This window comes from Ostrea edulis, chromosome 1 (genome assembly GCF_947568905.1).
Source record: "Ostrea edulis chromosome 1, xbOstEdul1.1, whole genome shotgun sequence".
NCBI lineage: Eukaryota > Metazoa > Mollusca > Bivalvia > Ostreida > Ostreidae > Ostrea > Ostrea edulis.
The window spans coordinates 54,453,193-54,525,281 of NC_079164.1; the positions used below are offsets into that span (position 1 = coordinate 54,453,193).

Genomic DNA, 72,089 nt, shown 5'->3' on the forward strand with positions numbered 1-72,089 from the left:
ATCATAGAGCAGTCTATGGAGTGGCAAATCCCCCTGTATGCAGTATTTGTTGATTTCCAGTAAGCATTTGACAGTGTTGATAGGGATACCATCTGGAAACCCGTGCATCACTACGGCTTCCCATGCAAATTTGTCTCCATCATCCAACAATTTTACGAAGATGCCACATTCCAGGTCGTACATGATGGGATGCTGACGGAACCTTTCTCTGTAGGAACCGGTATTCGTCAAGGCTGCTTACTCTCGTCAACAATTTTCCTGATGGTGATCGACTGAGTAATGAGGCAGTCCACGGCAGGCCAGAAGATAGGAATCGAGTGGACCTTCACTAAACAGTTGGAGGACCTGGACTTTGCTGATGACATAAGTCTTCTATCCCACAAGCAGCAAGGTGCCGAAGAGAAGCTGTGCCGTTTTGCAAAAGAAGCAGGAAAGACAGGCCTCCAGATCAACACAAAAATACAGAGGTGATAAGAGTAAACAACCGGCAACAAAACCCAGTACGACTTAGACATGAAGACATCAAGGAAACAGACAAGTTTGTCTATCTCGGTAGTGTGGTTAGCAAAGATGACGGGACAGATGAGGACATAAAGAGTCGCATCAACAAAGCCCGACATGCCTTTATTGTCCTCAAACCAATCTGGAATTCCTCTGCACTTTCACTCCACAACAAAATCAGAATTTTTAACACCAATGTAAAATATGTCCTTTATGGCTCTGAAACTTGGCGAACAACGAAAACAAACACCCACAAGCTCCAGACATTCTCAACAGATGTCTCCGACGCCTCATTAACATCGGATGGCCGGATGTTATTCTAAATTCAGAACTCTGGAATAAGACCAAGCAAATTCCGATAGACCTGGAAATCAGAAAATGGAAGTGGAGCTGGATTGGCCACACTTTTCGAAAGTCCTCGTCAAACGTCACCAGACAAGCCCTTGAATGGAACCCGCAGGGCAAAAGAAAAGTAGGAAGACCCAGACAGACCAGGGAACCCAGAGGATTAAGTCAAGTAAGTCATATAATCCATAAACATGAGTTCATCATAGAAAAGAGGATGAATTTGGAAGCAAACATTAGAATGCTGGGGTTTTCATCACTCATCAGCCATATAATTTAATCGACAGACATATATACCAATGTGCTAACACCTAGAACAAAGAAGATTTATACATGCATGTATGCATATCATTGAAAAGTATTTAGTTCTAAACAGCAATAAAATTAATTTATACATATATTGATTTATTTAAAAATAAATAATTCTATAAACTTTGTAGAATATGGAGATAGAAAAGTTTCTTAAAATTCTATATTGAAGCTATAATTCAAGAGTAAGATTATATTTAAATGTAACTGAAAAAAATGTGGTTTAGAATTCTACATTAAAGTTTTGATTTTATTGTAAGATTAGTCTATATGTAATTGACAAATATTGGAATTACATGTGATTTTGCAATGCACTTAGTCAATTTTAAGCACTATGTAGTCACATTACGTGCGCAATTGTATAGATAGTACTATACGCTTTAATGGAAAGCCTGACATGCAGTGACGATCTGTTCTTATGTCTGAGATTTACTTCACTTGTAGTTGTTATAGCTGCCTTGTTTCCAGGATAAAATTGTACACTTGGGAACTTGATAATGTATCGCTCAACCAAATCGGTGTGTGTGCACTTTTGTGGTCGATTTCTTTATCACAGTATGACAAATTCGTTTGCTTATCACATGAGGTAATTAATAATTATTTTCACTGCCATCAAACGAAAGAGACATTAGTTTTATCATGGGAATCCCTTGCATGTTGATGAAAGGAATCCGGACCACACAGTGAAATATGATATTCAAGTCTATTTTGACTGACGGTTAGAAGAAGCTATGAAGATTCAACATTGCTTTTCAGCACTGCGTTTCCTTGTCGGTAAGACAACGCACGTATACACGAGAATAATGTTACTTATGCAATTAAATCCTGGATCAAAATTTCATTTATGCTGATGACTCCTAGATCATTTGGGGTTATTTGAATTAATAAGACAATAAAATCATGATTTAAAACAAAATAAGTATCTGCCTTTCAGCGAGAACTGTTGTATCCTGATTATATGTCACTGTGTCACACCCCTTAAAACCCCTGCCACAAGATTGAAGGGATAATGGACTCGCATGGAAATGGTTTTGACCCCGAGACATCAACATTCATGTGTTAGGTCCTGGAAAGAGGAACATTGATGGAGCTTTACAGTACGTTCAGTCTTTAGATGACTCAGCACGTGGTTGTCGGTGTCGGAAGTCTTTAGTCATTCAGTCTTTAGATGACTCAGCACGTGGTTGTCGGTGTCGGAAGTCTTTAGTCATTCAGTCTTTAGATGACTCAGCACGTGGTTGTCGGTGTCGGAAGTCTCTAGTCATTCAGTCTTTAGATGACTCAGCACGTGGTTGTCGGTGTCGGAAGTAATAACATTGTGACTCTATCGTCAATCAGACAGAAGCTCTAGCTGCATGTGCAGAGAAAAAGAAATGCATTATGCATGTTTTATCTCTTTGAGAGAATACATCAAGAGGACTATAATGAATGTGTTAGGGACACAAACGACAAACTTGGAGAAACACTTAAAATGCACATTTTATCAGAACTGAATCGTACTTAAACGCAGAAAATCAACACCTGTACAGTGCCGATGGAGTGCATCTTATTGATGACGGACGTAAAACTTTGGTCAAATTAATGAAAGATCATCTCAATCACAGACTGGGAATGAAACCATACAGAGAATACTACAATGGTGCACGCAGTGATCACCATGTGACATTCCTCAACAATGCAGGAAAATCGAAAGGAGACAATATCAACATAAGTCGTGTGAATGGGTACAGTTCTACACATAGACAAAATAATCGGGGGGGGGGGGGGGTAACAACACCCACAATGGCCCTCACAACCACCACCCACGATATCCTAGATGGCACAACAGTCGTCCTGACGATGACTCCATACAAATTGGCCCTCCGAACCGTGGTCCTCGTTATCCAGGCAACAATACTCAACTAAACAATGTTGCAGAGTGCTGTGTTTGAACAATTATGGACATTATTCCAGTAACGCTATCAGGTGACATATTTTCATTATAGTCGCTACACATGGTCAACCATAATGTGTCATATTTTCGGATTACTAATTATAAGTCTTGCCCATATATGAACATTTTTGGTCACATTTTCGGATTACTAATCAATTCATTTAAGACATTTTCTTTTATATAGGCTAGCCTTGCCCATAACTGGGCATTTTTGGAATCACCTAGATAAAACATGTTGGTTATATCACAACTTTTTTGCTGTATATAGTTTTTATTTCCTTGTTTGTGTGTATAATTAGTTAATGTTGAGTAGAGGTTGTTGGAATATTCTTGGTTTGAATGTTTTTAAGTTAGATGATGTTACAAAGTTTTGTTCAACATATGATATTATGTGCTTTTTAGAAACTATGTTAAAGGAATCACCAGGAAATATTCCTGGTTTTACAACACCATTTATTGTTTGTGCAAAAAAAGACCCAAAAGAGAGGTAGATGTTCTGGTGGTATTTTAGATTATACAAAGTCAGGTCTGCGAAAACATATTAAAATGTTAAATGGAAGTGATTTCTAATTATTGATCAGAATAGACTCCCCAAAATTGGGGTTGAATATTAATAAAACATTGTTTTGTTGCTTTTGCTACGTAAAGTCCTACTGCAAAAAAGCTTTATTAGAATATGCATGTAATCAACTTCAAAAAATGAAGGCTTTAATTACATGAAAGAAGGTGAAGTTCTCTTATGTGGTGACTTGAACGCCAGAACAGGGGGGGTTAACTGACTATCTGTCATCTGACGAAAACAAACTTTCAGTGATTGCCCTACCCCAGACTGCTACTCACCAGACGTACCTAGCAATCTTTTAGTCATGAAGTCAAATATCCAAGGCAAACTTCTCCCAAATATGTGCTAATCAACTCATTTACGTATATTGAATGGCAGATTTTTTTTTGCGATTCCTTGGGCTTCTTTACCCTTTTCAATTCGAATGGCAAAAGCATTCTTTATACCACAAGATAATTTATTTTAATATTGATGCTCCAAATGAATTGTCTGATCACTGTAATATTTCCACTGGTTTAAATCTAGAGAAACAATGTCCATTTTACCAGGAAAACAATGAAGAAAATTGTAACCACCTTAGTGGTAACTCCTTGTGGTCAGATGATTGTAAAGACAATTATATGCAAGCCATAGTCGAGCCAGTATCCACTAGAAATATCATGAACCTTCTCGAATAATGAAAATAAATATTGATACACTTGTTAAACAATTAACAGATATTTATACTGAAGCAGGTCTCTAAAACCTGTAAAATTGAGAGGCAGAATCAATAAAGCTTGTAAACGTAATAAACATAAGAGCCAAAACAGGAATGGATGTCTAACAGTTAATGCAGAGAAGGGAGGTTAGAAATCTTTATTTAAAAAATTCAGAAATCACCAGACAATTGTTTCTTACTTCAGGGTTTCTCAAAAGCTAAATACATAGTTCCAAACAATGTGTAAATTAAACAAAGTGACATTGCTATAAATCTATAGAGAGACACTATCAATGATCTCAATCCTAACTCTACAAAAAAGTTTTAGAAATCTTTGAAGTCTAATATGCAAAAACGTTATGAGGCAGAGTCACCTATACACATACCAGAGTGGTTAAACACTTTCATACTCTATTGAACTCGGAGGAACATAATATAAGAGTGACCTTGACGGATTCGGAAGGTAGAGAATTTTCCATTTACTTCTAAAGAAGTGAAACTAAGTATTTCTAGTTGGAAAATGGTGTAGACCTAATCTCGGCTGAGATTCGGCTCGGCTGAATACTTCACCGAATCTTGGGAGTAGTCCTTCACAATTCATGTCTGGAAATTTAATTTCAGCTTCAGTCGGTTCTAGCAATTAATATTCACTTAGGTGACACTGCTCTTCGCTTCAAATAAGTTAGTTGACTATTAAACAACTTTATATCACTATCAATGCTGCATTACTTACCGTCTAAGTATGTAAATTCCATAATTCAAACCATCACTAAATTTTTCGTTTAAATGGTGACTTCCATGGCGAGATATCTTATCTCCTGTAATCGAAGAGTTCCTATACCTTAATTGTCTTTTAAATTAGCGATATACGAGTATATCTTATATGTAGGTATGCGGAGATATAATGTATCAGTAATTTAATATAACAGACTATAGGAGCTCTTCAGTTTCTGGAGATGAAATATTATGCCGTTTGAACACAAAATTTAATGACCATTTTCATTTTGGGATGTTCATACCCAGACAGCAAGCAATGCAAAATTAATACCGCTAGAGAGTTAGATTAAGTCAACTAACTTATTTGAAGCAAAAGTGCACATTAATATTGCTATAACCCGCCGAAGCTGAAAGCAATTTTCCAGACATTCGGTGAAGGCGTCAGTCCAACTATTCAGCCGAGATTAAGTGTTCTATAGTATCATCCCCCATAGTATAGCCTGGCACACGCTCCAGGGTGATAGTATCTAGCAACGGGCAACAGTACTTGATAACAGGTGATACTATAAAAAATTATCACATGCGTCAAATTTATGCGCGTACGGCTCGTCGTAGATTGTTAGACGACGTCGTTTGAGCGTTTGTAACAAACGCGAATACCCACATCGATATACGAAATATTGCATGACAGTGATTGATCAAATGTCAACAGACGTAAGTCTTTCTGCTTTGCTGTTTATATAACATTCAGTATAATAAAACAAATATTGCATGTACATGTATATACAACTATAGTTGAGGGTAGCATTGAGAATTTTTCACCCCTGGAGAAACCATTGTCAATCAACCTCGACTACGCCTTGGTTGACAATGGTTTTCTCGAGGTGAAAATTTTCAATGTCACCCTCACCTACATGCAGCATTCATATATTATTATACCTCAGTATGAGAATTCTATGCAACGCGTCATCTGATTGGTTTAGACAATCACGTGCCAGGGATGATAAAAAATCATATCTCTCTCTCAAACATCATATCTCCCCATCATATTTTACCCCTTCGGCGGCCTCGTGCATTTTCCAAAATTTTACGGCAAGGTAAAGTTAGTTTACTGTAGCGTCACAATAAGTCTGAGTCATTGACTGTACTTTCATAGTTCGTAAGGCGTCTCTGATACACAGTTAAATCGCCTGATTTTGGTTGATACAAAAACAAGCAAGTAAATCAGCATTCAAGGAGAATAGAAATACAACAAGAGATGTTTGTATAACACATATGCCCCCATGTTGCAAAATTGAAAAGGGTTATACACACACATTATTTAATTGAGAGTAGTATCATCAATTCAAAATATTGAGCAGACAATATCTTCCTATGTCAAGAGTGGATTGACCATGTGACCTAAAAATCAATAGGGGTCATCAACTCCTAAAGATGTACCAGTGTACCAAGTTTGATGTCTGTCAAGCAAAGGGTTCTCAAGTTATTGAGCGGACAGTATATTCCTATACCACGCGACCTTAAAATCAATAGGTGTCATCTTCTCCTGAAGATGCACCAGTGTACAAAGTTTAATGTCTGTCAAGCAAAGGGTTCTCAAGATATGGAGCAGACAGTATACTCCAATGTCCAGTTTGATCCTTGACCTTTGACCATGTGATCTGAAAATCAATAGGGGTCGTCTTCTCCTGAAGACGTACCTGTGTACCACGTTTGATGTCTGTCAAGCAAAGAGTTCTCAAGATATTGAATGGACAGTATATTCCTATGTCCAGTTTGATCCTTGACCTTTAAACATGTGACCTCAAAATAAATAGGGGTAATTTTCTCCTGAAGATGTACCAGTGTACCAAGTTTGATGTCTGTCAAGCGAAGTGTTATCAAAATATTGAACGGACAGTATATCCTTGTCTAGTGTGACCCTTGACCTTTGACCAAGTGACCTCAAAATCAATAGTGGTCGTCTTCTCCTGAAGTCGTATCAGTGTACCAAGTTTGATGTCTGTCAAGAAAAGGGTTCTCAAGATACTGAGCAGACAGTATATTCCCATGTCCAGTTTGATCCTTGACCTTTGACCATGTGATCTGAAAATCAATAGGGGTCGTCTTCTCCTGAAGACGTACCAGTGTACCACGTTTGATGTCTGTCAAGCAAAGGGTTCTCAAGATATTGAATGGACAGTATCTTCCTATGTCCAGTTTGATCCTTGACCTTTAAACATGTGACCTCAAAATAAATAGGGGTAATTTTCTCCTGAAGATGTACCAGTGTACCAAGTTTGATGTCTGTCAAGCGAAGTGTTATCAAAATATTGAACGGACAGTATATTCCTGTCTAGTGTGACCCTTGACCTTTGACCAAGTGACCTCAAAATCAATAGTGGTCGTCTTCTCCTGAAGTCGTATCAGTGTACCAAGTTTGATGTCTGTCAAGAAAAGGGTTCTTAAGATACTGAGCAGACAGTGTATTCCCATGTCCAGTTTGACCCTTGACCATGTGACCTCAAAATCACTATGGGTCATCTTCTCTTGAAGATGTACCAGTGTATCAAGTTTGATGTCTGTCAAGCAAAGGGTTCTCGAGACATTTAACGGACAGTATATTCCTATGTCCAGTTTGACCCTTGACCATTAACCATGTGACCTCAAAATCAATGGGGGTCATCTTCTTCTGAAGATGTACTGACGTACCAAGTTTGATGTCTGTCAAGCAAAGGGTTCTCTAGACATTGAATGGTCAGTATATTCCTATGCCCAGTTTGACCCTTGACCTTTGACCAAATGACCTCAAAATCAATAGGGGTCATTTACTCCTTAAGATGTACCAGTGTGCCAAGTTTGATGTCTTTCAAGCAAAGGGTTCTTAAGATATTGAGCGGACATTGTATTCCTATGTCCAGAGTAGATTGACCCTTGACCTTTGGACCTGAAAAACAATAGGGATCCTCTTCTACTCATAACTAACCCACATATGAAATATCATTATCATCAAGTGAATGGTTCTCAAGATATTGAGCGGACAACACATGGTCTACAGACCGACCGACCGACCGACAGGTGCAAAACAATATGCCCCCTCTTTTTCAAAGAGGGGCATAAAAATTGGTTATGATATCACTGTATTTCGTTTGTAAAATGTACCTTCTAATACGTTGACCGCACGGTGTTACCGTTAGGGCAATCTCAGCTACAATGTATAGATGAGACTATCGTGTGATATATGCCCACAAACTTTTAAAGAGAAAAGAAGAGAAATATAAAATTGAAAGTATATAATAAAAAGATTATTCATTCAAGAAAAATCATATTCCCCGAGGGCAACACCCTCGGGGAATACGATTTTCTTTGATGAATAAATATTCACATCTCCCTCACTATCATGCAATAAATGTATATTTTCGTGACGAGCAAAGAAAGGGGCTTGGTAGAATATCTACTAGATCCTGTAATGTATCTGTTTTAAAGGATTTTTGTAATGTTGTGGAATTCAGTATAGGTACGGTGACTCATAATTCATTCGTTCCATTGACTGGGATATTAAATGATGAAAAAGAATTTCGTATTTTGAAAGGGAATTTGGGGTGTAATGTGATTATCTAATGTGGAATCAAATCCCAGTTCGTTTATAATACAGTTGAAAAATGAACCTTACAAACAAAGACAATGTTGTTACAAGCTTTGTCAGCTGGAACCAATACATATTTCCAATCTAATTCTTTTATTACTGATGGTTTACTAAACACAGAAGGATAGCTGATATTGCCTTTTGTTTTAATGTGTCTAATACGATATTTTAATTATCTTCTGATACTCTTCATCTCTTCTGATATGGTGTCAAGTTCTTTCTTTTTTATTTAGCTCTGAAACGACCAACGACACAAACAGTTAGTGCTCTATAAATTATATTTGACATTGTATCTACTCTGCGGATCCGAAACTTGAATGTTGTTTGAATTAAGTGTTAAAATAAAATGATACGTCAGACACGAACTAAGCGCGGTTCTGAGAAATCGCAGTTGGAACACACACTGAATGCTGATCCGACAGAGGACCACGGCCGGGAAGAACACCATAGTGTCGAGGACCCTTACCCCCTACAGCTACTGACCGAAATTGAGGAGGAAGTAGAGTATCCAGACCTGCCCAGGGCAGATGCAGAACCTTTGATAGAAGAAAGGAAACTTGGAGTCAAATGGCCATCAATTGACGATAAGAGATAGGAGATCTTTGGTGAAGGCCTAGATAAGATTTTAAACTGCACGAAGACGCGAGATGTTTGGATGAAAATACATACCCTAGGCCAACACTTGTATATACAGTTGAGCCGGAACAATTTGGATCAAAGGAGAAAAGAGAGGAAACACAAGATATACTGGAGACAACAGAGGAAAATGTTACTACCATCTCTTGACATTATCGGTCTGCAAATGATGAAGAGAAATATGGGCTTAGCGATTTGAGGGATCGCATAAAGAACCCCCCAAAAGCTGAAAAGGTAAAAAAGCATGACGAGAAGAACAAAATAAAGGGCTACATCTGTGGCAAGTCCACAGATTCACAAAAGCAACATTAAAGGGCACGAAGTCTGGGGCACTACAGAGTTCTCAAGAAGAGGTTGAAAGACATCTGGTAGATACACACAAAGACGGACAGAGACAATCCATTAATGCAACAAAATTTAGATAGAGCCAAAATTAATACAAAGTAACCAATATGGAAAGAACTTTCGAGATTGTAATGAAGGCTAGATCAGCAGTAGCCTCTGGTCGAAACGGCATTCACAACAAAGTCTTTAAAAATGCCCAAGAATCTTGAAGCATCTATGAAAACTCTTAAAGGTAGTCTGGAGAAAGGGAAATATGCCGCTTTGTTGTCAGAAGGTTGTCTCATCCTAATAGAAGAAAATCCAGAGCAGTTAAACCATGACAAGTAACAGTTAAATCAAACAATTTGCTTCAGAAAGGACAAGTACCTAGCTGTTCAGGGTGCTTAGATTATACTAACATCATCACCCATCTGATTCAAGACTCAAAGTGAACAAAATATAACTTGCTAATGCATGAAAGGTAAAGATAACGAACAGTGATCAATCTCATAACTCCTATAAGCAATACAAAATAGAGAGTTGGGCAAACACGGACCCCTGGACACACCAGAGGTGGGATCAGGTGCCTAGGAGGAGTAAGCATCCCCTGTCGACCGGTCACATCCGCCGTGAGCCCTATATCCTGATCAGGTAAACGGAGTTATCTGTAGTCAAAACCAGTGTGCCACGAACGGTCCTCCAATCGGTATGAAACACGGCAGACATTTCACCCAATGATAGGTTGTGTTGGCAAACTAGATCGTTGTAACGACCATAGAATTTGTGAAATGCCGACTTTAAACGAGACTGTTGAAACCTCTGTACCATCAACGTGTTTGTCAGTAGCTTGCCTCGATTTAAAAACTCACCATGCGCAGAACAAATTCTTGCGTATTGAATCATATGAGAGATATAAACTCCATATGCAGGTGATAATGAAATATTGCTACATTAATATGGTAAGTTGACGATGGAGAAGCTGAAATTATCCCGTTTGTCATAAAGTTGAGTTGTTAGTTGAGTTGAGTTTGATTTCTGGTATCTCCGAGAATGTTTAAAGAGCTCATTGCTTAGGGGAGTTTGATAGAAGCAGAACCAGGCCAATAGTACATGTAGTGACATGTAGAAGCGGTGTGCTTCAGTAAGCTTGAGCAGTTCCCAAGAGAATATCATTCATCCCAGATCTGGAGAGGGCATTAAGGAACAATGGGAGGGAGGAACTTAAAAGTCGATAAAGCCTTAATTGACGGCAAGCTATACGTGGCACCGAAAAAGACGATATGCCCCTAAATTTAATGACAGTAAATTCATATGTTCTTTTGTATGATATCATTGTATTTACAGAATGTTGAATCCAAAAATTCTGTATTGATTTTGAGAGTTTCCATAATGATGTGTTTCTTCGACAATTAACACATCTGTACAAGATGGGGTTATGTTATTCTAATACGCAATGAATTAAAACAATGTGTCTCTTTCTTGGAAGATATGCACGACATTGGCTAAACTTGACCAGTTTGTATGCTAAATCTTGGAGATGTCTATTTAGCTTGTGTTTATATACATGTACTCCTAGTAGTTCCACTTTTTATTAAACCTATGACTGTGATGTATTTAGTGGCTTAGAAAATCACATTGTTGAATATATGAGCCTGGGTAAAGTCATGCTTATCGGTGATGCGAGAACTTCTAACACAAGATATTTTATTCTACACGTTATATTACGTAATGATGTTTTACGTGATTTGGGGAGAATTGCTAAGTTGGATCGAACCTAGACAAGGTTGTCAATGACTTGGGTAACAAGTTACTGTCTTTACGTAAAAGTAAAGAACTAAGAATTCTAAATGGTCGACACCATTTATGCATGGACAATGATTATACATTCGTTGCACCAAAGGGATACACCCTGGTTCAACGAAGAGCTTAAAAGAAAGCACAACACAAAAACAAAAAATCACCTGAATTTGATTGAAGCAAAAAATAAAATAAAATAAACATATAGAAGCTGATGAGTAATATGTTTTGGTTTCAGTTAACAAAGCTTGTTACAGCAATGTCTTTGTTTGTAAGGTTCATTATTACAACTGTATTTAAATCGAATTTGACATTAGTTCCACATTTGGTAATCCTACTTCCCTTTCAAAACATGAAATTCTTGAAAATCATACTTCAGTTTTAAACACATTTAATATCCAAGTCAATGGGACGAATGAATATGAGTTACCGTACCTATTCTGGGTTCCTAAACTTCACAAAAACCCATACAAACATAGATACATTGTTGGATCTAGTAAATGTTCAACCAAGCTCCTATATTTGCTGCTCATGAAAATATTAACTGCTGTGAATGAGAAAATTCAAACGTATTGCGCCATAACATATGACAGAAGTGGTGTAAATTAAATGCGGATTCTTAAAAATTCTACGGAACTTTTTGGTAAATCTATAATTTGAAATAACAAATCTTTCTCAAATTAACATCAAGGCGTTTTACTTTTCAACACTTTACATGACCATTCTTCATGATAAATTGGAGACGAAATTTTAGGACATCATAGGAAATTGTATCTTCAACAAAACTGGAAAAAAAACATGTTCATACATGTATCATGTGATAGGACATTCAAATTATTACTTTGTTAAACACCACTTTGATTCTACATACAAGTACTACTATCAAAAGAAGCTGGAAATCCTCATTGACAAAATCTTCGTAATCTTTAGTGATTGGGTCTTCCAACATTCTGTTGGAATTCCCATGGGCACAAATTGTGTTCCTTTATTAACTGACCGGTTTAAATATTCTCATCATGCAAAATTTATTCAAAAGCTTCTACATGAGAAGAAAGAAATTCTTGTTGTGGCTTTCAATTCGACATTTAGACATATCGACAACGTTTTAGCTACTAACAATAATAATGTTCATTCATATGTCGACTCAATATATCTCAGTGAACTCAAAATAGAAAACACCAAAGAGTCTTCCACATCTGCTTCATACGTATATATTTTATTGAACATAAGCAAGACCTTGTTCTGAGTATGGTCAGTTTTTAAATCGAGACAGACTACTGACAAGTTACAGGGATTTCAACAGTCTCATTTAAAGTCAGCTTTTCGAAAATTTTATGGTTGTTATAACAATCTAATTTACCAATACAAGCTGTCATTGTGTCAAATGCTGTCTGAAGTGTTTCATTCCAATTGAGACAGTTCTTTATAAACTGATTTTGACTACGGATTATTCCGTTGACCCGATCGAGATATAGGGCTCACAGCAGGTGTGACCGGTCGACAGGATATGCTAACTCCTCCTTTAACACCTGACCCTACTTCTGGTGTGTCCATAGGTCTGTGTTTGCCCTACTCTTAGTTTTATATTCTTTATCAGAGTTATGAGATTGATATACTGTTCGTTATCTTCATTTTTAAATTCAAAACAACTGTAAACGAAAATCTTAAAACTATTCCATGGAGTGTTGCAAGTTATTATGCAATTCAACAAAGGGGCAGTAACTCTGAAATATCCGTGACGATTAATTTCCTCAGATCTGAGAATATAAGCAAAACAGGAGCACATTCTATTAAGCAAAATGCAAGACGTCTTTAAAAATAAGATACCCCCCCCCCCCAGCAATATAGCCACAATATATTCAGTCTGATATATTGAAAGATACACGAATAGATAACGAAGCTGACATAACCATCGAATATTCTATTAAGTGATGAACTGAACTGAACACCGTTTAAGATTGGAGTCACAAATTTGATTACCGGTATTCATACAGATATAGCAATAAAGTGACCTTACTGGAAGACATAGCAATATTAACAATATCGAGGCAACTATAACAACAGCCTGAAGATAATAATCTGTTTGCTGACACGTTTGATATGCTGGAATTTCTTGATTACAAGATTTTGAGTACAACTACGTGGTATCCGATTTTGAACAGCGCAACTTCCTACACATTTCTCCGTTACACTAAAGCTTATACTCTGTATGACACCACGTCACAAGATGGCGATTTAAATGTTTTATGATTTTATTTGTATCAATCGATTTGTTTGTTTATCATCGTTTATTCATATGTGTTGAAATATTATTTTGAAAATCATGTTTTTATCCAAATTTGTACATTTTTTGCCTTTTTCATCTATACTTATTGTATATCATCATATCTTTTATAATCAAATCAATTCGTACTGATTTGAAAAACTATTTCTGGTGTAGTGAACCACCTGAAGGTAATGGTCAGTGCGTGGAAGCTTCAGAATCTTCTATGCACTAGATTTTGAGTGATATTGGGACTTTTGAGAAGGTAACATGTACAAGGGAATGTACTGCTTTACAGAACCCTGTCTGACCATCGGGTTATCCCTTTGCAGTAATAGGCAAATAAAGGGAATCACTGCTAGCTTAGACAATGGAGACCGCTATGTTAATAGCGATATCCAACATGGTATGTCCAACTCGTCATTCTTATAGATGGAATGAAGTTTAGGAAGTGTATTTTATGAATTCTTTTTAAAATTATTCAAGGATTATATATATGTAAGTTACTATTTGCAATAGCCACAACTGATTTGCTAACCCCATTCCCGTTTAGAGAATTACTAGATCTGCCCGAGTAACATACCGGAATCAAAATATCATCATTAGAATATGAAGCGCAAACGCCCTCGAGATGAAACCTTATTAAGATGACAACTTTTGAAGTATTCCTCTTGGAAAAAAAAATCAATAATTGTATATCATATTCTGCGGTTCTAACCTGCATTGTTTGTAGTTACTATGTGTATCATATACATACACCCTACATGTAATAAATTTTTCAAAGGCTGGGAAGCGAACTCCAATTACTTGAGTCACCGGGGCTTCTGAACAGGCTTTTTACGCCTCTGTATCACATGCTCAGCGGATATTCGCCTGTAGTTTGAAGAATTACGATGTGCATTTACTACAATAAAATCAAAATTTAGCAAGTTCAGAGTGGTGTCTAGAGACTCTCAATCAACAGAGAGATAAACCGACCATTAAAATGGAGACGTGGAACGAATAAACGAGATTTCTACACAGTCTTAATGAATAGAAATGTGGATTTATTTCATGTAAGTCTGTCCTAATACGATGCACGTCTACAGAGAACGAATGACGCTGGAAATGACTTATCAGAAAAAATTGTCACCTCATCTATCATTCCGATTTCTCCCTGTAGGAAAATTGGAGATGGATCGCCTCATTATGATCTCGTATTACTGACGGTTCCTGTCAAACTCTTGTAATATACAAGCCTTGCATATACCAGTCATTATTCCAGGTCGCAAAGATAATTGGTGGTCATTAAGATATTGCATTCCAATTTCCATATTTCAACTTCTCAAAGTTGAAAGTTTCGAAGTAAATATGATCTAAAAGTGCTGGAAATATAAGTCATTAACAAGACTATAAACCTGGGCTGGGTCTGAAAGAGGTAATGAATATACATGATTTTAAAAGAATACAAGAGCCCCACAGGCCTTATAGGTCACCTGAATACTAGTGAAAAAGTATCACAACCCCCACAGGCCTTATCGGTCACCTGAATACTGGTGAAAAAGTATCACTACTTCCATGGGCTATGAAATCTAGAAAACATTTCCTGTTCTGAATATCTAAGCTAAATTCTAATGTTCAGCAACAGCATAAAACAAGATGTGTTCTTAAAACTGCCCTCAAAAGTGCATACACTGATGGAAGGCTTTAAATAATAGGTGTATTAACATTAAAACATGAAAATATATGACTAATTTGGACTCATCCTAAAGTCATAACCCTGGGTTGTGAAATTCACCATTTTTTGTACATCCTTTTCTGCTATTCCTAAGTATGCATTTAGATTTTATACAGTATCAGCAAACTTACACATAAATACTATATATACAAAGTTTGGTCCCACCCTGGGGTCAAAACCCTAACTCTGGGGGAAATCAAATTTACAATTTTGGTAAAAGACAACCTGCTCTATCCATTTAGTTTCAATTTAGTATCAAAAGCACTAAAGAAAATGTTATTCAAGTGTTTTACACATAAACACTATATAACAAGTTTGGCCCCACCCTGAGGTCAGAACCCCTACTCCGGTGGATCATGAAATTTACAATTTTGGTAGAGGCCTTCCTGCTCTACATCACTATGCATTTAGTTTTTCTTACATGAGTTCTTCTTGAGAAGAAGATTTTTGAAATTTGAAAATTTGTCATTTTGGGCAGTTTTTGCCCTGCCCCTAAAGCACCAAGGGTGCAGGAATCCTGAAATGTACAATTTATGTTCCCTTTTTTCCAAATATGTTTCATACCAAATTTGAAAAGAATTGGAATGATAGTTATCATGAAGAAGTTAAAAATGTCTATTGTTCACACATTTAATAACTGACCATTTTGGCCCCACCCTGATACCAAAACCCCTACCCCTGGGGTCATCAAATTTACATTTTTGGTAAAGGGGCTACCTGCTCTTTCTAAATATCTATTTAGTTTCAATATAGTATCAACAGCACTAAAGAAGATGTTATTTAAGTGTTTTACACATAAACACTATATAACAAGTTTGGCCCCGCCCTGGGGTCAGAACCCCTACCCCGAGGATCAAGAAATTTACAATTTTGGTAGACGCCTTCCTGCTCTACATCACTATGCATTTAGTTTTTTTTTTTTTTTTTTTTTTTTTTTTTTTTTTTTTTTTACATGTGTGTGGTTCTGGCGAAGAAGACTTTTTAAAAAAATTGTCATTTTGGGGCAGTTTTTGCCCCGCCCCTAGGGGTGCTGGAGTCCTGAAATTTACGTCCCCCCTTGTCCCAATTATGCGTCAGACTGGTAGTTATTAAGAAGAAGTTAAACATGTTCAATTGTTAACGCACGTCGCACGACGACGGACGAAAACCAATTGCAATAGGTCACCTGAGTTTACTCAGGTGACCTAAAAATCCAAAATGTTTACATAATAATCAACGATCAGTTCCTGCTAGAACTTCAGGCAGTTTGTCTTGTTTCATAGTTACATGGTAACGTTGAAAAGTAAACGTTCATTGTGCCTACGACTTTGGGCACCAGATCCATTCTTGGGTCAAACAAAACAGCTGCTGTCCTCGAACCCAGTCAATAACTGTATAATATTGATCCAGCATTCTGTTTTGTTTACCTCAATCCGAACTACATCCGTAACATTAACATTACGCTGCAACAAATAGTTCGTTGGGAAATACAAATAAAAATGAATAATGACTGTCACAATGTTCAATTCATAAAAGACCATTTTTAAATGAGAAAAACATTCACATTTTAGAATGTTTTACTTTGAAATTGTGTAATTATTCATGATATTGTCAGTCCTCCGAATCTGTGTCATAGATGACGGGCGGTCTTCGTTTGGATGTTCAATGTTGACAATGAATTTTCCACAATGTATATTATCATTCAGAGAATTTTTATGCTTCCTGTGACATGGAGGGTCGTGAAGCTTTCATGTCAACTTCCCATATTTATGTAGCAATATTCCATTAACACCTGCATATGGTGTTTATATATCTCAAATGATTCGATACGCAAGAGCTTGTTCTGCGTTTGGTCAGGTTTTAAATCGATTGATTAATTTGATATTGTTTAACGTCCCACTCGAGAATGTTTCACTCATATGGAGACGTCACCACTGCCGGTGAAGGGCTGCAAAATTTAGGCCTATGCTCGGCGCTTACGGCCTTTGAGCAGGGAGGGATCTTTATCGTGCCATACCTGCTGTGACTGCGGTTTCATCCGAAGGACCTCCCCATTTAGTCGCCTCTTACGACAAGCAAGGGGTACTGAGGACTTTTCCTAACCCGGACCCCCACGGGATCATGTTGATGGTACAGGGGTTTCAACAGCCTCGATTGAAGTCAGCATTTTGCAACTTCTATGGTCGTTATAACGATCTAGTTCGTCAATACCACCTATCATTGGGTCAAATGCCGTCTGATGTATTTCATACCGATTGTTAGGCCGTTCTTGGCACACTGATTTTGACTACGAATAACTCTGTTTACCTGATCAGGATATAGGGCTCACGGCGGGTGTGACCCATTGACAGGGGATGCTTGCCCCTCCTAGGCACCTGATCCCACCTCTGGTGTGTCCAGGGGTCCGTGTTTGCCCAACTATCTATTTTGTATTGCTTATATGAGTTATGAGATTGATCACTGTTCGTTATCTTCCCAGACCGCCGCGGTGACCGAGAGGTTAGAGCGTTCGCCCCGAATGCAGTAGGCCGGGGTTCGGATCACGGCCGCGACAGACCCAAGTCGTTAAAACGAGTAGTGACAGTTCCATCGCCAAACGCTCGGCATCAGGTGTGAATGTCACGGGTCCTCGGATATGACCTTAAAAACGGATGTCCCGTGTCACAGTAGGTGTGGCACGCTAAAGAACCCTCACTCTCAATGGCCGTAAGCACCGAGCATAGGCCTGAATTTGAAGCCCTTCATCGGTCTTGGTGACGTCTCCATATCAGTAAAAAATTCTCGAGCGAGACGTTAAGCAAAATACAATCAATCAATCACATTCATGAGGAAATGGTTATCATTACAATTCGTGAAGATATCGAAGGCTAAAATATTGGAAAGTTAGATATATATTGCTTTAACGATAATGGCTATGCAACCACCCAAAATGCAGGGAAATACAAATTTAGTACTTTTATAAATATTTTCATGGATTTTGACATAATAACAGATTTATAAAGTGCAATTTTCCCTACATTTACTTAGTTCGGGTAACCTTAACATAGCTGCGAAGTTGATTCTTGTTTGTTACATTGAAACGTGTTTCAAAACATTTTGATAACTACATAATTCTTGAATTCCTAATTTTAAACAATTTAAACAAATAATGAAATTCATCCCCAATTACACATTACAAGTACCTGATTTACAAATTTTATTCTCTTACAATATCAAACCATCCATCTGTCTCAATCGTCCAGTTCAAAATCTAGTTTAATTGGCAAATTCAATAGATAGTTTTCAAATATTGATGATTTCTTTAAACAGTTGTAATTTAAACCTTTAGGAGAAAAGTTTGTATTTCAATATACCATGATTTGTTAAATAGATCTAATCGCCTTATCTTTTCGCCAAGATAAATTTTCTCAATTTTCATGCCAAACATAGGTCAATCCACATTCATTAAAAAATTTCTGGGCAAATTCACACAATAAATTCTTACAATTTAGAACTCTGCGAATTAAGTAATTTACAATAATGGAATCAATTTGACCAAAGGTTTTAACCAATCATTTTGTCGAGTATTTTAAATTCATGATTTATTGTATTTACAATCTGTTTTTTTTTTAATGTGTTTTCTTTCCAAATGCATCTATAGCGCTTTCTACTAGTCACCAATAATCCTTTCAACAATGTTATCAATGAATTCTGATGTAACATTTTAGCTGTAATATATTTTATTTCATTTCGTAGTACCATTATAAGATTTAGTTTCTATGGAATTAAGGAATAATGCTCCCTTTTAAGGATTCCAATTTTATAGTAATCTCCTGTTCATGTGACGTATTAATTCATAATTATTTTGCCTCGGACTAGAATGACGTTCTGTCGTTGGATAAAACGCATCAAGGAATTGCCATCTGAATTATTAGATATTTAAACGGCAACATGGCGTCTGGAATGTCTTTAAAACTGTATTTCTTTCTTATGAATATTTACATATCGATATTAAACACATTGGTCCTCAACAAAACATTTATTAAGTTTGTTACTGTCTACAGAAGTTTCTCAGATTGTTAATGTCCATAACTTTAACAAATTGACAACTTTCTGTAGACAGTCAGTAACAAACCTAATGAGTAATAGTATGCTCTTTTCAAATGCTAACAAAACAGATAAAAGTCTAAAACACTGGTTTGTAACACGTAACAAGTACATTAACCATTTCAATCATTGTTGGGTCTACCATTAAGGATAAAAATAGCATAGTGTTTACAAACATCTAGTTTTCTTCCATAATTATTAACAGCTAGTGCTATATCTAGAGGAACTCTACTGAAAACCATACTTTTCAAGATACTTTACCGGTATATCAAATTGATCAAAAGGCCAATGACAATCAACATCAGACATACGTTTACGTGTTTTTTTCTCAAAATCTCACAATAATCAGTAAAATCTTTCAGAGTACCAAGTATGCGAACATATTTATTCTCTGTAGACTGTAAAGGATTTAATATTTCATTCACAATATCCTGACCAAAAACCTGATGAGAATGTGGAATCTAATGGTGGTATGTAAACTATACAATCAATAAATGACCATTGATACCAAAAGTTTTAGCTTCTATCCTAACCCAAAGTACATGATCACACTCATTACTGATGATACTGCAATGTTTGAAATTTTATCTTTAATGTAGACAACAGTTCCATCTGATTTCCGAATGACAGATATGTTCTATGTTTACAAAATACCAAAGTTTGGAATATTAATTATATCAGCTTTATCTGTTCCATTAACAAACAGGATGCCTGTAATCGTTACTGATTTCCCCCGAGTTGTTCCGCATGTTTATAGGGGATAGAACTTTCCGGCGGTCATTAATCTCCTTTGGAAACTATTCGCTAACTCCAAATGATTTTCTAACGAGGGTAAAAGGGGCAACCTTTCTAACCGTTTCTCTCTCTTTGTGTAGTTTTTTGGTCGATGCCTTTCCTGGATTTTCTTTCCCATTCTGTGTAGTTTATTGTAACAGGAAGGGGGGAAATGCAACGGACCATACCGGGATTCGAACCCAGGTCCCCCGAATCTCTAGTCAGCTGCTTTACCAACTGAGCTATCTTGCCATCGGTGATCGAATTCATCTGACTATATTTGTATATAGATTTTTAAGGCAAGATCTTGATTTACTTCAGTGTTTGACCTTGTGACCTTGACCTGGAAGTTTTACCTATTTTTTTAAAAATCTGATCTGTTCGTGATCTCCTCAACTATTTAAGATAAAGCTTTCATATTTTGTATACTTGTATAGATTTCTCATGGCAAGGTATTTCGTATCATACCATGATCTATGACCTTGGTCTTATCCAGAACAACAAGATCATGTTAGTTATATTGGTGTTGAGGCATTTCCGTGTTAAGGGAATTCATTTTCAGTTATGTTGTGGATGGGGCCAAAATATGGGGTCAATTTTTTTTCATGGGAATAAAGATTGATAAAAAAATCTTTTGAAAATCACAACAGCTGAACATTGGCAAGGCCAAGGTGACTCTGGTGAGCGATGTGGCCCATAGGCCTCTTATTGATAATTACTTATTCAATCGCTTGGTTGATTAGATGATAAGATATTTTCAAAAAGTCTTCATTTAGAGATAACATTGGCATCTTATCGACTCGGCGACTTACAACAGATATCATTTATCGAGAGTCGTGTTTATAGCCAGGGCGACATTTATCGAGAGTCGTGTTTATAGCCAGGGCGACATTTATCGAGAGTCGTGTTTATAGCCAGGGCGACATTTATCGAGAGTCGTGTTTATAGCCAGGGCGACATTTATCTCGAGTCGTGTTTATAGCCAGGGCGACACTTATCGAGAGTCGTGTTTATAGCCAGGGCGACATTTATCTCGAGTCGTGTTTATAGCCAGGGCGACATTTATCGAGAGTCGTGTTTATAGCCAGGGCGACATTTATCGAGAGTCGTGTTTATAGCCAGGGCGACATTTAGTTTATTGGCTTAATTTTTGGTCATCATGTTGGTTTCCCTACGACCAAGACGAGAAAAATACGTCGTTCAGTGCATAAAAATGGAGAGTCGTTGAATTGTTAATATTAGGACATATTGATGTTTAGTGAACAAGGCAAGACACTTGAACGTTTGCATACTTTTCGCCCCGAAATAACGAAAACATGACAAAACGAAAACGAAAAAATATATTTGAAAAAACGACAAAGGAAACTCGCATTTTGTCATCTTTTCGCTTTACTTGGCGCGTATTGTCGTCTTTTCGCTTTACTTGGCGCGTATTGTCGTCTTTTCGCTTTACTTGGCGCGTGTTGTCGTCTTTTCGCTTTACTTGGCGCGTATTGTCGTCTTTTCGCTTTACTTGGCGCGTGTTGTCGTCTTTTCGCTTTACTTGGCGCGTATTGTCGTCTTTTCGCTTTACTTGGCGCGTGTTGTCGTCTTTTTGCTTTACTTGGCGCGTGTTGTCGTCTTTTCGCTTTACTTGGCGCGTATTGTCGTCTTTTCGTGGCGAAAAGTCTCTAATTATCGTTTGTTTTGTCATCTTTTCGCCTCGAAATTACGAAAAGACGACAAAATGTAAAATGGTACAATTCAGCCACCACACATAAGACCTATTTTGATTTGTAAGGAGACAATAATTACGGACACGTCCGTTACATGCTACTTGATCTATTTGTTTTGAACAATTCTTCCAGGTATGGTAGATTACATTTGTACACATGAAACCATCCGCACAATGAGCAACAAGATAACTTAATAAACACATGCTGAGTACAATTTGATGATTCTATCGTAAAATGCTTCACGAATTATTCTATCATTAATAATCAGCATAACAGGCTTAAAACTAAGACGTTCTTCCTTATATCAAATTTTTGTTCTATTTTCTCATGATATATTGATTTTGTGTTTTTCATGTTTCAAACATATTGTCTTTCATTAGGCACTGTCTATTTCAGAAGTCATAACAAATATATGTTTAAAGTAAACAAACAAATACAGTACAAAATGTAATACAGGGCCCAGTTTCACAAAACTATCTTGCGACTAAGATCTGTCATAAGACTAAAATTTGTCATAAGATCCATTATAGCTGTTTCACAAAACTGTCATATCTTAAGATAATCTTAAGATTGTTAGAAATCTTAAGACATCCAGATACTTGTCTTAAGTCTATTCTGAACATGGCGGTAGTTCATGTTTTGCTAGGAAATAGGTATCTTATCCGAAGGGAACGTGGTTTCGGGGACAGAAACAATCTATTAGACTATATGGAGGATGAAGACATCATTGATAAGCTTCGTATACCGCGACGTGATCTTTGTGATGAACTCAATATTCGTTTAGAATACCCCACGGACAACTTTTACCTACATCCGCTTCTTAGACATGTCCACTTATTCTTCATTTCTTTCCTTGACCGGATATAATCTTTTGAATTTACTGCGTTGACTTTAGAAGTGACATTTCCGTAAGTTTCCTTCAAAGCATTGAAAACTATGGAGTTTTCTCCCCCCCCCCCTCCCTAAAATTTTCAAATTTAAAGTAAATCGTGGTCTCTTGTTTAGAAATATGTAAACTATAAAAGAAGCAATCAATTCTTCTACTCTCGGAGAAATAAATGACAAAATCTTTTTATTATTGAATTACTTTTATTGGAGAACTTACAATTTTTCATACACTCTTAAAATTTGCGTCATTTTATTAATTTCACCTTACCAAAAACGACAGAAAATAGTAAAAGTTACTGCACAGGAAACTAGAAATATTTGCCCTCTGGGCCCCCACCAGGGCTTCGTCCTGGACAAAGGCGGCGCCTAGACCCCCTGCCTCAAAAAGTTGCGCCCCCTAACCGCAATTCCTGGATCCACCCCTGATACTGATATTTCAGCAGATGAACCATGTGGACATCTTTTAAAAATATTTTGACACCGATTGATCTGAACGCACGGACTTCGTTGCCGCTCTGTGGTCACAAGTAAACGCATTCGAATATTTGCAGACACAAAAGCAGTGGTGGATGAATTCATTTCTTCACGTTCTTATCTTTGGTAGTTTTCGTACGTTTTGTTTTATTCAGTAATTGGCTTTTTCACGTAAGAATGCTTTCGCGCCCAGTATATATAGTCGAACACGTTTTATTCGATTAATGCGACGTTCGTTATAGGTTTGCACAAGTATATGTATTACCCATGTCTTTGGATTTCCCGACCCACCCACGCTCTCGATTACGGAACTTTTTTGTATTCAGTATGTTATTTTGTTAGACAAAACAAGTGCGACGTTGCGAATTTGTAATGAACGCATTGATCAATCATATTATTGTATTTTATATTCAAATTACATGTAGTTAAGAAAATATTCTTTATCGTCGGAGTGGAACGAGAGAGAATATTAATATAGAATTTCGCATATAGTGTATTGGTATGGACGTTTTTATTAAACATACATGTAATTCAACACTTTCATTTTGTATCACAATTTCTGTAATCAAATGCTACGCAAACCGAGCGTACATGTAACTTTTGAAATACAAAGTAACGTGTAAAATCACATAATATAGAAAAGAGATATAATGTAATAATTCCAATATTATTTATTACAATTGATTTGATTGGACAAAAATAAAGCTGAACGAGAGTTTACACATCAATAAATCCGAAATCGCGATGTATTCATATACGCCTGAAAACAAATAATGTAGTTCGGGGAAACTATTCAAATTATTGAAATTGTTAATAAAGTGAATGAATTGGAATTATAAGAATCAAACATTCTTTTTGAAGAATTTATCGATGTGTAAACTCTGCTTCGCACTTTTATTCAGTTTGTGAGTAAAATGTCTGGAGTTTACACATCGATAAATTCTTAAAAACGAATGTTTAATCCTATATTTTATCTTATAATGAATACATTAAATCATTACAAAGGACTAAAATCGTAATATATCAACTTCTATGTATATTCTTATATACTTTAATCTTTCATTTAGCATTTGAATTCACCCATGCAATTAAAAGATGATAAAAGAAACGCGTTATTTTACAATGTAACGAGTATTACAACGTCGTTTAAAGATCTGTCTGAAGATTTCTTGAAGTTAAGATAGTTTTGTGAAACGGTACTGTCGTATCTTATGATTTTCATAAGTCAAATCTTAAGACACTCTTACGATCTATCTTATGACATACGAGGGCTGTTATCGATGTAATGTGTATTGTACTATATCTCAAAAGCATTCGACTCAAATATTGAAATGAACATTACATCCCTTCAAAGTATTCTCCGCGGTTTGAAATACATAATTTCAATTTCTGAATCCATTTCTGAAATGCGTCACGGTACGCTGATTTAGGTAGATCTCTGAGGCACTGACTGATGGCTGAGACAAGGGCTTGTCGGGACTTGTAAAGTCGACCAGATAAGAACTTTTTAAGTTTTGGAAAAAGTCGCATGGGGCTAGATCTGGAGAGTATGATGGGTGTGGCAAGACGGCAACCTTTTCCGACTTCAAAAAGTGCTTCACAAGCTCAGATGTATGTGATGGAGCATTATCATGAAGTAGACGAACATGCCTAAATCATGACACAGGGCGTCATTTATGATAATATTTATTGAGGTTTTTAGTATAACATCTCGGTAATACCGACCTGTAACACTTTTGCCCTTCGGCACCGCAATTTGTACGGCTATACCATCACATAAGAATAATATGCAATAAAGAACCTTCTTTGTGCTTATGGTTCTTTTAGCAACTACAGGCCTTCTACCGTATTTAGTTAGCCATATTTTGTTTCCAATTTTTCTTACTGGTTCGAAATAGTGAACCCATGTTCGTCACCAGTAACAGTGCTTGCAAATTGTCTTTGATTGAATATGAGTAACATTTTGAGCAATTGCTTAGCGGTTTGTACTCGTACCCGTTTTTGGTCATCTGTCAATATATGCGGTATCCATCTATCCGAAATCTTTCGTACTTTCAAAATGTGCTTCAAAATGAAATGCACCCGCGATAGCGATATGCCAACAGCTTTGGCAATATCACAAATTGTGTATCTGCCATCGCTTTCAATTATTTCCCTGACTTTTGAGACATTTGCCTTGCCTGCTACAGTCACAGGTCGGCTAGATTTTGCTGCATCTTTGACGTATTCTGTGCCAGTCAAAAATTTCTTTCTCCACTTACGAACTGTCTCATAAGATACCTTATCAGACCCATAAACTTCCCCCAATTCAGTAAAAATCTGTATTACGGAATGACCGAGTTTTGTGCGAACTTTTATATAAGCTCTAATATCCTCAATATTCTCAACCTGTTTCCCTACCATTTTTTACAAAAGTGGTCAACGACTGTCTCTATTGAAATGACCTAAGTTTAAAATGCACCTATGACGTCATTCTTTTGTTCGAACACTCCATTATTTTTCAGGAATGGAGAGTTCGGAAAGTAGGTCAACCTTTATACAAGTAGATATAAATGCATGCAACAAAAGAATGAAAAAGGTAAGACATGATTAAAATTAAATTAAAATTTAGTTTTTATTAATGTTTACAGTGGATTTTAAGTGGGCCAATGTACTCGTATCACTCCATTCCTTAAAAGCAATGGACCTCGGCCCCTTCGGGGCCTCGGTCCATTACTTTTAAGAAATGGTGCGATACTCGTACATTAACCCTTACTTAAAACTATGTAGAGCTGAAGGCTCGTGTTTATACCGTTGTAAAGGTATTGAATAAAGCTATTCAAGAGTATCATTATCCAAGAAATCGCACAAAGCGTTATCGCACTGTGGTACAATACACATTACATATCGAACAGCCCTCGTATCTTAAGATAGTTTTGTGAAACCCGACCCAGGTTCCTAAGACTTTATTAAATACACACATATGAATTACACACACACACACACACACACACACACACACACACACACACACACACATATAAATATACACACAAAGCACGATCAACCAGATTGTCATATTTTCGGGACGACCTGTCCCTTCCTCAGGACAAACTGAAAAGAATTACACAATGTGGCCAATATGAACACTAAATCTACAAACATATTTACACCGCAGACTACATGTTTTTGGTTTTCAGGCTTGCCAATCAATGCTAAGAGCGGAGCGAATTAGGACATGTCCTATTCGTCCAAAGAGCTGATCCACAATATATGCAATTTCATATTCTGTTTTGCTCATTTGAATTAGTAACTAAAATCATCTAATGTAAATAAATCTACCCCTAAACATTCATTCTTCCAAACACACTGTGTCAGTGTATTCATACTCCATTGCATATAAGTTATTTCAATTTTCTTGATTCTAGCAAAACATTAATGTATATTGAGCGGAAGAACAATGCCGTTTTATAGAAACCTTTAGTAACAGAAATGCGTTTACACTCAACAAACGTTCAACTAACGTACAGTCTTTCATCTTTGAGATTTGCCGATTTCGTTTTTAAACTTTAAATAGAGTATAATCCTACTGGATGAAAGCCAATACAAAATTTAGAATCCGCTTTGCATGGTGGGTGAAAGTGAAAATTAAAAACATTACGAAATAACCATCGTTTGGTATACAAATAATAATCAAAGCCGACAGTCAAGTGAAAATAAAAAACATTACGAAATAAGCATCGTTTGGTATACAAATAATAATCAAAGCCGACAGTCAAGGTCTGCGTCTGTGTAATGTCTTTCATGGTTGGCTTTGATGAACATCATTAAGCCACCAGAATGAATATCAAACAACATAAAATGAAGCAGTCAGGCGGTTTGAAACATCTTTCTTTTATTAATTAACGAAAGAATGTTCCCTCATGTATTTCCTGGTTATCAAATTGGAAAGCAGTCCCACAGTCTTTTACAATACGTATGACGTATTTGCTAAATTTTCTTAATGCGTCAATATCTTCGCTGGGTTTACGTTCTGCTCCGCCTAAATCCTTGGCCAGCAAAAATGGTTTCCTACCGGTGGTTAGTTCATCTGCTCTTTTTCAAAAACAACTTACTATGCAACACACTGACGCTTCAACCACATCACATTAGAGTATATTAGATATACATGTACGCTGAATACAGCTATGTTTGAAAAAATATCAAAGATTTTGAGGCCCGTTGAAGTTGATATTTTTTCCATACAGAACTGTAATCTGTATATATCGTGCTTAAAACACTGTCCTTTTTAAATTTCATTCATTGATTTATCTCAGAGAGTCCGATTTTGAAGGATATCAGTGCTGAGTTATTCTGATATTACAGACGTTCACTGATATCAGTGCTGAGTTATTCTGATATTACAGACGTTCACTGATATCAGTGCTGGGTTATTATGATAGTACAGACGTTCACTGATATCAGTGCTGAGCTATTCTGATATTACAGACGTTCACTGATATCAGTGCTGAGTTATTCTGATATTACAGACGTTCACTGATATCAGTGCTGGGTTATTCTGATAGTACAGACGTTCACTGATATCAGTGCTGGGTTATTATGATAGTACAGACGTTTACTGATATCAGTGCTGAGTTATTCTGATATTACAGACGTTCACTGATGTCAGTGCTGAGTTATTCTGATATTACAGACGTTTACTGATATCAGTGCTGAGTTATTCTGATAGTACATACGTTCACTGATATCAGGGCTGGGCTATTCTGATATTACAGACGTTTACTGATATCAGTGCTGAGCTATTCTGATAGTACAGACGTTCACTGAGTTATTCTGATATTACAGACGTTCACTGATGTCAGTGCTGAGTTATTCTGATATTACAGATGTTCACTGATATCAGGGCTGGGTTATTCTGATAGTACAGACGTTCACTGATATCAGTGCTGGGTTATTCTGATAGTACAGACGTTCACTGATATCAGTGCTGAGTTATTCTGATAGTACAGACGTTCACTGATATCAGTGCTGAGTTATTCTGATATTACAGACGTTTACTGATATCAGTGCTGAGTTATTCTGATAGTACAGACGTTCACTTATATCGGAGGTCACATGTCAATTCTTTCACTTAACGAACAAAGAAATGACGTCAAATCAATGTTTTTTAAAACTTGCATTACATTTCATATCGAGGCCAACGCGAATGTAATAAAGGAAATTGTAATGAACCTATAAAGATGCATTTCATTGAAGAGGTTATATACCAGTCCACATGCAATACTGATGTTCTTCTTAATTAGAGTCACTGAAAGATATGACAGATTCAGCATACATGTGGATAAGTATACAACTTGTGATAAGATGGAATTGTGTGTCCGACCTAAAACTGATTTCATCTTAGATATAGAATGTACTTTATTATCCTCTCATAACCTTATATTCTTGCGATATGCGTGCGTTATCGTTCCAGTAATTGAAGTCGAACTATAGCATGGAGAATGATCATCAAAGGATAATAATATAAAGATTTTAAAATTTACTTACACAGTCACGAGTCGAGTCCGAGTGGTACCATACTTATCCATGAAGACCCCTACAGGCAAAATGAGTAAGTTCCGTACAATAATGACAATCCCGTACAGAAGATCCAGACGATCTTCCTGTTCGTCACAGAAGTACTGCGTGCCGTTAAATGGCAGAAGATACTCTGTTTCTGGTGGAAATGTAGTGGTGGTAGAGGTGGTCCTGCAATTCGGCCGTCTCTTACGTGAACCATCTTGCAAATCTTCATTTTGGCTTTGGTCTTTTAGAAAATCCTCTGGAAATGTGACATTGCAAAGATTTAAGAAATAAGCGTCTCGCCTCAGAGTGACCGTTAACCACACCCATCCAAATATCACTCCAGAAAAAAAGAGGCATTCAAAAGCCGCCCATATGAAGGTAACGTGTCGTTTGTTGCAACAGCAAGAACTCATCGTGATGTCCCCGTTGTACTCTGAAAATCGGAACCAGAAAATGATGTTTATATGATTGTGATATTGATTTTTTCCCTTTTTTAAGTTATCGTGGCAATAGACAACGGCATCTTCTACACAAATTCATTTGCATTGGATTAAAAATTTGAATTTATCCCCAAAAAGTAAGAAAACGATTTATAGTTTTTGTTTTCATGTGAACAGAGAAATAGGATTGTGAAACATTATTTTCCAATGTAATATTGTTTTTGGCTTTGTGTGATCAGCATTTAAGTGTAGACTTTATAAAGAAGTATAATTTGTAAATTCTCTGAATCGCCGGGGAATTGCAAGAGTCAAGTAATTTATGAAATAGCATGAACATTTTAAATTGGTAGTGATGATTTGTTCCCGGAAGTTGTCAAATATGAAACAGACTGTTCTGAGATGTGTCGCGGAACAGCCTTCTAATACAATTACATGTAATTGAACAAGTCTTAGAATTCAGTTCTTTGTGGACTGAGATGCCGGTGTTGCATAGTAGCTCTCTCACCAAAGCAGCCCCTTCCCCGGAAAACTGCCCATACTATGTTTTTCCCATGGGGAAAAATCTACTACCGGTATATTGTAAAACCTCCCTCATAGTAGGTTTTTCCCTCGCGGTTTGGTGGGGGGGGGGTTAAATATTAATGGTTTATGGAAAGCCATTAGGGGCTTTAAATCGATGCTTTGTATATCAGATGCTGTTAAGTTACATATACTTGCACACATTAAGTTTGTGCAAGAAGACAAAAGCGGACAATGCCGACTGTATAAATGGATACAATTTTATATGGACAGTGTTTTAATTTGTTGAATAGGATTACTTAGAAATTAAACTTTCCCTATTTCAAAATAAAAGTTGTGTAAATAACTACAGCTTTTCAACTAAATACGTAAGTATTGAGACAAAATCTTCTGACATGATCAGCATGTACAAGTATATGGTAGATATATGAACGCTCTTATGCACCTGCAATGCTTCAGAATTTTTCTATTATTTGTCGACGAATGTTTCAGATGCTGATTGTGTCCGACTGTATGGTAAGATTAAAAACATTGCATAAACATGCACGATCACGGTAGCATGTGGGCGTTCTAAATCCATTCTATTTGTAGCGTGATGGGGGTGTCTGGAGAATCTATTATCATATCCCTTGCAATGAAAAAAAAATGAAGATAACTAACTGTGATCAATCTCATAAATCCCCCCAAAATACAAAATTAAGAGTTGGGCAAACACCATCTTCGTTAGCCAAGGGTTTACGATTGGCTCCGCTTTTCTACAAACCCTTTGCAGATTAAGTGCGATTTTCGTAGCTTTCAGTGGCGCCATCTAGCGGATGGAGAAAACAACCCTGTTTGGATTACATCATGCTTATCCAATGAAAATGCGTGTTTGAGCTATTGTTTAAAAGTTGTTTAGAAAGGGCTTCGCTCGTTGTTTAGAAATGGCTGCGCTCAGAGAGTAACGCAAACCATTCAAAATATTAATAATAAATTTAACTATCTTAATTGCATACTTGAAAAAGAAATCAGTGAGAATATTATTTAGAAAATAAACATGTGGTGAACCCATGGAATACATGTAGTCGTTGAGTCTACGTCTAAAAATAACCCCACGTGTGTAAGGTGAATTCCAAATTGAGGAAAATATCTCTCAGGCAACTGTCTAAATCTGGGATAGACAGAACATAAAACAACAAATTACAAGAGATGTTTGATATTAAACTTATGGTACGGTACTGTAGTAAATAAAATGCACTTCTTTACGCAGATACGAGTCTGAACTGCGCACGTGGCATCATTGGTTTGGATATGTATTTGATACACGGCCGAGTGACAGTTGTAGGTATTTAAATTCCTTTGTTTTGCACGTGATCTAACGTAACACGTTCTCTGATTGAGCAGTGGACTTTCCCTGCGTCCAATCATATGCTGAAAGTTGAGGCTACGAAAATCGCACTAAATCTGCCAAGGGTTTGTAGCGGAGCGGATCATGAACCCTTGGCTGGCGGACACAGATCCCTGAACACATAAGAGGTGAAATTAGGTGTCTAAAAGGAGTAAGCATCCCCTACTGACCGGTCACACCCGTCGTTAGCTCTTTATCTTGATGAGGTAAACAGAATAATCCGTTGTCAAAATCAGTACGGCCTAACAATTGGTATGAAATACGTCAGACAACATTCGACCTAACGACAGGTTGTATTTACTAATAAGATCATTATAACAACAATATAATTCGCAAAGTGCTGACTTCAAATGAGACTGTTGCAACATCAAGTTATTTGTCTGTAGCTTGCCTTTGTTAAAGAACTGATCATACGCAGAACATGCTCTAACATATCGAATCAGTTAAGAGATATAAACTGCATATGCAGGCAATAATGGTAAATTGCTATACATGTACATATAAATATGGGAAGTTGGCAATGGAGAAGCTGAAGTCATCCAGTTTATCATAAAGTTGAGTTGTCAGATTGCCATCAATATATATGTTCAATGAAATATACAAATATGAAGCAAATATGGGAGACTCTGTGATGTCTTTTATTTCGAGTTCACTGGAATATATCGAATCAACCTATGAATGAAAATGGACATTGTTAATAGATAAAACGTCGTCGATATATCTAAATGTTGAGTGGAAAGCCACAGCAAGATACTTTTTTCTCATGTAGAAGCTTTTGCATAAATTCCCCCTCAAAACATTATAACAAGAGGCCACATCGCTCACCTGAGTAGCAGTTCCTAACATTAAAAAAGCTTGACCAGAACTATCATTATACATGTACAAGCAGCTTGGTTGAGAGAAAAATTATCCATTAATGAAATTTATAAATGATCAAACTTGATTATTAAACATGACTACAGATTCATTAAATAGCATATACCCTTGTAGATGGTTATGACCTCTGATATTAACAAATTGCATCCAAGGTTGCTTTGTGCCATTTAGTTTGGTCCCCTTCATATGAAAAATATCGATCCCCTATTGTGGCCCCATCCTAATCCCAGGGGTCGTGATTTTTACAAACTTAAATCTCCACTATGTCAAAAAGCTTTCATGTGAATTTCAGCTTTTCTGGTCCAGTGGTTCTTGAGAAGAAGATTTTTAAATTATTCCACCATATTTTTGTGATTATCTCCCCTATGAAGGGACATGACCCTTATTTAAACAAACTTGAATCGCCTGCACCTAAGGATGACTTGTATCAAGTCTGATTGAAATTGGCCCAGTTATTCTGGAGAAGAAGCTATTCCTATATATCAGCATGTAAAACTTTGATCCCCTAATGCGGTCCCACCCTACCCTCGGGGGCAATACTCTGAACAAATTTGAAAAGATTTTCCTATATATTCACATGTAAAATTTTGATCCCCTATTGTGGCCCCAATATACCCTCCGTGGGTCATGATTTTCACAAACTTGAAATCCACTTTGTCAAGAAGCTTTCATGTAAATTACAGCTTTTCTGGCCTAAACTGAAACATGATTTTGAAGGATTTCATCTTTTGAAAGGGCAGTTGGAGGATAAGTAGGATTACCATATGTGGAATGGATGCCAAATTCGTTTAAAATACAGTTGTAATAACGAGATTTACATAGACAATGTCGTTACAAGTTTTGTCAGCTGGGACTATAGTTAAAAGAAGACGAAGAACGAGAACACGTAGGTGGATTAAGTATAAGATGGTCTATATCTAAGCACTGTAAAGTTTGATTGTGGTTACAAACTTTAGATGCAATAGTAAAAGTATGATATTTTTAGGAAATACAGGGTGTAGACCAAACTCCCCGTCGAGGCCTCATTACGTCACCTACGAAATTTGTGAGCAAACGAACTCTGGTGGAAGTTTGGGTGTAGACTTGAACCTGAAATATACCGGAATATAAAATTGACCTTTTTATGACGTAAAATGAATGTTGTTACTGTTGACATCTATTTCATTTATAAGAATGATAAGAAACGGAGCAAAAACAATATGTCCCCGACACTACGTGTTCGGAAACATAATAACAAGATATAACTGTATTGGGATACCAACAAAAATGTCACCTAGCACCCCCCCCCCCCCCATGTCAGAAATAGACCCAGATCAAAATCTTGATGCCAGAGATGGACTCGAAATCCTCAATTCTCTCTCGAAACTAAATTTAGTTGAAATCCGATAAACTTGATTTTCGGCAGCCATTTTGAAACATTTGAAAATTCAATGGAAATATAGACTGATAATAAAAATGACCTGTGGACCCTAAATTGACCCCAGAATTTAAATGTCGGAAAGATTTTAACATTTAGACTTGTCGACGTTTTGGCAGCCATTTTGAAAAGTGATTGCACCCCCTCCTCCTGACCCCCTATTAGCTCACAAAATCTTAATGGGATCTGTTGAAGCACTTTCATAAAATCGCGCAGACAATTTATCACTAAAGAAGGGAAATAATAAGAAGAAAAGAATAATAAGGGAAACGGAGTAAAGGTATATTTCCCAGACACGGTTTTCGGGGACATAATTTAAGAAACAGACGGAAAACATGTCCCCGACACTATCTGTTCAGAGACATGAACATATAGACCAAGGAAGCAACAGGCTTAGGGATATGAATTTTCATGTCTTCGCTTTTCGATTCATGTTTCTCTATTCATATGATGCAGAATTTATTAAAAAACTTCTACGTGAGAGAAAAAAAATCTCTCGCTGTGGCCTTCAATTCGACATTTAGATATATCGACGACGTTTTGTCTATTAACAATAATAACTTTCATTCATATGTCAATTTGATATATCCCTGCGAGCTCGAAATAAAAGACACCACAGAGTCGTCCACTTCTGCTTCATACTTAGATATTTTATTGAAAGTAGACATTAACGGCAAACTGACAACTCAACTGTATGACAAACGGGATGATTTCAGCTTCTCCATCGTCAACTTCCCATATTTATGTAGCAATATTCCATTATCACCTGCATATGGTGTTTATATATCTCAACTGATTCGATATGCAAGAGCTTGTTCTGCGTATAGTCAGTTTTTAAATCGAGGTTTACTACTGACAAACAAGTTGATGGTACAGGGGTTTCAACAGTCTCGATTGAAGTCAGCATTTCGGAAATTCTATGGTCGTTATAACGATCTAGTTCGTCAATACAACCTATCATTGGGTCAAATGCTGTCTGACGTGTTTCATACCAATTGATAAGCCGTTCTTGGCACACTGATTTTGACTGCGGATAACTCCATTTACCTGATCAGGATATAGGGCTCACGGTGGGTGTGACCGGTCGACAGGGGATGCTTACTCCTCCTAGGCACCTGATCCGACCTCTAGTGTGTCCAGGGGTCCGTGTTTGCCCAACTATCTACTTTGTATTGCTTATAGGAGTTATGAGATTGATCACTGTTCGTTACCTTCACCTTTCATTCTAACTTCAATCTGATTACTTTCACGTAATACATATTCATCGATAATCCAAACACGTGTTATAACACTGCACGAGCATATGATAAATGAGTCTTATTCCAGGGCAATATTATCCAAATACAGTAATGTATCTTGAATTGATACATGTAGTATGCATTGATCAAATATATTAAAACAAACATTTAGAGAGTCCAAAAATCGCCAAAAACGACTTTTATACAGAGTCAGAAACAGAAATCAGTTTATCTTTGTACACTCAAAGCAAAACAACAGGCGTGGAAAACGACTTCAATGTGAAAGTGGTTCAACTATGACGAAAGTCGTACTTCAGCAGGCATGCTATCGAAGGTTTCCTAGGAATAGTCCTAAGACTTGACTTAAGATATGTCTTAGGACGATTCATAGGATGGTCCTAAGACATATCTTATGATGGACATAGAAGTTCTCTTAGGACTATCCTAACTAGGATAGACTTAAGAGATTCTTAGGAAAATTCTTATGAATTGTAACATTACTTACCAATGGACGATAATATCAGTGACTTAAAACTTAAACCGTTTTAATGACTTGTAAAATTATATATAGATCATTCAAGGTAATATTATCAAAATTTATTTTTAAAAGTATTTTTATTTCATAAGACTACTCACACACCGGAGAGAGGCCAGAGGAACAAAACCCCTACTACTCCCGTCTTAGACATTACACCACTGCAAGACTCTAAAAATATGCATAATTTCAAATAATATAGATTATTGAGATGGATATGAGATAATCTCATTTAATTGAGTGAATAGCATTATACAATAGGACTTAACTTGGTACAAGCTAACTTATTTTTAAGACAGTCAGCATCAGGAGGAGTTAACTAGTATTGCAACTTCCTCTTCCTCTTTACATCCCACTCAAGTGAAAGGAATAACAGCACGTTTAACAATCAAGGCCAATCCATGCCACCAAAGAGAAAAAGAGATGGGGGAATGGTTTCTCGAGCCCGGGGCAGAGGACTAAAAGTCTCTCCATAACACTAAGCAGCAAAAGCCTGGAGTTGAAGTGAGAGATAACCATCCCCCTTCCAGCCCCAGGAATCCTCAGAGAGCGTGCCGGGGAGTGAGGCTGCACCAGATTTGGGGGAGTTTGGGCCTGCCAACTTTGGTAATTTTGGTAACTCTGATTTTTCTCTAGATTTAAATGTTTCTGACTTCACCCCTGTACCAGAACTTAACTACTTTGATAATGTTGGTCAACACATCCCTTTGAAACAGAAGCAAAAAATTTGGGATGGGCAATTTATTGATTTAGGTTTGCTGTTGAAATCAGCAAAAGAGATTGACAATAGGTCAAGGCGAAATTAAAATCAGGGATGGAAAATTCTATGTTGTCAGGTCTAATGTTAGTTCATATCTGACAATTGAAAAATGGACTAATGCCTTCGTGATTTACATGAGTGTTATGTTAAAAAAAACAGCAAGTGGGCATCAGTGGCCCAGTACTTGGTTTGCACAAGGCATAACCCGAGACATGACCTTTTTAGAGCTCTTCCCAGTTCAAGTAGCTATTGAATTGTGGAAGCATCAATATGCCAACTACAAAATCTTGTTTTACATTGACAATATGGCAGTGGTACATGTCATCAACAAAACAACATCAAGGTCACCTAGGGTCATGAAAATTGTAAGAAAACTGGTTCTAACATGTCTCAAGCATAACATCTTAAGCAAGACACATACCATCTAAGTTAAATTCTATCGCGGATTGTCTCTCTCGTTCACAGTGGGGCAAATTCCGACGACTAGCACCGACAGCAGATCCATGGCCAACACCACTTCCCAAGAACATTTGGGAAATTTAAGAAGTGAGGCAAACAGGCTTATCCAGGGTTCCCTCTCAGCCAACACATACAAAGCTTATCAGGGGGCTTTTACCAATTTCAAACAAGAGGTACTGTGAGCAATGCTCACTAAGAATACCCCCCGCTTACCCCAATCTCCCAAAGGGTGTTGGTAATAGGTATAAACTACCTTTTTCTGAGTGTAAAAAACAAATGGCATGACAAACCGAACCATATTGCTACTTCGATGTCCAGTGCGCGTGACCTTTGACCTTTTGACCCAAAAATCGATAGGAAACATCTTCATCCCATGTGTAGTCCATATGGTGACTATAGGTGGAAAGGATAACGCTTTAGAGCCCGGAAACCATATTGCTACTTCGATGTCCAGTGCGCTTGACCTTTGACCTTTTGACCCAAAAATCGATAGGGAACATCTTCATCCCATGGGTAGTCCATATGTATGATATGGTGACTGTAGGTGGAAAGGATAACGCTTTACAGCCCGGAAACCATATTGCTACTTCGATGTCCAGTGTGCGTGACCTTTGACCTTTTGACCCAAAAATCAATAGGGAACATCTTCATCCCATGGGTAGTCCATATGTATGATATGGTGACTGTAGGTGGAAAGGATAACGCTTTACAGCCCGGAAACCATATTGCTACTTCGATGTCCAGTGCGCTTGACCTTTGACCTTTTGACCCCAAAATCGATAGGGAACATCTTCATCCCATGGGTAGTCCATATGTATGATATGGTGACTGTAGGTGGAAAGGATAACGCTTTAGAGCCCGGAAACCATATTGCTATTTTGATGTCCAATGCACTCGACCTTTGACCTTTTGACCCCAAAATCGATAGGGAACATCTTCATCCCATGGGTAGTCCATATATATGATATGGTGACGGTAGGTGGAAAGGATAATGCTTTAGAGCCCGGAAACCATTACGTCTACAGACGGACGGACGGACGGACGGACAGACAGACGGACAATCCGATTCCAGTATACCCCCCCCCCCACAACTTGTTGCGGGGGGGGAGGTATAAAAATTCTTGAGTAGCTGTGGGATTGCAATGGTTTTTCCTATTCCCATTGACCACTTGCTTAATTCTATTGCTCATTTGTCCATTTCAGGTACAGCTTATAGAACAGCTGCACTATACATTGATGCCCTATCATATATACACAAATTAAGAGGCATACAAGATAATACTCAATCATTCATCGTCAAAAAACCTTGCAGCAGGGTCTTCACAAGAAGCGAGATATCACTGTAGATCCACGAATCCCATTAACCATATCTATTTTGCAACGTGTAGTATCAGCATTGCCATCAGTCTGTAGATCACCCTATGAGGCAGTGTTATTTTCCACAATATTTTCAATTGCATATCACGGCTTGCTTAGGGTTAGTGAAGTCTTGTCTATCCATAGGGCACATATTTCCCTTACTAAGAACAATGTCAGCATTCTAATCTCCAGGTCTAAAACTGACCAAATTGGAAATACAACTACGTTGCATATTTCCAAACATGTCAATTCTGATACTTGTCCAGTGCAGTGGGTACTCAAGTTTTTACGGTTGCATCCTAAAAGTGACCCCATCTCATTTTTCATTCATATGGATAACAAAGATGTAACAAGATACCAGTTTAATTGCATGCTACAGAAAACACTTAAATTTAATGACATTCGGGGACATTTTAGACCACAAAGCTTTAGAATAGGGAGAGCCACAGATATGGCAAAACAAGGGGTTTCAGATTCAGAAATTAAATCTTTGGGAAGGTGGGAGTCAAATGCTTTTCAAAACTACATAAGATTATAATGTAATGGTATAGTTGAATGGAATGCAGGCTAATTTTACCAAAAGTATTCCAGGTTTCAAGACAGTTTGAATAGTAGGATCGTCAATACCTTTTTGGACTGGTGAAGAGGCACGGAGGAGACCGGGCGGAAAGAACCTCAATCTAGGGGTTGACATCTTTTGGAAGGGGATAAGAGGGCTAAAATGACAAGACCTTGACAAACTGTTAACTGAAGAACTCAAACATCAACCACAACCAGATGTATTGGTTATTCATGCAGGGTCAAACGATCTAACAACATCTGGCAATACTGCACTTAGATTTTCACACTAAATTCAATGTAGCTTGTATCGCTATAATGCAATGCTTCCAAAAACTTTGCTCATTTGGTCAACAATGTTTCCCCGTCTTTACTGGCTTGGTGCACCTCTAGGTAAGGGTGTAGCTAAGATCGATCTAAAAAGACGCAAGGTTAATACGGCTATTAAAAAAATGTGTTACATCTCAAGTTAACGGAGCTTGCATTGTTCGTGACAAAAATATAAACGTCCATCAAACCAGTTTATTTAGGTATGACGGAACTCATTTAGCCGAAAGTGGAAACCAAGCTTACTTAAATAACATACAGGGTGGTTTGGAATTTATTTTGGGGGGAAGGGCAAAATTTTCCCTCCTCAATAGTTTGCAGGATCTTGTTATTTCTGGTTGGTTCCTATAACCTGTCGTTAATTTAGTAGATAGTATTATCTAAGAGCAATTTTGGTGGGGAACATCATATCGATGTTTGTGGCGGGGTCAAGGGAGACATCATTCCTGTACAAGCTTAACCTGTTGTCTCTGCCCATCTGCATCAAAGCATGAGGGATGTCTCATGGCTGTGTATATTAACATGGAAGTTAAATGCCATTGAGCAAATGTTTGGAATAACTGGAAACTGCTTGGCGTCTGCAGCATTTCAGTGCTCAGACCCCCTCTACCTCTATAAAAGGAGGAGAGGCTACAGGCTGGTTGGTGTTTAAGTTCTAAACCAGGTAGCAAGCCAGAGACAGGGTGTAAAAGATGTGCAGCTTGTGCGCCTAGCCACCATGCGTGTTAAGCATGGGGTTCCATGGCACTCGCATCTAAGCGAGGCCACTAGTTTGCCCGTTGGTTTATGGTATCCTAGTTGTTTCTCTTGACTCCTACTAAATTTTGCAGCCAGTATCATCCAACACTTGTGTATTGTGTTTTTATGATGTCATTGCTTAATAAATTAATGTAAAGTACAAATTGGTGTTTTCAATTTTCACAAGTGGCTGAAAGATAATTCAATAATATTGTGAAAAGGCAGACAAAGCAAACGATCTTGGCTGCAATCTTCAATTAATATCCCTATCACTTTTTAAAATTTGTTACATGTAGATATACATGTATAGAAAACGAGTAAGATAATTCAACTTTATATTTATTTTTTCATTTACACGTGTTCATTGGTGAATGGGGATTTGATTTTAATATGAGTACAATCTAATGCTCCAACAATGTTTATAAAATGAGAAATTTCATAAAAAGGAACTTTCTTTATTTGGTTTAATTCTGTAACATGAAGTGGCATGTATATGTATTGTTTGGAAATTCCGACTCAGCAATTTATCACATCATTAATATCATTTCCTGTGCTTTGTTTTGAAATATTATGAATGTCTGCGATGATCTCTTGAAAAATTCTACTGACAAAAGCGTAAGGCTGCCATTATTTAGAGAATGTGACCTCATTGTTGGCAGGTGAAGGTTTTCAAACAAAGCACATACAGTATGGATTATTGGCCGCGTGAGTCGGTATTTACTCACGATGCTCTGCATGGTCATCTAAGAACATATAATCAAAGTTATTGTCGTAATCTCTTAAGAAGTGGTAACTCCGGATTCCCCCCCCCCCCCCCCCCCCCCCGTTGCACACACAGTTACGCGGCAGCCACAATGACATTTATAAAACAAAGTTAAGACATATCTCAAGTTTAGCTTAGGACGGGTCTAGTGATGTCTTAACTTTAGGAGACATCTTAGGATATATCTTTAGTTAGGACGGATTTGGTGGCCTCACTTAGGACTAGGATACATCATAAGTTTATGTTAAGATATGTCTTAGTCCTAAGATGACTTTCAATGGCATGCCTGCTGATGTATAAGTCGTTTGTAATTAGTTTCCTATCAATGTTTTAAAGAATACCTACAAGTGGAATATACCGAAAGCAAGACGACCAGACAAACGAACTGCTTTACGGGACTGAGTCTGACATTGTGAAATCTTACTGTTTTTGTAGTCCTATGATTTCTCACATTATCACCAGTATAAGACCAATATTACCCATGTGAGACAGTCATGCGAGGTTTTCTGAAATAAATCAGGTTCGTGTGAGGAATCTTAATGCCGGTATTTTGTTGATGAAAAACCAGGAAGCTTACATGACAAATATTACAAGAGTGTTCTGAGACAGAAATATCCTCCAATCGAGATATTAATACATTTTATCATTATGTAAAAGCAAAACTTAAATCCAGAGATGTATTAATTTCCGTATAATCTGACTTTCAATATATTCATGTGATAATTTTCACTCACCAGTAATGTTGGATCAAACGATCGAACGTACACTCAAGGGTCAAAATTATTTCTGCACTGCTAATTTTCACTATATGATTCATTGAATAATACAATTTTAAAAGATTAATAAAAATATTTCTAATGGCTGCCATTACCATAAAAATTTCACAAATCATGCATAATCACTTAAGATTTAAATTTGTTATTGCTATTTTTTCTACATGTGTTACAATTTATAACACTCACAGGGATAATCATGTTGTAAAACTTTATTTGAAATTAATCTTACACATTTCATATTATAGCATTTCAACAATCCTACCTCGTAGTTCATAATCAACCCCCCAAAAATATGTAAAATATCAATAAAAGTAACATTTCTCATGAATCTTGAGTGAGTTCTGCATTTTCGGTAAGGATTTCCATACAGTTGTCACACACACACACACAGATATATATATATATATATATATATATATATATATATATATATATATATATATATATGTATGTATATTAGAATAGAAAACATTCAGTCGAACATTTCACATATATTCCAGAGTGCTTTCACTCTACGGGTCTTCAATAGAATTTGAAAAACAACAATAGCATAACTAGACGTCGTTATTATGACGTCATAGTAAAAGAAAACGTAAAATGTTTGACGCAACAAATATCCGATTTGATTGATCGATTTTATATTGTTTAACGTTCCCCTCGAGAATATTTCACTCATATGGAGACATCACCATTGCCGGTGAAGGGCTGTTAAATTTAGGCCTATGTTCGGCGCTTTGAGCCTTTGAGCAGGGAGGGATCTATATCGAGCCACACATGCTGTGACACGGGGCCTCGGTTTTTGCAGTCTCATCCGAGGGACCACCCCATTTAGTCACCTCTTACGACAAACAAGGGTACTGAGGACCTATTCTAACCCGAATCCCCACGGGACAAATAATATCCGGAGAAAGCGCCAAAGTAATTATACACAATAATTATGATAATGCGCAACATATATTCACACGCTTATAAACTTTGGCTAGAATTCTAAGGTGATTGATAGGAATACACAGAGAACTTGTGTTTTACAGATCTACTGAATAGGGACCTCTAATGAAAATTGATCATAGGGGAATATTTTAAGTGAACAACCTATTACATGACTATTACTTGAACATGGAATATTGATTAAGATTGAGGATCATAGAGCCATATTGTATTTATCACATTCATAGGAGGACTACTATTTGATCATGTGGATCTTCAGAAGTCAAAAATGTGATAACTCTACAGACGACCGCTTTCAGACAGATGATCGACATTTGAGCTTTCAGCTGAAACCAATTTGCGTTTAATGTCAAAACCTGCTGTTTACAGTGCAGAGAATTCTAATATTCAGTGGATGAAGGATTAACAATGGTCAGCAGATTTTACAACATCGCAAATTGCTAATAATATTATAAATACTACATATTAAGAGGTAAGGCAAACACAGACTCTTGGCCACGCCAGAGGTGGTTTCGGGTACCTGCTGTCCCGTCACGTCCACCCTGAGCACCATATATCTTGATCAAGTAAACGGAATAATCCGTATTAAAAAGTTCTACACCGCGAGGGACAGTTTTCATTATTCAAATAACAACAGCAGAGATTGCAACAGAATTATTACGATATACTGTACCTCTGAAGGTCACCAATTAATCCTACGCAGAACACAAAATTACGTGCTTAGTTTGACGTCCCAACAAGTAAGCGGTTTTATAGAATTTCCGGGAATAGCATTAACCATATTGTCTATCAATAACACTTTTAATATAAAAAAAATCCATATCGCTGTTGTACTGCTCTGTAGCACTTTTGTGCATGTTGTGTATCGGGCAACAAAATGTTAATTTCTCATTTAATAGCTCTAAGATTATGATATCATAGTAACATTAAAAGATAAAATGGAGCGTTTTATGATGAAAACAAAATCCCGCCGACAGCCAGGAAATGGATATGTTTGATAAGAAAGCAAATACATTGATCATACATGCCATTTACTGTGCTCCATTTTTGTTTGACATTTCATTTACCTTGCCAATAAGAAACCAAACGTAAATAGAATATGTATCTATAAATCCGCAAACACCTTTGATATTTGATCAATGCGAGAGTATCACAAACATTTTATATGCTGATCTATTTTGCCCCCGGATGTTTATAGAGAAATGAGTTCATTCTAAGTGTTGGACTTGGTAAGGATATACTCTACATTGTCATAATGGCTGACTTCCTTTTAAAACATGGATGAAAATATGAATATCAGCGATATTTGTCTATTCATTAAAAAAATCATCACGTAACTGAGTAGCTCAGTAGGTTAGCACGTCGATGATCGCGGGTTAGAGTCCAGCAGAAGTTTTTAAAAAAAATTTCAGGTTGTTTTTTTTTACTAAAACTACATTTTTTGACAAAATAAAGTAAATTTGAAAGTTCTCAATTTCAAAATGTTGTACATATCCTCCACTTTTCATCCATATCAAATGTCTCTGGTGCAGCCTACCTCCTTTTAAGTTGCTTATGTCATACATAACTTTTTTCACAACATTTTGAGAAATTTATTTTACCAGTCTACATCTGACAGTCAGTCGATAGTCAATAACATTGTTTTAATGTCAATAAAGTGTGTTCAATTCAATTATATTTCCATGATAACAATGGTTTATATTCTTTTCTTTTTTTTACCACTAAATTTACTCAATGGTATTTCATATTCAAAACAGTGAGGAATTTCATTATCAACTCTATAAATTAGTATTACTGAGTACAATGAGAAGTAAGAAACACAATGCAGTTTACTGAAAGGTCATCACAGAGATACACAAGACAACATCATGCACATTGTATTATTATGTTCCCCAAACGAAGTTTGGGAACATATTGGTTTTACTCTGTTTCTTCTTCTTCTTCTTATTATTCCTTCTTTCTTCTTGTGACTTTTTTGTTCACGAGTGTTCTCGGAAACGGCTTAAGGGATCAAGATGAAACCTTTTTAGGATCATAGTATAGCATATGTAGATGTGCGGAACGAATGTCATTTTCTCTGAAAATGCATGCACGTGCATTGGATTTTTTGTTTGCAAAGTTTGGAATGCGTCTAACTTTTTTTTTATTTTTCAATGAAATCGTTTGATATTTATATCATAGGTGAAACTTGAGACCCTTAACTGTTTGGCATGGTCAAAATTTCAATTTTGCAAGCGCATGCACATGTGCTTCAATTTGATTGGATAATACAAAAACGCCTATAACTTTCACGTTATTAAAAGAAAATTTTTTTTTTTTTTTTTTTTTTTTTTTTTATTGTTTTTATCATTTTCAACAAATACATATACACCTTTTACTCACACTCTCATACAGATTAAAGAAAGCGATATAGACAATTACATGTATATTCTAGTACTTATTGTTCAAAAAAAGAAGAAGAAATGCTGTTATCATTAATTGAAAAGACATTTCCATTTAGACCATTTCTTTTTGTAAAATATTTGTTCTGTAAGTTTTTCTTCCAAAATGTAGTAATCATATAAACATTTCAAAACATCATCAAAAACAATATTGACATTCTTTCTTGAATATTGGAATATGTATCTCTTTACTAAGAGGATTATAAAGTTTAAAACCATGTGTTCTTTTTCTGGAAAACCAAAAATGACAGTTTGTACACTAAATCCCATTCTTTTACCAGATTTTTGAAAAATCCAATCTGATAATTTTGTCCATAATGTAGAGACAGAGGGACAATAAAAAAAGATATGCTTAATTGTTTCTGGTTCTAGTGCACATATTGAACAAAGTGGAGAGTTTTTAATTTTTGATATATGTAGGAGTTTGTTAGTACCCAATATTCTATGAATGATTCTATAGTTGAACCATATCAGTCCTGAATCTTTTGTTACAGATTTGATGTTTGTATATACATGTTTCCAATTTAAATCTAATTGCAAATTTAAATCATTATCCCATTTGTTTTCACAAATAGGTCGATGCTGTGATTTTGATATTAAATAGTCATAAATATTCCTAGAACCTTTTTTGTATTTGCATAGAATTTTAATGAATTCAGGTTGATATGGTTGAAAAGTTGTATCATGTATAAGTAGTTTGATATTAGGCCATGAGTGCATAATAGCTTGTTTTAATCCCTCATATGTAGTAAATGGAATCTGAATTGAGTAATCATTTGTGATACTCTGGTAGCTGATAAAGTTACCATGCTTATCTAATAAATCAGATATTATATGAAACCCCTTGTCATATAATTGCTTGCAAAATATGAATTTATTTTGAATCTTTATTTTATCATTATACCACAGGGGTTCCAAAAAAATGTGAAAATCATTCATTTCAAAACTTTCTAAAAATTCTGTGAAGTAAAATAAAGTTTCTTTCCAAAAAGAGTTTCCAGTGGAATTTGCTTTTTGTTTACAGTAAACAGGTCCAAAATGACACAATTTTGTAATGTTACAACCAGTAATTTCAGAAAATAAGCTTATCCAGCTACATGTAGAATTAGTTGTAAAAAGTCTCCTAAACCAAGTTAGTTTGAGAGACTTGATAAATGTTTCTATATTGGTCATTCTACACCCACCATTTTCAAAATCTAATTCTAGTGTTTTTCTAGAAATTTTCTCCATTTTGTTCCCCCATATAAATTTATAAAAAGCTTTTACAAGTTGCTTTATCCACTGTAAACTTGGTTTGGGAAGCGAAATGAACAAGTGCGTAAATTTTGATAGAAACAAACTTTTCACCACTGTAATTTTTCCTATGGGAGAAATATTTCTTTTTGACCATTGGATTATTTCTTTCTGGATGGCTGTAAGCCTGTTATCAAAATTAAGCTTTTCCATGTTCTTAAGGTTTACAGTATATGTAATGCCTAAAACTGTGAATGGTCCTGTTGTCCATTGTAATCCAGTATCACTACAAAAAGTATCTTTAGTATTAATCTTAGAACCAATCCAAATTGATTTGGTTTTGGAAATATTGGGTTTTAAACCTGAAAATTTTGAAAATTGAAAAAGGAGATCAAGAGCACTTTTTAGACTTTTTTCTGATCCATCCAAAAATAAAACTGTGTCATCTGCATATTGTATTAAACAAATTCTTTCTTTATTTATTTTAATGCCCCTGATGTTTTTGTTTTGTCGTATCATATGGCCTAAAATTTCGACACAAAGGTTGAATAAATAAGGAGATATTGGATCACCTTGACGACAACCCCTGCCAATTTCAAAAAAGTTTGAAAAAACACCATTTTGAATAACACATAATTTGGCCTTATTGTATAACACTGATACCCATTTGATAAGATCATGACCGAAATTAAAAAATTTTAAGGTTTCGTACATAAATTTCCACGATATAGAGTCAAATGCTTTTTCAAAATCCACAAGTAAAAGCATACCTGGGATGTGTTTTTCATGTACAGAATTAAAAGAAAATTAATGATATTTACAATATAGGTAGACATGCCAAATACATACAGATCAATGTAATAAAAATTGCAAACGCGCATGCGCACGCACGTGTATTGTCTTTTGAAGGTTCATATCTTTCAATGACCATAACTTTTTTATTTTTTGTCAAAATCAATTGAATCTTCGGTTGGGTATGTATCTTGGGTTTTTTAACAAAGGTATATAGTCATAATTACTATTCAGCACGTGCATGCATGTGTGCTAAATTCTGATTGGACGATTTTCAAATCGCCATAACTTTCTTATGAATGAAGGAAACAATATGAAATTTATAGTGTAAGTATATCTATCAAATTTCTATTGAATGACATTAACATTGATGCTGAGTCATACTCACGTGCGCGTGTATGTACGTGCATAGCTTTTCTTTCATTTTTCGGGTACTAAAATGGCCATGATGTTTGAATTAAAAACTCAAATGAATTCAAATGTATCCTGTAGATCTATGATATGAATGCCTATTGAATGGTGTTAACAAAAATTTATCAAAATTGCTTGCGCGTGAATGCGCGTGCGTTGTAATTTTTTATGTCTAAATTCAAGTATTGGTCTATTACATTTTTAGATTGCAATGAATTGTTTTGAAATTTAGGTTGCAGATATGTTTTGGGCCTCTGCATTCATTGATGGTGTCAAAATCACTTCCCCGTACGCGCATGCACGTGTGCTAAATTCTGATTGGTCGATTTTGAAATCACCATAACTTTCTTATAACGGAAGCAATCGATATGAAATTCATACAGTATGTACATCGTTTAAATGTCTATTGAATAGCATCAACAAAAATTCTGTGTCGTACTCACGTGCTCATGTATGCACGTGCATTTATTTTGGTCCTCATAGTTTTGAGTTGCAGTTAATTTCTCGTTTTTCATTGAACTGTTGTGAAACTTCTCTTGCAGTCATATATTAAGACTTGCAATGTATCGACAAGGACAAATTATTCACCAGCACGTGCGTATGCGGGCTTGCACGTGCGTAGAATTTTCAGATGTCTATAACTGATTTGTTTTAGCATGAAATGAACTGAACGTTATAAATTAGTTATATATTCAGACTCTTCACAGATTCATATGGTCAAAACCACTGGGTACTGAAACAAATGACACCACTTTCTAAATGGGGGAATGTTTGGGGAACATCTGTAACGGTCCCCGTTACAATAAGTACTAGTTTTATATTGCTTATGGCCCTGTCACACTACATCACGACCTCACTACGTTCTATCATTTTTTTTAGATCGTGGTGAGATCGTAGTGCGAACGGCATGAATTTGTAATTTTGTCTGTCTTCACGATGTTACTGCGTCCTCACTACGCTCTTATCACGACTCCACTACGATTAAACTACGGCCTTGTTACGATTTCACCACGTTCTCACTACGTTCATCAAGTTCTTACTACGCTCCCACTACGTCCATCACGTTCTAACTACGCTCTCACCACGACTACAACACGAGTTTCCTACGCTTCTGCCACGATTGTACCACGATCTTACAACGATTCTACCAAGATCTTACTACGGTTCTACCACGTTTCCGCGCCGCTGTCGCCACGCTTTGCAGCAGCTGAATCAGATCCAGATTCAGTATAAATACAGCTCAGAACCTTCTTGTCATCCAGCAAGATCTACGATGCCTTATGATTCTCCTCATCCTTCGCCTAAGTAACAATATAGCAGCTTGGTCGTTAAGTGCCATATACTGAATATGCATCAACATCTCCATCAATATTTCTTGGTCTGGCCTTTCCATGATTCCAAAGAAGCAATGGTCATATGCAACCTTTGTTCAGTTTTATACCAGTGTGTGGGGGAGAACAGAACGTGATTCGGTCGTGGCTTGCTCGCAGTGAAATCGTAGTGAGGACGTATTAAGGACGGGATGAGCTTGGTAGAAACGTACTACTGTAGTATACTTCAACAACATAGTATGGACGTGCCGTGATCGTAGCGGAAGCGTGAAGAAAACGTAGTGCAAACGGGATGAGCGTAATGAGAACGTAGTGAAAACGGGATGGTCGTATAGAGAGCGTAGTGGAATCGCAGTTCAGTAGTTTTCTTCTGCATCACGATCCCATTACGATGCTACTACGACCATGCCGATATAGTATACGACCTTAGTACGTCCTTACTACGCTTCCACTACGATCAAATTTGACCACGACCGCACTATGTTTGTTTTGAGCATGTTCAAAGTTGCTCCACGACCATCACGACCATAAAGACCTTACTACGCCCTTACTACAACCTTACTACGACGTACCCGATCGCACTACGATCATCAATTTTTACATGGTCGTAGTGCGAACGTGGCCTAGTGTGATGGGGGTATTAACAAGTAATGTATATTAAAAACTATATACTACATGTAGCATTTCACACATACAATTTTTTACGTCTGTCAGTGAGTTAGGATAGATGATTTTGATTGCATTCATTATGTGACATCATATTATTCGTAATCAATTTACACATAACAGAATCTGAATAGGTTGTATTTTTTATTTATTATATCAACTGTAATTTCTGACTGGTATCTTTATTATGAAAGTTGAACATTTGATGAATAGAATATGTTGTATAACTTAAAAATGTAATGCATGTTTGACGTCATTCGTGAATGTGATATGATGATATGTAGTGATTGGTATATATCATTATCAAGGTTCTGTTTACTACTGGTACCCCTTTTACAGGTAAAACATTTTCCCCTTCAATTGTAGAAAGCTCCTAGATTGGAGAAACTTCCTACAAAATATTGTTAATTTGTGAACTCTACCCCAGTCCCCCACCCCCAGCAATTGGAGATCACACATGCATTATTATCTCATTTTTTCTCCATTTAGGTTTCACTTTGTGGTTTTTTTTATATCTAGTCTAGAATTATTTAAAAATAGTATTGTGTTATATTATCTTTGTCCTCTTTTTGGCAGATTATGTGTCGCAGGATTTCCCTCAGGAAAGTACTACATGTACCAACCAATCTACCCATTCAACTGAGTTAACTCAAAGATCATATTCTGATTTGGAACTTGAAAATGGGAGTGACTGTGTTTTTGATTATTTGACCTGTTTTAAAACTGGTTGTGGCATGATTATGTCTACCATTTATGTTTTACATATCTAATTTTGACTACTCAATATTTAAAGGCCAGCAGTTGGGTATAAAAGCAGCCAATCGGTGAAAATGGTGGAATATATGAATTTTCTGGTCACATTCAGATTGCAGCACTTATTTTGCAAAAATAAAGATTAAGCTGTTGTACTGAAATTTTAAAATGGGTATGCTTGTTCCCTTCATAACTGTGCATATATTGGCCATATCTATTTTAGATATAAATTCTCATGAAGTTTTAATTTTGGCCTCAAAAATCTGAAGCAGGGCTAAATTTGTATTTCAAACTAGAGATTGGCAGTTTGTGGGTGTGATTATCTTTTGTTATTGTTTACACCGGATGTTGACTCACATATTGCACGAGCATGCTTGTCTAGTTCTAGATAAGAGGGATTGCACCAAAGGAAACATGTATTAAATCAAATCACTGTACAACATGGAAAAAAAGTACTTACTCATATATCATTGGTAAATCCAGATTTTATTTTTTAATTATATATAATCACATTCCTTTAAAAAATTGGTTAACTTTATAAAAATAACTCATTAGGACTGTTCAGTCTGATCGCTGTTTCAGAGTTTTGCAGGATTGCTGGTACCTTTTCTCGAAAAATGTCAAGCATGGTGTTTGTCTGATTAAGCAACAATCTCCTAGGCCAGTTGTGTAACTCCTATTGTCTCTCATCAATGATGACAAATATGTCCAATTGTTCAACCATCACTCTAAAATTACTCTCAATCTGGACTCTTACGTGTGGACATTACAATGTCAAAAGAGACAATCACAGATAGTAGGTCTACAAATATCGAAATGGACAAAGTGTTTCTTAATAATCCTTCAATGCACATGTCCTCCATTGCACAGCTACAATTTCCCCCCAAATTCTTCTCATAATTGAAAGGTACCAAGAGGAAAATCATAAGTATTAGTATATAAAATATACCAATATTTGTGTATATTATCAAAAAACTACATGTTTTAAAAGACATGGATAAAACAATGATTAATTCATCTTGTAGTTCCTAGTGTGAAGTTTTGTTAAAGTAAAAACATATCCTTTCAGTGCCTCACAGATCAGGCAGAGTGGTAGAAAAATGCGGGAAAACTTTAGTTTATTTTGATAAATCATGCCAGTCTCCCTGTTCAAAATATCGTCTGCTACAGAGCACGTGTAGAGTCAAGCATCAGACTGCTGCTTATTCTGATAACACTGCTAAGCCCTGCCCTCTTGCCATATATGCTTAATTGCTGTAGGGGTGTAAATTTTTCTAGGTTACTCCCGGCCTTTAATTAAGGTCATTGTCAGTTATAACTTTGAAATATGCACAATTTTGAAGAATTAAATTATCTAATGTATCACTTGATTTTTAAAAGTTAAAAATTAATTGCATCAGAAATATTAAGTGTATTATTTTAAAAGTACTATTTGAAAAATCTATTTCCCAGTTTGTAATTAAAAAAAATTGTCCGTTAATGTGAAGTACAGTCATTGTACAAAATTGCCAATTTTTGAGACTTGTCTGCCCTTTGTATTATATTGTCTTGCATGTTTAATACTGACTAATGTTACTTTTTGAAGACCATTGTCATTTGTAACTATGAAATTCATTGAATGAAGTATCGTGAATTTAATTTTAGTCCAATAACATAAATGTATAGGTACATTAATTTAACCTTTTATGTAGATGTTATTGAAGAAAAAGGCATTATTTAAACCCTTAATATCTCCTTTGATTTTTAGATGCCAAGCTCAATAATATGCTTTAATGATGTTTAGTAGTCTATTTTGACAATAGTGTGAAAATGAATTATTTCCTAGCCTGCTCTTGGAAGATTTAACCCTTCCAATATGTACTTTTTCTTCATTTCTGAAAGATTGGCATATTGCCAATTTTTAAGAGTTGTCTGCCCTTTGATGTGTTATATGTTTGATTATATAAATATTGCATGTAATATTTGTTTTATTATACTGAATGTTATGTAAAACTTACGTCTGTTGACATTTGATGAATCACTGTCATGCGATATTTCGTATTTCGATGCGGGTACTCGCGTTTATTACAAACGCTCAAACGACGTCGTCTAGCAATCTACGGCGAACCGTACGCGCATAAATTTGACGCATGTGATAATTTTTTATAATATCACCCGTTGTCAAGTACTGTTACCCGTTGCTAGATACTATCACCCTGGGGCTCGTGTTTTTTGTTCTCAGAGGGTAACAATATGTTTTTTCAAATGCTTCTCGACCAATCAGGTTCGAGTATTTTACATGAAAGTATAATAATATGACTTATGCCATTTTGGAAGGCTATTGTCAGTTGTAACTATGAAATTCATTTCATGATGTATAATTTTAATTTTAGTTTAATAACATAAATGTACACATTTTTTGAATACATTTTTGTAAAAAGGCATTATCTAACCCCTAGTATATCACTTCATTTTTAAAAGCCAAGCTCAATAATATGCTTTAATGATGTTTAATAGTCTATTTTAAGATAAATGTAAAAAAAAAAAATTATTTCCTAGCCTGCTCTTGAAAGATTTGTCCATTCATATAACTACTTTTTCTTCATTTCTGAGAAATTGGCAATATGCCAATTTTTAAGAGTTGTCTACCCTTTGATATGTTGCATGTTTGATTGACTTATATCAATTTTGGAAGGCTATTCTCTGCTGTTGTTATGTAATTCATTTCATGATGTTTAAATTTAATTTTGGCTGAAAAATATAGATATACAAATAACTTTCTCTAGATTTTTTTTAAAACAGGCATTTTCTAAACCCTAGTATCTCATGTGATTTTTAAATGCCAAGCTCAATGATATGATGGAATGATGTTTAGTAGTCTTTTTGACAGTAGCATGAAAATAAATTATTTCCTAGCCTGCTCTTGGAAGATCTGACCCTTCCAATTTGTACTTTTTCTTCATTTCTGAAAAGTTGGCAACATGCCAATTTTGAAGAGTTGTCTGCCCTTTAATGTGTTTCATGTTTGATTATGACTTATGCCGTTTTTGGAAGAGGAGTGTCTGTTGTAACTTTGAAATACTTTTGAAAAAAATTTATTTAATATTTTAGTGAAATAAATTACATTTGATCTTTACCCTTTTTCTGGATTTTTATATATAATATTGATGAAAATATGCAAAATACAGATGGCGCTGCGTATGGCGGCCATACTGAAAATAGCAATTTTTGAGGAGTATTTTTCAATTACTATTTTGGATGTCTACCTACACACCAAATTTCATCAAGATGTGGTAACCTATGATTTGGACAGTATTGCATGATTTTTTGCTAGACAGGCTCTTAAATGGTCAGAAAGGCTTCGTCGATCACTTACTCTGTCTCAATACTTCTTTTGCTGTTTCAATGAACTAATGTACTTTATTTCTTGATGAAATCACTGACCTCTTAACTTGCATTTGACATCAAACCATTTTTTTATTTGACGTGGATACGACACTTCTGGGTGTTGTTGGATTTTATGGCCGTTCTCTCTCTCTCTCTCTCTCTCTCTCTCTCTCTCTCTCTCTCTCTCTCTCTCTCTCTCTCTATCTATCTATATATATAGTCGTGAACTTGATCTTTTGTCCTTTAATGCCGACTAATCGGGAGAGAGCTGTCTTTGCTTTTAAAAAATAATAAACAGTGCACCTTATTAATTGTAGTTTTCATATTCGAACCTACTTTTTAATCTAGTACGGTTGATTCAATTCGGAATTTGAAATCGAGATACATGTAACTTGAAATTCATAATCAGCGCGTGCACATTAGGAAGAGAGAGGAACGGATCTCGAACGAAAGAAACAATACAAACCAAACGTATGTTGACATCATAATGTCTTCAGAGTTATAATATCAGCTTATAAGTTCTATAATTGCACATTTCGCTAATTGTCACTGACGGTTTTTATTTTTCAAAAACATCCGACACTTCTGAAGGTCGAATTACGTGATCACCCTTTAACACATTTGGAGTAGTGATCTTTAGAGTAATTATCAGGTCTGTTTTTATTCAACATGGGTGAGGTAAATATATTTTTAATTTACATGGGAGTGCAGATCCACATGTATATATGCGATCCACATTGTAACTCTATCATTATATTATAGTTCAACACAATAATCAAAATACACATCTGCGATATTCAGCATACAACTTCCACTTTCAAAGAAACAAAAGGAAATTTTTTTTTTTTAAAAAACACATCAAAACCCCATGTAATTAATGATAATACATGTACCTTCAATTAAAGCTTCAAAGCACCATTGTCTGATTTCACTATAATTATCTTATATTCACCCGTGCATGCACGGATTAATGTCTAGTACTTAAAAAAATACAAGAAAATAGCTTGTCGCTAGCGTCAAAATATAACCGGCTGCAGAAGATGAAAGAAATCATTTCATTTTAGATCGGACCGCACACTGACGATATGCATTTTGTACATATTTTAATTAAGATTGCTATAGTAATCTCAAATTAATCAGTAGAAACTATTTCAAGCAGAGGAATAACGATTTTAATATATATACAGTGTATATAAAATTAAGATGAAGATTTCACATTTATTCGCTCTACGGATTCTTCAGTGGACTGACTGACTGATTGATGTTTTCCGCCACACTGAACAATTTTTCAGTTATCTGGTGGCGCCCAGTTTGTATTGGTGGAAGAGAGTACCCAGATAACCTGGGAAGAGATCATCGACCTTCTGAAAGTAAACCGGGAAACTTTCTCACTTACCGGCGCGATCGGGATTCGATTCGTGTGATTTTGAGCGCGATGCTCTAACCACTCAGCCACGGAGGCCCTTTTTCTTCAGTGGAATTTGAAAAAACTAGACGAGGATATAGATATTTATAGTCACCCTTTTGTACTTCATAAATTGAACCCGAAACAAACGCAGGGCAAAATGAGATTTCTAATGTTTATTACATTTATCATGCTAGGTAGCAGGGGATAGTTTCGGACTCTAGGCCCGTTCAAATTTCTTTAAAAATGGAAATATTCCATATTTGAAGTGGTATTACATGTGTAAAGTGATTTTAAGATACACGTCTTACAAGTATAGCCGAGTACTTACTGAATAAAATGATATGCAACATGTAGGTGTAACCATGATTCCTAGCATATAGATGTAGATGGGTGCAATTACGAAACTTAGACGACACGTGGTCAGTTGCCAAAGAAAGTCAGATGAAAACGTACATGGTCCAGCGAAACGTCTGTAGCTGAGAGGGAAGGTGGATGTATCAAAACACAGATTATTGATGGATACATAATAAATAATAAACTTTGGAACTGCACATTTTCTCTCTTTACAATAGTAACGCGTTCTTAGAATTTCATTTATATTTTCTCAACATGTACCAGTAAGTCACGAAACATGTCCGTACGAGAACTCTGTCATCATTGAACGAGATTATAATGAAAACCCTACAGAAAATCAGCAATATATGTAACTATATATACAATTCTAGAATATCAAATAGGACTATAAAAACCACATGAATCCATTAAAAACTCATTCAATTTTACAGTCTTCAACAGCTACTAAACTAACTGTAGCGATCGATTTCCCGGCCTTTTATTACAGACAGGTGGGATTTCCCGGCCTTTTATTACAGACAGGTGGGATTTCCCGGCCTTTTTTACAGACAGGTGGGATTTGTTAGTTTGTTTTACGTCCCTTCGAGAATTTTTCACTCATATTGAGACGTCACCAGCTGAATGTGAAGGATCGCAAAATTAGACCCATGCTTAACGCTCAAGACCGTAGCAATGAGGGTTCTTTAACGTGCTAACGCCTAATGAGACCTCCATTTTAAAGGTCATATCCGAAAGACCCGTGATTGTCACCCCTAAATGCCGAGTGTGTGGCGAAGGAGCATACAATCACTACCTCATCTTTACTGAAGCCGATAGGTGCCAGGGTATAAAATTAACATTTATTTAACTGGTGGCCGCCCCTTAATTTATGTGGCGGCCGCCACTTATTATTTGGCGGCCGCCAGTTAATTTAACTGGTGGTCGCCATATAAATTAACTGGCGGCCGCCACTTAATTTATATGGCGGCCGCCACTCAATTTAAATCATTTATATGGCTGTCACCAGTTATTCAACTCCTCTCTCTTTCTCTATCTCTCTCTCAAAATGAAAGGGGTGCAAGCCCTCCCCAATTCTTTGTAATATGTATGATATATATATATACAATTAAGAGCATTAAATTATTGTTTTTCGATTGTACTGTTAAATACGTAGAACCACGGGGCTGACCCTCCATTTTTTGACAACGTTCAATTTCTGTTATTTTCACATGCAAACTAAATTATTTTCACATGTGAAATAAGATTAATTGGCGGATTGGCCCCCACCCCACTCTTTTGGTGGTAGTAATGAATGGTAAAAATGTAATAATGAATTAACTGATCAATGGAGCCCCCTCCCTCCAATTTAGGAGTACGAAGTTTGGACAAAAGAGACATTTTAGGTTCCTTTTCTGCTTGTCAACAATTGTAGAAGACAATTTCTCCTCCGACTGTCCCTATACACTTTGAAAAACGATGCTGCGTGTTTGCGTACTATTCTAAATCTTTCCAATATAATCACTCAGCGATACGAATTACATTGTTTTTGCAATTGGCAGCCGCCATATATAAATTCAGCATACCGAAAGTCCCCTGCTCAATCAGGTCACGTGCAAAAGAAAGGAATGTGTAAATACCTACAACTGTCACTCGGCCGTGTATCAAATACCTATATTCAAACCAATGATGTCACGTGCGCATTTCAGACTAAGAAGTGTATTTTATTTACTACAGTACCGTACAATAAGTTTAATATCAAAGATTTCTTGTAATTCGTTGTTTTGTGTTCTATCTATCCCAGATTTAGACAGTTGCGTCAGAGCTATATTTTCCTCAATTTGGAATTCACATCACACGCGTGGGGTTATTTTTAGACGTAGACTCAACGACTACATGTATTTCATGGGTTCACCACATGTTCATTTTCTAAATAATATTCTCACTGATTTCTTTTTCAAGTATGATATTAGGAGATAGTTAAATTTATTATGAATATTTTGAATGATTTGTATACCACATTGCGTTACTCTCTGAGGCAGCCATTTCTAAACTTTTAAACAGTAGCTGAAACATGCATTTTCATTGGATAAGCATGATGTAATCCAAACAGGGTTGTTTCCTCCATTCGCTAGAGGGCGCTACTCAAAGCTACGAAAATCGCTCTAAAGCAGCCAAGGGTTATAGAGAAGCGGATCGGATCGTAAACCCTTGACTAGCGAAGATGTTGCTTTTTAGGATTGACGCGGCCATGGCACGAGCGGGGTTCGAACTCCCGGTATCACTGAGCTAGGTACCGCGATCGGTTTATACACAGCTGCGACCCATTATCTACCCATGCGCTACGAGCACTACGTCTTTACAGAAATCTTGTAAAAGTTTCTAATATGCATCATTATGTTTTAGACTGAATATTTAGTCATATTATAAAATGCTTTTGGTGCAATCGAATTGATGTTTACTGTAAAGTTTTAAATCGCTGTTTCCTAATCTTGAATTTGGAACTACTTCGTAATACGTGTATGAATGTAGGACATCCACATGGTGGATATTTGATGTAAACAAGTGCCACATCGCTCACCAGAGCCACATCGCTCACCAGAGCCACATCGCTCACCAGAGTAACCCTGGCCCTACCGTTCTTCAACAGTTTAGATTTTTCGACTAAAATATTTTTTATCAATCTTAATTCCCATGAACATTTTTCCCATGAAAAATTTTCATCCCATATTGTGGACCCAAACTAGCCGATACAACTGAAAATGATTCACATAACACGGATATGCCTCAGTAGTTCCGAAGATATTTTTAAAAAGTAGGTTAAACTATAAGGTCAAAGGTCATAGAGTGAAATGAAAGGTCTTGCCATCAGAAATCTATATACAAAACATGAAAGCCCTACCTTAAATAGTGCAGGAGATATTGAATAGGAAAGATTTTTTAAGATATGTCAAACTCCAAGGTCAAGGTAATAAGTTTCAAATGTCATAAATAATCTATTGCAGTATATACAAATTATGAAAACCCTATCTAATATAATTCCAGATATATTTAATATTAAATAAGTAATGTTTTTTAAAGTATGTCAAACTTCGAGTTCAATGTCACAAAGTCAAAAGCCATAATATGATATGAAAAGTTTTGCCATATAAAGTATATCTGCAAAATATATAAGATCTACGTTAGATAGTTCAGAAAATATTAAATTGGTCAATTTTATTTAAAATTAAATATATGTCGAACTTCCAGGTCAAGGTCACAATATCATACACTATTGCATCACACGAAAGGCCTTGCTGTGAAGAATGTATATACAAAATATGAAAGCCTTAGCTTATATAGTTCGAGAGATATCTTTTTAAAAATTTTGATCTATCAGCATATGTAAAACTTTTATCCCCTATTGTGGCCCAACCCTACCTCTCGGAATCATGATTTGCACAACCTTAAATCTACCCTATGTCAGGAAGCTTTCATGTAAATGTGAACTTTTCTGGCCCAGTGGTTCTTGAGAGGAAGAATTTAAAAGATTTTCCTTATATATCAGCATGTAAAACTTTGATTCCCTATTGTGACCCCACCCTACCCCTAGGGACCATGATTTGAAGAAACTTGAGTCTACATTATATCAGGAAGCTTTCATGTAAAGTTCACCTTTTCTGGCCCAGTCGTTCTTGAAAAGAATTTTAAATGACCCCACCCGATTTTTGCTTTTTTGTGATTATTTCCCCTTTGAAAAGGGATTGGACTTCATTTGAGCAAATTTGGATCTCTTTCACCAAAGGATAATTTGATCGAAATTGGCCCAGTGGTTGGGGTGGGGAAGAAGATTTTCCTTTATACCAGCATGTAAAATTTTGATCCCCCGCACTACCCTCTGAGGTCATGATCTGAACAAACTTGAATCTACTCTATATCAGAAAGCTTTCGGGTAAATAACCATTTGTATAGTTTGGTGGTTCTTGAGAAGAAGATTTTTAAAGATTTTCCCTATATGTAAAACTTTGATCCCTTATTGTGGCCCCATCTAACCCAAGGGGTCATAATTTGAACAAAATTCAATCTCCACTACGTCAAAAACTTTCAAGGAAACTTTTTGGCTCAGTGGTTCTTGAAAAAAAGATTTTTAAATGATCCCACCCTATTTTTGCATTTTTGTGATTATCTCCGCTTTGAAGGGGAATTGGCCCTTCATTTGAATAAACTTGAATCCCCTTAGTTGCGATTCCAAGTGTCATAATCCCCTGTATCCTAGGGCGATTTGTACTGCGTGTTGAAATTGACCCAGGGGTTCTTGAAAAGAAGATTTTCCTATATATCAGCGTGTAAAACTTTGATGCCCTATTGTGGCCCCATCCAACCCCCCCCCCCCCCCCCCCCCCTCATATCTACTCTTATGGCCCAGTGGTTCTTAAGAAGAAATTTTTTAAAAAGTTTCCCTATATATCTGCATGTAAAACTTTGTTCCCCTATTGTCTATTGTTACCCTACACCAGGGGGTCATATTTTGAACAACCTTAATCTCCACTATGTAAGGAAGCTTTCATGTCAGCTTTTCTGGCCCAGTGGTTCTTGAGAAGATTTTTAAATGACCCCACCCTATTTTTGCATTTTTGTGATTATCTACCCCTTGAAGGAGACATGGGCCTTTATTTGCAAAAATTTGAATTCACTTTACCCAAGGATGCTTTGTGCCAAATGTGGTTGAAATTGGTCAAGTGGTTCTGGAAAAGAAGATGAAAATGTGAAAAGTTTACGTCGCCGCTGACGACGACGACAGACAACGGAGAAATTTCGATTAGAATATCTCACCTGAGCCTTGGCTCAGGTAACCTAAAAACGGCTGTAAAAATACCATAAAACTATCAAAAGGAGTTAATAACACAAAATTAGTACCGTCTATTCAAGACATGCTTAAAAATGACGAAGTTCAACTACATGTAAATTTTTCGAAAAATGTCTGGTCACTTAAAAAAAATACGCATGCACATCTTCAATGTGTCCATAACAACTGTACAAAGTTTGAGGAATGTCAATTAAGTTAGAGGTGTGAGAGGAGTTGCTTACACAAAGTAGGTGCCCTATTACAGGAACGCCCGCCCATCGACCTGCCCGCCATTCACCATACTATAGGCCGGATGCACGTTGTGCAACCCGGCATAATATATACAGAATTAATAAGAATTAGAGATCCTCTTCAATTTAAGAAAGGACCAAGGTTGCTCCTGTATACAATCTTATTAAACATGTTAGTAAATTACAATTATTTATGTTTTTGTCCATTTAATTGATTGATTACTTTAAAAGATTTGCTTAGGCTAAGATTTTAAAACACCCGAAAATTAAACATATTTCCATTAAGATATTCGTGCATTTTCATAACATGATTCTAAAATAGACCGCAAAGTCTCAAGCTCTCTCTTTCTAGTATTAGTCAGATCTGAAAAAAGATACTTTAGTATTATATATATCTGTAAATAGCATTTCTACGAATTCTCATCGAAATCATAAAACTATACTATTAGGTGGAGTAGCATTTTGAAAGACGAATCTACCTTATAGCAGCAGTGGAATCCCAGAGGCTCAGCTCCCTTATTACAGCAGTGGAATCCCAGAGGCTTAAAGCAGCAGTGGAATCTCAGGTGCTAACTACCTTATAATAGCAGTGGAATCCCAGGACCTTATAGCAGCAGTAGAATCCCAGGGCCTTATAGCAGCAGTGGAATCTCAGGGCCTTATAGCAGCAGTGGAATCTCAGGGGCTCAGCTCCCTTATAGCAGCAGTAGAATCTCAGGGCCTTATAGTAGCAGTGGAATCTCAGGACTTTATAGCAGCAGTGGAATCTCAAGGCCTTATAGCAGCAGTGGAATCTCAGGGCTTTATAGCAGCAGTGGAATCTCAAGGCTTTATGGCAGCAGTGGAATCTCAGGGCCTTATAGCAGCAGTGGAATCTCAGGACTTTATAACAGCAATGGAATCTCAAGGCCTTATAGCAGCAGTGGAATCTCAGGGCCTTATAGCAACAGTGGAATCTCAGGGCCTTATAGCAGCAGTGGAATCTCAAGGCCTTATAGCAGCAGTGAAATCTCAGGGGCTCAGCTCCCTTATAGCAGCAGTGGAATCTCAAGGCTTTATAGCAGCAGTAGAATCTCAGGGGATCAGCTCCCTTATAGCAGCAGTGGAATCTCAGGGCCTTATAGCAGCAATGTAATCCCAGGGGCTCAACTCCCTTAAAACAGCAGTGGAATCCCAGAGGCTTATAGCAGCAGTGGAATCTCAGGTGCTAACTACCTTATAATAGCAGTTGAACCCCAGCGGCTTATAGCAGCAGTAGAATCTCAGGGCTTTATAGCAGCAGTGGAATCTCAAGGCTTTATGGCAGCAGTGGAATCTCAGGGGACCAGCTCCCTTATAGCAGCAGTTCAATCTCAGGATCTTATAGCAGCAGTGGAATCTCAGGGCCTTATAGCAGCAGTGGAATCTCAGGGGCTCAGCTCTCTTATAGCAGCAGTGGAATCTCAGGGACTCAGCTCCCTTATAGCAGCAGTAGAATCTCTGGGCCTTATAGCAGCAGTAGAATCTCTGGGTCTTATAGCAGCAGTGGAATCTAAGGGCTTTATAGCAGCAGTGGAATATCAGGGCTTTATAGCAGCAGTGGAATCTCAGGGCCTTATAGGAGCAGTAGAATTCCCGGGCCTTATAGCAGCAGTGGAATATATGGGCCTTATAGCAGCAGTGGAATCTCAGAGGCTCAGCTCTCTTATAGCAGCAGTGGAATCTCTGGGCCTTATAGCAGCAGTGGAATCTCAGGGCTTTATAGCAGCAATGGAATCTCAGGGCTTTATAGCAGCAGTGGAATCTTAGGGCCTTATAGCAGCAGTGGAATCTCAGGGCTTTATAGCAGCAATAGAATATCAGGGCCTTATAGCAGCAGTAGAATCTCAGGACCTTATAGCAGCAGTGGAATCTCAAGGCTTTATAGCAGCAGTGGAATCTCAGGGCCTTATAACAGCAGTGGAATCTCAGGGCTTTATAGCAGCAGTGGAATCTCAGGGCTTTATAGCAGCAGTGGAATCTCAGGGCCTTATAACAGCAGTAGCATCTCAGGGTCTTATAGCAGCAGTGGAATCTCAGGGCCTTATAGCAGCAGTAGAATCTCAAGGCTTTATAGCAGCAGTGGAATCTCAGGGCCTTATAACAGCAGTGGAATCTCAGGGCTTTATAGCAGCAGTGGAATCGCAGGGCCTTATAACAGCAGTAGCATCTCAGGGTCTTATAGCAGCAGTGGAATCTCAGGACCTTATAGCAGCAGTGGAATCTCAAGGCTTTATAGCAGCAGTGGAATCTCAGGGCCTTATAACAGCAGTGGAATCTCAGGGCTTTATAGCAGCAGTGGAATCTCAGGGCTTCATAGCAGCAGTGGGATCTCAGGGCCTTATAGCAGCAGTAGAATCTCAGGGTCTTATAGCAGCAGTGGAATCTCAGGGGCTCAGCTCCCTTATAGCAGCAGTGGAATCTCAGGGCCTTATAGCAGCAGTGGAATCTCAGGGCCTTATAACAGCAGTGGAATCCCAGGGCCAACTTCCGTATAGCAGCAGTGGAACCCTAGGGGCTAACTTCCGTATAGCACCAGTGGAATCCCAGAGGCTAACTATCGTATAGCAACACAATAGCTGGCATTCTAAAGGCTGCATTTTTGGCTCGATTTATTTGATACCTCACAGATAGCTTACTTATCAAGAGAGGAAGAACGCTATTGATGTTGAAGTATGAAAATCGAAAGGTGGTCTTCTTCTGCCTAATTCAAGTATTATATGTAAAACTTATACGGTACCAATTTTGATTCACCAGATGCGCATTTCGACAAATAATGTCTCTTCAGTGATGCTCAACCAAAATGTTTGAAATCCAAAATAACAATGAAGTTTTAGAGCTTTTATATGGAAAAACTGTGCCAAAAAAGTGGAGTCAAATTCGTCCAAGGATAAGAGCTATGCGTGAGGGAGATAATCCTTAATTTTGAAATGAATTTCTAAATTTTATAACAGCAATTAAATAAACATCCGTATTTTCAAGCTAGTAACGAAGTACTTAGCTACTGGGCTGTAGAGACCCTCGGGGACTAACAGTCCACCAGCAGAGGCCTCGACCCAGGGGTCATAATGTAAAACTTATACGGTACCAATTTTGATGCATCAGATGTGTATTTCGACAAATAATGTATGAAAATATTCACGAGGAGACTCAAGTTATTGCGTGTCACAGAAAGTGCTGACAGATGAACGGACGAATAGAGAGAGTGATAACTCTATGGTATTCGTTTGTTTATGGGAGGATGGGAACAGATTCTTCTCGAAAAATCTTAAAACAACTACCATTATTTTATGTACGTTATATTGATGATATTTTTGGCATCTACATGGGTACAGAAAAAGAACTTAAACAATTCCATAAAACCGCGAATGAAATACATCCAAACATTCAGCTTGACTTACGTCTATCAAACACCAAAATCGATTTCCTTGATGTAACAATCTCAATAACAGACGGAATCCTTTGTACTGACTTATACTGCAAACCCACCGATAAACATATGTACCTTAATAAAACCTCCAGTCACCCCGAATCGTCAAAAAAATCTATTCCCTTTGGACTTGGGCTCCGTGCGCGTAGAATTTGTTCCACAGAAGAAAAATATCAAATTCAGCGGAAGGAAATAAAGAAAAATCTAAGAAAACGCGGTTATTTAGAATGAACTTAAGAAAGTAGATAAACTCGACCGATCAAATATCCTAAACTACACAAAAAAGACGAAGCAGTGGAACCGTGTTCCCTTTGTGGTAGACTATTCTAAAGGGCTTCCCAATATTCATAAGATTTTAAAAAATCGTCAAAAAATTCTGACCGCCTCAAAACGTTTTTAGAGATATGCCCATAGTGGCTTTTAAAAGAGACAAACATTTAAAAGACATTCTGGTACATAAGAAACACAATAATCTATTTTTTAGAAAAGAAAATTTATGCGAGCCGTGTGGTGCTAAAAGTGTACTTTATGTCAATATGTCATTAAAACCAATCAATTTTAGGACTGCAACGGTAACAAATATCATATCAAAAATTATATCAATTGTAATTCCAGCAATGTAGTTTATGGAGTGTTTTGCAAAAAATGCAACAAAATTGTATATGTGGGAGAAACTGGGGTAACTTTATACCAAAGGCATGTTTTGAATTTGTCATTTATTAGACGAGAAACTGATGACCCTGTTGCTATTCATTTCTATACGAATTCTCATAGTATTGACGATTATTCTATAATAGGAATTGAAAAACTTTACAAAGATGACATTTATCGTCGCTTTAGAGAAAATTTATGGAAGAAAAAATTAAATACGTATGTACCACACGGAATAAACAAAAGGGAACATTTTTGTCTTTAATAATTAATGTCTTGTAAGACTTGTATGCAAAGAACGTGCTATAATACCTGATTATAACAATATTGATGTACTTACGATTAACTACTTACTGTAATATTTCTTGTGTGTATTCACTTAGGCCAGTAGTTGACTGCTTTGTGAACAAACATTTCTAAAATTCTGTTACATTACTAATACCAAATATTTAATTGTATGCATAGTCATATTTTAGGATGTGTCCACGAGGTCGGGTGAGTATTGTTCATTTTATTATTACTACTCTTACCTTTCTCAAATGTTTTTCGCGCAATATCAACTTTGACGTTTATAATACTTACTGTGACGTCATAGTACTTTCGCGTATGTAGTCGTGCGTTACGTTGCTATGAGAGATAAACACGACTAAAGAAGACCGGTAACACGGTCGAAATATTTCTACAAAGTGTTTAGAGTTTTTTCTATATTTCACTTCCAAAAAAGAGACTTTATATATATATATATATATATATATATCTATATATCTATATATATATACACACACACACACACGATAAAAAACGATTTAAAAAATCGTCGCCTTTAAGTTAGTAACCAACACTTAAGTTTTTAGGGGAAGTATGTCATACAGTATATGAATTTCATAAAATTCTTCCCAAGAACGCTTGTAACATACATGTACTTAAGGAAACATTACAGTCCCTGGGGATGAAAAATTAACAATCTCTGTGACGTAATTAAAGATTTCAGTAACATATCCTTGAATACCAATAATTGCTGGTATTACACAAGAGCTTAATGAAATCAAAGGGTGTTCTTGTTTACTTGTATTTAATGAGAATGAAATGAGTTTGGTGTCGATGAATGATCAATAACCAAGCAATAACATTGGTTTAATTTATATAATTATAATCATCACCAAGGAAACAGTTCATTTTAGCATTAATCTATCGCAGAAAATAAGAACATCACATGTTGTTATACCCCTATAAAACAGTTCCTATATAACTCCTTACGAAAAAAAGTTCAACATTTCGACTGTTCAGGCGACTGTTGGACCGGGAACTGTTAAAATCAACTGTTAAAAATGACTGTTGACCGATGACATCATATGGCGCTAACTCGAGTTATATCTTTTCGTGTCGTTTGGATAAAGAGAAATGGCGGATGCACATTTTGCGACAGTTGCTGAAAGGAAGATGAAATTTGAAATTTGGAACAGCAAGAATAAAAAAAAAATTTGTTCATCTTTTTCTAGCATCAATTGTATCAAAATGAAGTTTCGGCCTACTTATTTCTATTTTATTCTTGTTAAAGCTTTTATACGCAAGTCACGTTATTCTTGGTCTATACTGATTTGTTTACATAATGGCGATGTTCACCGATTTGACTGATGATGAAATACAGAATTTATTAGATGAAAAGCAGAACAGAAGCACGAAAAATATGATTATGAATTAGGTTATTGGGTATGTTTTAAACTATTTCTTTTAAACTAGTGGACTCAATGATAAATGTGCGCAATCACACTGTCCCGTTCAAAGTCGACAAACCATGTAGATCTAGTAAAACAACCTAAGAAATGAAGGTGTATAACAAAACAGTTATTGACTGGGTCCTCGGACAACAGCTGTTTTGTTGGACTCTCGAACAGACCTGTTGCCCTCACCTTACGGCTTCGGGCAACAGATCCGTTCTTCGGTCCAACAAAACAGCTGTTGTCTTTGAGCCCAGTCAATAACTGTATATTGTTGTTGAATGAATCATTTTTTACCATTTCATTGCCGTGGACTGCCAAAAAAATATCCACCCATGGTTTGTGACTTAATATAAGTGATTCTTGAAATTCTATATACTGATCCCGTAGAGATCCGTGTTAGAATAGGTCCTCAGTACCCCTTGCTTGTCATAGGGGCGACTAAATGGGGCGGTCCTTCGGATGAGACCGCAAAAACCGAGGTCCCGTGTCACAGCAGGTGTGGCACAATATATATCCTTCCTGTTTAATGGATATAAGCGCCGAATTTGGAGCCTTTCACCGGCAATGGTAACATCCTCATATGAGTGAAATACACTCGTGAGGGACGTTAAACAGTATACAATCAATCAATCGATGTACTGGTAGTTTAAGTCCCCCGCTTTGTTCGTCCGTCTGTCTGTAACACATTGACAGTATTGAAATTTCAATTACAAGTATTGGTTCTATTTGATTTTCAGCAATGAAATTTCACACACTAATCGTCTCTATGAGAAAATGTTTATTCTAGTTGTTATTTTAAAAGACATTAGGTCATTTATGTTGAATTACGTCCCAGATTTCTTCCATAGGTTATTAGTTTGTATGTTTGCTGTTGAATTAAGTCCCAGATTTCTTCATGCAGTGGCTTCATCAGCTTTAGCTGAAGTATCGCAAATTTTGTTCAAGGCTTAGCTTTTACGGTCTTAGCAGTAAGGGTTCTTTATAATGCCACGGGACCTCCATTATTGCGGTCATATTTAAAATTCTAATGCCGGGTGCTTGGCGACAGAAGAATCGCTACTTATGTCAAAGTCTTAGATTTGATGTGACGCCGGGATCGAGATTCAAACTCGGGCCTTCCGGTTGCGACACATAAAACACCTACAGTTGGTGACGTTTCAAGACAAGTCAAAAGGACATTTAAAACCCCCCACATATTTTGATATACATGTAATTTGATATGTTTACCAAGCGCTCTATCACCGGTACCGTATGGAGAGTCTATGGAACTCGTCATTCCAAATTGCCCGCCGATAACTTGTTTGCATCAATAATAATTGATGTTACAAACGTATCATTACATAGCAACTCCGCTCATGCGACGACCGCGTTAAGCGTAAGCATTAGTAGTGATTGCTCCTTTGCCAAACACTCTGCATTTAAAAGTGAGAATCACGGGTCTTAATTTCGGTTGTAACCTTCAAAACGGAGGTCCCGTGTCGCAGCAGGCTTTGGCACGTTAAAGAACTCTCACTGCTACGGCACTGAGTGCTAAGCATAGGATTAAATAAACTTCACCTACAGCTGGTGACGTCTCAGTATCAGTGAAAAATTCTCGACGGGACGTAAAATGAACAATCAACCAAACAACATCCCCTCCCCAAAACAAAACAAAAAAACATTGCAAGTTTATGAATTTCCTTCTACTTTTTCTTAATCAATTTTCGTTTGAAGTTGTCGGAGTGAAACATAACGCACTTGGCTGTCACTCTTTCCTTTGCAAAACATATGTAGTCAATTCGATTCTTTGTGAGCAATTCAATGGCTGCCGACCTAAACGCCACCGCTTAGGAAAGAGCGATAACTATTACAAAGAAATCGTCTATTTAAAGCTGGCATGAATTCTTAAATATAGTAGAATTTTCTGTGTCCGCCATATTTCTCTGCTTATCCGCCATATTAGTTGGGTATGCTACTGTTATGTGTATCAGGATTTGCCAGGTATATAAGGGGACGAATTTTGCCACGCTTTACATCAGTGTTTCCGATTTCGAAATTATACAATAAACGCGGAGAAATATATTTCTAGAATGGAATAAGCAAAGGGCATACAATTTATAGCATTCATTATCACACTCACTTCAAGCCAATACATGAATACTACTGTAACTTCTGCACATGACATGCAAGCTCGCCATGAAAACGCATCCAATGGGACCACAGATGTACGTGTACACTTGTTGAAAATACTCTTTAAAAGTAGCAGTAAAATTCCTTGCGTTTCCACCATATTGTCAATAAAAAAAATTGACAAGCAAGAAACAAAATGGTAAAATCCGTAATCGTAGGAGGGGAAGCAAAGGTTGATTCAATACACATATTCTTCAAGTCTGCACTTCGCACTCCACCTACATGTACTTCTCACTACTGCGTTAAGAATGGGAGAGGGGGCAGTCAATCAATCGAACTTTTCATGTGAAAATATGTTAAAATAACGGGAAAAAAGTAAATTGTTGAAAAATTGAGGGAGGGCAGACCAGGCTTGTATAATGGAACGACAACGTATTGTAAATTTCAGGCAAGATGCCAATGAAGTTTATCATTGTGTTTCGTGGATATATCATAATAAAGCCAATCTAACATTTTCGGTAAGTGCACATAAGTAGTTGTTGGCATTTGATGCATTTTCTTGGTGAGCATGGCATGTGCATTAAGCCCCGGTCACACTGTCACGAGTTGGTGCCACAAATTTTGGCGAACTCTTCAAGTGTCATGTAGGACTCGAACACATATCTGTACGTGTCGAATAAATGTCTACATGTCGCCAGTAATCGGCAAGCAGCGGCGATAATTCTAAACGGTTTAAAATTGTCGTGCGAGTCTTAGTCTCGAACAAATGTCGAAGACATGTTGAATTGATGTCGTCCAATCTCGTGTTTGTGTCTCGCCTTGTAGAAAGTAGTTTGACATGTTACGAGTTGCGTTGCGAGTTCGAAGGACAATAATATGATCTCTGCTCAACATGCAACGAATCTCCAAGACTTCTGTTCAACATTTGTATGATTTTGTACGTACTCTGTTCGACATTTCCTCGACAATCCTACGAATATTTGCGATGGTGATTGTACAAAAAGGGGTGTACATATCTTATATCGGTACCCGTTTTTTCTCTGTACTTTATTATATGGGTGATCACAAGATCACCTTAAGCAGCATCTTCTTCCATTGCTGTAAAAACATTTCTAGTTTTCTGAGCCTCTGACGGGCCATGGAGATAATATTGCATCGATGAGAGTCAACAGACAAAAGATCCAAAACTGAAAGACTACCAATATTTATAGCCAAGTTGTAATAGGTCGTCTACACTCGTACATATCTCGTAGAACATTCGTCACAACTCGTGCAAATGTTGACTAGAATCACCTGAGCTCGTACATTCTCGTAGAAAAATATTCGATTCTGGAGAAGGAGTCATACACACATCGTACATATGTTACCTATAACTCCTGTTAAAAATAAACTATTATCCTGCTCTCGTGTCAGTGTGGAAGAAAACTTGAGCAGAAATCAAACTGATGTCATTATCATAAAAACCATCGCAAACTCGTGGAGGTTTTGACAAGTTATTACTTGCCAGTACTCGTGTTAACTCGTAGCTCCCAATCGTGACAGTATGCACCTGTATTTTGCAAGAATTGAATATGAATAATGTTTTATACTATTTGCTCATTTCATTCTATCAGTACGTAATTGGCAAATGATTTCTCCGCGGTATTCCGTAGCATATAATTTTTGGCATGTTCGTCTATCTGTCTGTCTGTGACAAAAAACTTTAACCATAGTCATATATTTTACACAATAAGAGGTAAACATTTCATATTTGGTATGTGTCTTCCTTGTGGCAAGACCTTTCCATTGACACCAAAATATTTGACCTAGTGACCTTTACATTGACCTTAGATCTACTTTTAGAAAATTTTGATATAAGCCATATATTCCACGTCGTAAGAGGCATTGTTGTTTTATTAAGTATGTGCATTTTTGTGAGATACCAAATCTGTTGACATTCACCATGACCTACTTTTAGGAAATTTTCAATAAAAACTACGTCTTACAGTTCCACTTTGTTGTAATCCAGGGGCATCAGTGTTTCACAAACACGTCTTGTTTTTAACATGTTATTGACAAGACAACTGCAAATACTTGCATGCACATGCAAGTATGCAAGAAAGGCTTTTTTCGCATTTTTTGTCTAAATTATTTTAATTTTCCAAATTTGATATTCGATATGTATTTTGTAATTTTGAGCAATACATGACATTTTAAAATGTGATTTCATTTGTTTCTTATTCTCTATACATTACTATCGAAGATGTGTACTGCTTGAGCATAGCTAGAAAATCACCCAGATTTGACAATCACATTCAGGGTATATACGGGTAGCGTAAAATATACTATCTGAAAGAAATATTGCGGATAAGATGAGAAATGTGTACGTATTTCAGAATTCATGTCAGCTTTAATCAAGGGAAAGGAAAAGTGGGCCATTTTAATAGAGTCTGCAAAAACTATCCCCATAACAACAATTAAAATATACTATCTGAAAGAAATATTGCGGATAAGATGAGAAATGTGTACGTATTTCAGAAATCATGTCAGCTTTAATCAAGGGAAAGGAAAAGTGGGCCATTTTAATAGAGTCTCCAAAAACTATCCCCATAACAACAATTAGGCAAGGAGTAATTCAGAGAACTAGCACCCACTACCAATCCTACTTCTCATGAGGTGTCAAAAGATTCTTCTCCAAAATGATGACAACCACTCCTGTAGATGCTAAGGGGGTTGCAAATTTAAAGAGGGCAATGTAAAACCGAATTTTACCAATTCTTCCAGTTCATCCTCCTGCTCTCCATTTCATTTCACCTTCCTATGCGTCTTCCTCATCATCCTCTTCAAATCAACTTGATATTTCCATACGTGCTCCTGAGGCCTATACGATAGCATAGGTCAATGAAGCACCATCCTTTGTTCCGACAGATAGATCCATCAACTTCCTCATGAATCAAAGGATCATCTTAAACGTTGGTTGAAAGAATACTATTCCCACTCTGATGACGGGACCAGATTCATGGCTCTTCATTGTGGTTTTTGGCAGTTCCTCATGACGCCATACCAATTTGACCGTGGGAGCATGTGCTATAACGACAGGAAATCCAGATTCTTCGAATCGAATTCATATTGGACCTCCTGCATGACCCCTCTCAGTTTTTCAGTATCTTGCCAGCAGATAGGGCTGTGATGAGATAGCTCTGCGTGGAAGCTTCCTTTCATTGATTATTTAGGCTCATTGACCGAATAAAAAAGAAAAACCAAGAGCTTTCCCAGTGGGACAATCGTTGATATGCTTTCCCAGTGGGACAATCGTTGATATGCTTAGGTTCTTGATGTGACTTTCCATCTCTTGTTCATTATATATCCTTTTGCATGAGGATTGTTAAGTTTGAGAGCTTCCTGAAAGTACAACAAAAACATAAATGGAATTCAACATTGTAAATCACCCAGTGATTTCATGCATTGTATTCTTATTATCATGAATAATACATTTTCAAAGTTATTCACTAGTGTAAATATATTCAACCCCTTTATTACCGCTTCATATAATGTTCTGCCTATCGAGATTTCATGTTAAAAATACCATTGTAATTTCAGTTCAATACATTACTTTAAAAGTTTACTTCTTTCCACTCAGAGTAATGGACATTCTGCCTTATTTTCCCTGGTATGAATTTTCATTTGATGACGAATGTGCTTCACAAAGGAAGGGGTTGTGTTACAAAAATGGTACTCCATTGTCAAAATGATGTCCATAATGCCCTAGGAGAACATAAATTTATAAGAAATACGAAGCAATCCCAAACAAGGAATATATTATAAAACGTATGAATTTCATTGTGGTTTTACATATAAAACATTTTCATACGATTTGATATACTTACCAAGTTCTGTACTACAGTGAGGTGGTGGAACCTCCGCGCAGATAACTTGTTTGCATCGCTACTAATTGATGAGCATATCAGAGTGGAAACTCTACACACGGTACGATTGTGTACATAAAAAGACCCTAAAAATTTCTGTGTTTTAAATGTGTCTTGAATTCAGCTTGATCTGTGTTTTAAGTAAGTTAAATATATGCCAAGTACACATCTCAACTTTTAAATCAAAGTTATTGCTTATTTAATAGCATTATTACGTCATGAATAAGACTTTTCCCGCCTTTTTTCAAAAAGAGCTCGATAACTGTTAAATTTCATCCCAATCATTGCTTAGGAAAAGGTGTGCCCATCCGTCGAGCAAAATGAAATTAATATATATTGTGTATCAATAGAAGATGAAAAATGTATTTGGATATGAATTTGCTCGACGCATGGGCTGTATGTTTTCTGAAGGGAAAACACCCTGAATTTTTTCATTGATTTTGGCATTTTTTGGCAATTGTA

General features: G+C 36.6%; 1 protein-coding gene and 1 pseudogene across 1 annotated transcript in view; one reads left to right on the forward strand and one right to left on the reverse strand.

Annotated features, from left to right (window-relative positions):
• The window catches only part of LOC125649798 (equilibrative nucleobase transporter 1-like), an 87,550-nt gene extending 57,990 nt beyond the window's left edge, over positions 1-29,560 (reverse strand). Inside the window, exon 1 of the mRNA XM_048877592.2 lies at positions 28,869-29,560. Within this exon, the coding sequence (XP_048733549.2) occupies positions 28,869-29,299 (431 nt within the window). The 5' untranslated portion in view covers positions 29,300-29,560. The remainder of the gene's footprint in view (positions 1-28,868) is intronic.
• A 6,139-nt stretch (positions 29,561-35,699) lies between these two features.
• Positions 35,700-38,414, forward strand: LOC125683753 (uncharacterized; annotated as a pseudogene).
• Positions 38,415-72,089: the final 33,675 nt, after the last annotated feature.